The sequence below is a fragment of the Halichoerus grypus genome, chromosome 2, assembly GCF_964656455.1.
Source record: "Halichoerus grypus chromosome 2, mHalGry1.hap1.1, whole genome shotgun sequence".
Lineage (NCBI taxonomy): Eukaryota > Metazoa > Chordata > Mammalia > Carnivora > Phocidae > Halichoerus > Halichoerus grypus.
The window spans coordinates 148,886,513-148,956,054 of NC_135713.1; the positions used below are offsets into that span (position 1 = coordinate 148,886,513).

Sequence of the window (69,542 nt, forward strand, 5' to 3'; positions counted from 1 at the left end):
CCCGAGGAGACTCCGCACGTTCGCAAATGCAAACTCGGCTCCAGGGTTGGGAGCCGCCCGCGCCCCTTCTTGCTTTAACTGGTCGCTAACAGTGCGTCCGAACACTAGAGCGCCGGGGACCTCCTGGCTTCCCTTCTTCCTCCGAAGGAGATTCCCTAGGAACACGATCTGCTTGTAAACTCTATTTAAACCACCTTCCGCCCCAAACATCTGCATGACAATGTGGTTGTGGGCACGCGTCCCCGAGGCCTCTGCCACTCACCTCTGGAGGGCCGGAGCTGCCCGAGGCTCCCATTCCACCACCCCCCGGACGGGGCTGGAGGCCGAGCGAGCCCTTACCGCCGGGTCCCGACACCAGAGTCGCGCAGTGGCGGTGGGTGCAGCCCGCGGCCGAGCCACTCGAGAGGGCCGGGCAGAGACGCGGACGTTACCGACTTGCGCCCGCTCCCCGACCCTCGGCTTCCCAGGGAAGGCGCGCGGCCGCGGAGAGGGTCGGCTTCTAGACCCTCCGCTGGGCCCGCCCGCCGCTGGTTCCGCCGCGGAGGCCGTGCGCCCCGGGACGCAGTGCTGGCGGGCGGGGACCTCGGCTGTGACCCGCGCGCACGGCGCAGGAACGGCGCGAAGCCGGGCGCCTCGTGGAGAGGGCGGGGCAGAGGAAGGTCATGGCGGGTCCGGCTGGACACAAGGGGAAGGTTCTGGAATCCTAGAAAGACCAGGTGGAAACGGTCCCGGAAGAGAGCCCGGACATCGGAAGTCAAAGGCACTGTGTGTCCCCAGAAATTCCTCGACGTTTCCCGGGCCTTGGTTTCAACAATTCAGGAATTTGGTACTTGGATAGTTGCCGAGGAGTTATCATTGCACTAACTCTGTGTTAGTGGAAGCAGCAAATTAAAAAATAATAATATAATAAAACTGCTTAAAGAAATGATATCAAAGGGCGCCTGGGTGGCTCAGTCAGTTAAGCGGCTGCCTTCGGCTCAAGTCATGATCCCAGGGTCCTGGGATCGAGTCCCGCATCGGGCTCCCTGCTCTGCGGGGATCCTGCTTCTCCCTCTCCTTCTGCCTGCTTCTCTGCCTACTTGTGCTCTCTATCTCTCTGTCAAATAAATAAATAAAATCTTTAAAAAAAAAAAAAAGAAATGATATCAAAGAGTTGTGGGCGTAAATAACTGACCTTGAGACATGCAGATGGCGGGGGGGGGGGGGGGGGGGTGATGCTAAAGATACAAGTAAATTCTAACTTTCCACACGAGAATGTGTAAAGAAAGACAATGAGAATACAAAGGCACATTTAAACTATCCATTCCTGGACTTGGAAACCTGGATCATGGAAGTCATGGGTCACACGGAGTCAGTTCTAGCTGGTGCATCTGTCCTTCCTGCCCCGGGGGGGACCGATCCGGGGCCCACCTCCCTTACAGGTGCAGAATTCTGGGCCTTACCATTCCCGGGGAGGCCTGGGAGCCAGACTTTTCTCACTTCCCACAGTGCAGTCTTCACGGAAGATGTTACTTACAGGCCAAAGAGGTTTTGGTTCCCAGACATCCCACAGATCCGGGAGAGAATTTTTACGGGACGCTGTCTCCACAGCCTGTTGGTGGCTGAGACGTACGAGGGGCCCCTTCAGTGACTGCTGGATTCAGACACCGGTAAGAGGCAGCTGTCCTTCCAACCTTCAAGCCCTGTGCTGACAACTGTGTATCTTCTCGTCAGTGAGCAACCCACACTTCTCTTTCCTGGCCTTTCCCAAAATGCTGCCTGAACCAATACCTGTCAGGATCGTCCTAGCTTTCTGAGAACCCTTCATCAACACCCCATTATATTAAAAGGTGCGTCACCATCTGTGCCAGTGTTAAAGGGGAAAAAAAATTCACGACACTTGTTAAAACACTGTAAGGCAGCCTATTCAAGGGACGAGAGGGATGGTTATAGGGACCAGGCAGTGGAGTCTTGCAGTGGGGCAGAGAGATCGGGCTCAAGTCTGAATACAACAAGGAAAAGTGGGAATTGATGGCCAAAGAGCAGGGTGGGAGTCGGGATAGAAAGTTACTAAGAGGAAACATTAGGAGTCAAGGGGGATTCTGGCCACAGCAACATGACCCAAGGGGATTCCTGCAGGGTGATCTGACATCACCTGGGGGACCCTCATCAGGCATCTCCAGGGTAGTTGCCAAAACTGGACGATGCAGACAGGAATGGGGAAGCCCAGAAGCCAGGTCTACTTGAAAACATGCTCAGGAAGCCGGAGAGGAGCTGCGTTGAGGAGAGAATGTTTGCCTATGACAGCCCAGCCTCATTCCACAAAACAGAATGGAAGTGCTCGGAGTGCATCGTGAGGCATGCGCCTTGTCCAGGCTGCAGGCAGAGAAGCCTGGGAAACACTGACCCGCAGAGCGGAACCCGCACTCTTTAGCCTGGTGACCTGGTCTCCGGGTTTCTCGCGCAGTTCCGTCCAAACAGCAAGTGTCTTCAGGGGACCTCCCCTTTGTGTTAGCTTCCCAGGACCCCTCCCGCCTACGTTTAAGCTGGTGAGGCCCCCTGATAAACCTAAACCAAACGTCCATGAAGCCCCCTTGGAGCTATTATCGCAGGCCGACCACGGAGGGAAGTCTGAAGCTGGGGGGCCCCATTTGCCACGGACTGCCCACCTGATCCCTTCAAAGTGCACTGAGCCCTGGTCACCTGCAGGTTCCTTCCTGGGGCGAACACCTCTGCAGGGTGTGGGGCTTCTGCAGACCGTCCTTGGGGGGGGGGCGGAGACGGGGCTCAACAGGGAAGCATTTTGTTCCTCTCCCACAAAGGGGATCACCACCCTCCTCGGCTAATGGCCACGTTTTCCCTTAGTTCATCTTTGTGTCATGCCTATGGGGTTTTCAGGTCGTCCACTCTGAGTTGATGCCCGTAAATGACACCCACAAAGTGCTCTGAATTAATCCAAAGAGGAGAGAGATAGGACAGCCGATATGCTGGCAATTAGGTCCCTATTCCGAGGAGACGGCTCTCAGTGAAGACAGACAGGCATGCAGAGATGGCCAGGGGAACAGTTCTCAAGTCTGCCTGGTTAGACGTGGCAGAGAGAAAGGTGAAGGGGACAAGTTTCAAGTCACATTGAAGGGTCTCATTTATCCACAAGAGAGTGCACAGGAGACTGGAAATAATCATTATAAAGAAGCAAGACTGGACACAGTTCCTAATATGGCAAGTCAAGTTAGTGGTTGTGTGTGTGGGGGTCTTTCCAGGCCTTGGAAGCCCATCACCCCAGTCTCCGCCTGTGTCGTCACGAGGCTTTCTCTGGGTCTGTCTACACGTGGCCTACTTACTTCTGTTGTTTTGGGGGATTTTTTTAAGATTTTATTTTTAGGGGCACCTGGCTGGCTCCGTTGGAAGAGCACCAACTCTTGATCTTGGGTTTGTGGGTCCAGCCCACATTGGGTGTAGAGATTAATCAATACAATAAATACACTTAAAAAAACTATTTTATTTTTAAGTAATCTCTATGTCCAATGTGGGACTTGAACTCATGACCCCCCAGATCCAGAGTCGCATGCCTCACCGCCGCAGACAGCCAGGACCCCAGGTGGCCTATGTGTAAGGCATCATTAGACTTAGGGTTCAGACTAGGGCGCCTGGGTGGCTCAGTCAGTGAAGCATCTGCCTTCAGCTCAGGTCATGATCCCGGGGTCCTGGGATCGAGTCCCGCGTCGGGCTCCCTGCTCATCGGGGAGCCTGCTTCTCCCTCTGCTGTTCCCCCTGCTTCTGCTTGCCTTCTGTCAAATAAAAAAATAAAATCTTTAAATAAAAAAAAATAATAATGATAATAAAAATACTTAGGGCGCAGTGTAATTCAGGGCAACCTCTTCTGAACTTGACTACATCTTCAAAGACCCAGTTTCCAAGTAAGGCACATTCACAGGCATGAAGGGCCATCGCTTCAGCATACCTTGCTGGGGACACACTGAGGCCCAGCCTGCCGTCAGGGTCACCCCTACGTGCACAGGAGCCTCTGAGCTTGAGGGAGAGGCCAGCAGACCGGGAAGGGCCAGTAGCTATGGTATCAGGAAATTCGGGAAGACGTGGCACTAAGTTCCAGAGCGTTCAGCAGAACTGCTTGGAGTCGTTCAGAATTCACGCCTGCAGCGAAACTCCGCAGATGGACCCAGGGGGTTCACAGCAGCAGAATAAATGATACACACTAAAATAAGAGGGGTCGAGGCTCACAGGCAGCTAATGGAGGAGCAGGAGGACCCAGTCGGTATCGCTGGCTTTGCATGGATCCATACATAACGTTTCTGATGTTTGAGCTGTCTCACCGGATCTTCACGGAGACACACCTCCACACCTCCCAGCATTTAAGTACCTTACAGCCGGCGGCACAGACCAGATTTCCCTGCTCCTGGAACAGAAAACACCCAAGGTAAGGACACCAGGCTTATAGGACTTAAACGACACCTCAGTCCTCAGGCTGGATGAAGATGGAGACAGGACACAGTCCAGGCTCTGCAGGGAGGATCAGGTCACACGGGGGTGGGATCCAGGATGGGGTCTCTGTTCTGAGAGGAGGATCAGGTCCCGCAGGGGGTGGGATCCAGGATGGGGTCTGTGCTCTGAGAGGAGGATCAGGTCCCGCAGGGGATGGGATCCAAGATGGGGTCCGTGTTCTGAGAGGAGGATCAGGTCACACGGGGGTGGGATCCAGGATGGGGTCTGTGCTCTGAGAGGAGGATCAGGAGCACAGGGGGTGGGATCCAGGATGGGGTCTGTGCTCTGAGAGGAGGATCAGGAGCACAGGGGGTGGGATCCAGGATGGAGTCCCTGCTCTGAGAGGAGGATCAGGTCCCGCAGGGGGTGGGATCCAGGATGGGGTCTGTGCTCTGAGAGGAGGATCAGGAGCACAGGATGGGGTCTGTGCTCCGAGAGGAGGATCAGGAGCACAGGGGCTGGGATCCAGGATAGGGTCTGTGCTCTGAGAGGAGGATCAGGTCCCGCAGGGGGTGGGATCCAGGATGGGGTCTGTACTCTGAGAGGAGGATCAGGTCACACAGGGGTGGGATCCAGGATGGGGTCCGTGCTCTGAGAGGAGGATCAGGACACACAGGGGGTGGGATCCAGGATGGGGTCCGTGCTCTGAGAGGAGGATCAGGTCACACGGGGTGGGATCCAGGATGGGGTCCGTGTTCTGAGAGGAGGATCAGGAGCACAGGGGGTGGGATCCAAGATGGTGTCTGTGCTCTGAGAGGAGGATCAGGTCACACGGGGGTGGGATCCAGGATGGGGTCTGTGCTCTGAGAGGAGGATCAGGTACCGCAGGGGTGGGATCCAGGATGGGGTCTGTGCTCTGAGAGGAGGATCAGGACACACAGGGGGTGGGATCCAGGATGGGGTCTGTGCTCTGAGAGGAGGATCAGGTCACACGGGGGTGGGATCCAGGATGGGGTCCGTGTTCTGAGAGGAGGATCAGGACACACGGGGTGGGATCCAGGATGGGGTCTGTGCTCTGAGAGGAGGATCAGGTCCCGCAGGGGGTGGGATCCAGGGTGGGGTCTGTGCTCTGAGAGGAGGATCAGGTCACACGGGGGTGGGATCCAAGATGGGGTCTGTGCTCTGAGAGGAGGATCAGGACACACAGGGGGTGGGATCCAGGATGGGGTCTGTGCTCTGAGAGGAGGATCAGGTCCCGCAGGGGGTGGGATCCAGGATGGGGTCTGTGCTCCGAGAGGAGGATCAGGAGAACAGGGGCTGGGATCCAGGATAGGGTCTGTGCTCTGAGAGTAGGATCAGGTCCCGCAGGGGTGGGATCCAGGATGGGGTCCGTGCTCTGAGAGGAGGATCAGGTCCCGCAGGGGATGGGATCCAGGATGGGGTCTGTGCTCTGAGAGTAGGATCAGGTCCCGCAGGGGGTGGGATCCAGGATGGGGTCTGTGCTCTGAGAGGAGGATCAGGTCCCGCAGTGGGTGGGATCCAGAATGGGGTCCCTGCTCTGAGAGGAGGATCAGGAGCACAGGGGGTGGGATCCAGGATGGGTTCTGTGCTCTGAGAGGAGGATCAGGTCACACAGGGGGTGGGATCCAGGATAGGGTCCGTGTTCTGAGAGGAGGATCAGGAGCACAGGGGGTGGGATCCAGGATGGGGTCTGTGCTCTGAGAGGAGGATCTGGTCCTGCAGAGGGTGGGATCCAGGACGGGGTCTCTGCTCCGATAAGAAGGTCAGGATACACGTAAGAGTGCAGGACTCAGCCTGCACTGTGCCCTCCTATCCTGCAGGAGACTATGTGGTACTTTCGGGCTCCAGCTTCCTGGGATTCCAGGGAGCACTGTGATAAAATGCTGGTGGTTCGCCTAGCACATGCAAACAGATCGTGTGCAATGTCTCTGGTTCTCCCTCCACCCTCTCACGCACGCACACCCGTCCCGTGGGGCCCTTGAGCTCTTTCCTCCCCCTGAGCCTCAGGGGCCCAGCCTGAAACTGCAGCATCCTGGGATTCACCTCACTTGAGCAGACAGAAAGGAAGGTCAGAACGGGTGGAAACCTTCTTGGAGCCAGAGCGTGAAAATCAGCGGGACGGAGGTCCCCGGGAAGAGAGACCCAGCAGAGCAGCTGTGTGCCTAGCTGTCCCTCTCCCCTTCGGCCATCCTCCCGTCCAAGAACCCCACTCTCTGAGGGCATCCAACCGCGGAAGCGTCCCCGGTGCCCCTCTCCTCCTCCATCCTTGCTGGAACCAACCGCACGGGCCACTTTGCTCTGCCCCGGTGATCAAGCCTCACTCCAGCCTCTCCAGCTCCTCCCTCAAGGCACCCCCACAAAACCCTGGTTGCCTCGGTCAATCCGAGCGTGTCAGACTACAGGCTGGCTGCTGGTGGTCTGGCTGAGTTGGCTCCCGGCGTGCAAGGTGAGCAGGGCACCGCGTCTCCTCCTGCACTCACACCTCCACACCCCCGTGCTCACAGACCGCTCCCAAAACTAAGGCTGGGGAGGTCTCGGTTTTTCTGACCACGAATGAGTTCACGGAACGGGATGGCATGTTTCCCGAGGGACCATGTGGCCTTCCCAGAGGCTCTCATCGGAGCCCCTGAGCACCTCTCCCTGTAGTTCTGAAAGTCCTTTCCCTTTCACAGAAGAAAAAAGAAAACCCATAAAAATGGAGCAGCCATCTTGCGACAAAATTAAGGAAGCCAAATTCCTTCACTCAGTGGAGTCTCCACGGGACATGACCTCTGCTGGATCTGGGGTGCCGCGGCAAGCCCCGTGTCCTCGCCTCCCGGGAGCCTGGGAATAAGTCACAGTGATACCTGGCACTGTTATTCCTAGGACTCCTTGCAAAGCTAGAGTGACTGAGCGTCTAGTCCGCCGGGAACCACGATGACCCATGAGCGACAGAGCTTCCCAAACCACACGGAGCTGGACGGTCGCCCGGTGCCTAGTTAACCACGCAGGCTAGGCGTGCAGCCTGGGGGCTTGTGTCTAACGAGCTCCCAGGGAATGCGGATGGGGCTGGCCCAGACCCCGTGGGAGGCCGCACATCCTCACGTGTCTGTATTCGCTGTAGGAATACGGGCGGCCCGTGTGGAGTAGTGACCGGCTCCCCAGGGCAGACCTGGCTGCGTGCAGACTCCGGGTTGGGGCAGAGCTACGCATCATGCCTCACTGTGCGCAGTTCCCACCCCACGGGGGGCGGAATTCGTCACTTCCTTCGCGATATCCCTGCCACCCTCCCAGTGTGCAAAATGAGCCTGTCCCACCACCTCCTCCTGCACTCAGGCCTCCAGACCCTCCCACTCCTCTCGGTAAGCCCTGGGCCCTGTGTCGGCAGGGGCTCTCCGGGGAAACATCCACGGCGTGTGTGCGGGGGGCGGCGTGAGGACAGAGAGAGTGACTGACTTAGGGTATGTACGCAGAGGGACGTAGGGGGTGCGCGTAGAGATACGCGGGGGGTGCGTGTAGAGATACGCGGGGGGTGCGCGCAGAGATACGCAGGGGGTGCGCACAGAGATACGCGGGGGGTGCACGCAGAGATATGCGGGGGGTGCGCGTAGAGATATTTAGGGAATGCGTGTAGAGATATTTAGGGTGTGTCTGTAGAGATATTTAGGATATGCGTGTAGACACATTTAGGGTACATGTGTAGAGATATTTAGAGATATGCACGTAGAGACATTTAGAGTACGTGTGTAGACATATTTAGGGTGTGTCTGTAGAGATATTTAGGCTATGGGTGTAGACATATTTAGGGTATGTGTGTAGAGATATTTAGAGATATGCATGTAGATATTTAGGCTATGCGTGTAGACACATTTAGGGTGTGTCTGTAGAGATATTTAGGATATGCGTGTAGACACATTTAGGGTGTGTCTGTAGAGATATTTAGGCTATGCGTGTAGACATATTTAGGGTGTGTCTGTAGAGATATTTAGGCTATGGGTGTAGACATATTTAGGGTATGTGTGTAGAGATATTTAGAGATATGCATGTAGATATTTAGGGTATGTGTGTAGAGATATTTAGAGATATGCATGTAGATATTTAGGCTATGGGTGTAGACATATTTAGGGTGTGTCTGTAGAGATATTTAGGATATGCGTGTAGACACATTTAGGGTACATGTGTAGAGATATTTAGAGATATGCACGTAGAGACATTTAGAGTACGTGTGTAGACATATTTAGGGTGTGTCTGTAGAGATATTTAGGATATGCGTGTAGACACATTTAGGGTGTGTCTGTAGAGATATTTAGGCTATGGGTGTAGACATATTTAGGGTATGTGTGTAGAGATATTTAGAGATATGCATGTAGATATTTAGGCTATGTGTGTAGACACATTTAGGGTGTGTCTGTAGAGATATTTAGGATATGCGTGTAGACACATTTAGGGTGTGTCTGTAGAGATATTTAGGCTATGGGTGTAGACATATTTAGGGTGTGTCTGTAGAGATATTTAGGATATGCATGTAGACATATTTAGGGTGTGTGTGTAGAGATATTTAGGCTATGGGTGTAGACATATTTAGGGTATGTGTGTAGAGATATTTAGAGATATGCATGTAGATATTGAGGCTATGTGTGTAGACACATTTAGGGTGTGTCTGTAGAGATATTTAGGATATGCGTGTAGACACATTTAGGGTGTGTCTGTAGAGATATTTAGGCTATGGGTGTAGACATATTTAGGGTGTGTCTGTAGAGATATTTAGGATATGCATGTAGACATATTTAGGGTGTGTGTGTAGAGATATTTAGGCTATGCGTGTAGACATATTTAGGGTACATGTGTAGAGATATTTAGGATATGCATGTACAGATATTTAGGGTACATGTGTAGATGGAGAGATTTAGAGAGATGGGTGACTGGCTCACAAGATCGTGGAGGCTGAAGCCCATCCACATTACAGACAGTAAGCTGCTTTACCCAAAGTTTACGGATTTCAATGTTAACCTCATCTGAAACCACCTTTGGGTGGCTCAGGTCCTGACCTCAGGGGCCTGAGATGGAGTTCCATGGGCTCCTCGCTCAGCACTCGTGCGTCCTCCACTCGTGCGGACGCTCTGTCTCTCTCTCAAACAAAACCTTAAAAATACCTTCCCAGCAAATCTAAACCAGCGTTTGACCACAACCTGGGCACGTGGGCCTGGCCAGGCTGACACCTGAAATAGACCATCACACCTGCTTCTTCTGTTAGTGGACTGTGTCCACCTCGGGCTCCCAGACAGGCACACACCCCCAGCCTGTGAGCCGGGGAGGGGAGCGCCCAGAGGCCACCTTCCCTACTCTCCTCCCCTCGCCGCTCCCCTCTGCCCTGGACCCCAGACCCCTCCCTCCCTCAAGATGGGGCCTGGGCTGCCCCCACCCACCTGGGGCCCCGTTTCTCCTCACCTCCCTGCTCACTCCAAACGGTGCTCCAGCCCAGCGGCCCCATGGCCTCCAGTCCGCTCAGGGGCGTCTCTACCCAGTCCCAGACCAGTGTGTACATGCACATGGGCCTGGCAGTGGGACGCACCCCACGCACCCCCCCTCTTCTGTGAATCACACACACAAGGCTCAGCACTGCCCAGGTTCCCACCACCTGGGGGGGGCCCACTGTTCCTCCTCCTCTTCCTCCCCCTCGGCGCCCTCCGCACCCCCCCACTCTCTTCCCAGTGGGGGAGCTGCCATGGCCCAGTTCGGCCTGCTCTTCACCCCTGCGTGTGCATCCCAGGGTCTCAACTCCTGCTATGTATTGTGAGCCCAGATTCCACCTCCAACCTCTGCCTTCTCCCCCAAGGGCCATCCCTACCTGTCATTTGGGCCTTTCAGACGCAGCACGTCCCGAAATCCACCCTTGTCTCCCAAGCCCTGTCCAGAAACCTGCTGTTTCCTAGACAAGCCCCTCACTCACCCAGTTCGGACCCAAACCACAGCCCATCCTCTACCATACTAGAGGACGCCAGTGGGAAACTGCTGCCGCCCACCTGGAGCACCTCTAGCAGCCACAGCGGAACGGGCACCTCCTGCCCGTGTCTTCCCCGACGGCTTCGAACACAGCCCCTGCCTCTTCTGTGTCCCTCCAATCCGTTCGGCACAGCGACCGCGGGAAGACGAGGTCCCTGCAGCCTGGCCCCTACTGGACTTGCTGAGTTGAAGGGCGGTCGCTCTGTTCCAGCGCCCTGCTCTCCCTGTTCCCTCTGCTGGAACACTCTTCCCCACACCCCTGCGCTCTGCTCGTCAGAAGAGCTGCTGAGCCCTCCCCTGCTCTCCGTCCCAACGTCTCCTCAGGCAGCTCCTTCCAGTCCTCACCCTGTTGTATTGTACGCCTTTCATCTTCATGGCATCTCTGACCAGCACTTTATTTACTACCCGATGTCCCTGCAGGCCTCCAGAAGGGAAGCCAGGGTCTTCTGTCCACTGCGGTGTCTCCAAGGACGGAAGAATTGGTGGCAAATGGAAAATATCTCATAGAAATATACACGGTCAGCGGCAGTAATGTAAACCAAAGAAACGCACACACTGGGCGTGAGATGGTGGACGGTCCTCGGGCAGGGTCTCCATGCAGGTTCAGCCCATGCTTGCTGCACCTGACAATCCCGGCAGGGGCAGAAAGAGACGTTTCCACGGCGCCCATGCCGTGGCCCTGCCCCCAAGCCCCGAGAGCCCACTCCTCTAGCTCCCGGGCCACCTCCCTGCAGCTCCCCCCCCGGGCCTCCACCTGGGACGCTGTTCTCACGCCTGCTTGAGCTTGACCGACTCGGATATCCCTGCCGCACGGGATCCTGCCCTGGCCTCTGGAACACACGCGCACCGCCAGCCCCTCTCCAGGCGCCGTTCCTTCACACTGCTCACTTCTGCCACGCGCATCAGACAGCAGATGGTGTTACAGAGTTTGCTGACTGCTTGCCTGCACCCTCCCCGGGCGAGCCGGCTGGGTTCCTGGATGTGCCCTGAGTGCCTGGCAGGGGCTCAGTGTGTTTACTGAGTGCCGGAAGGATCCCAGATGCCCTCAGTGAGGTGGACGGCTTCATCTGCGTCTCCTGGATGAAGAAACGAGGCTCGGAAAGGTGGAGGACGCCCGAGATCACCTGGTTAGGACATGAGGAGGCAGGATTTCTCCCAGCGGCTGGTTCTAACCCCTGTGCGGAGTGAAATGCAGAAGACACGCAACCTAAGGGCCTACTCTGAGCTATGAAGGGTGCACAGCTCACGGGGAGGGATCGTTCAGGGGAAGGAACTGGGCTAAGCAGCACAGACCGATCTGATGCTGTATGCTAGCCATTTCTAGGCTCCACGTTTTATCTGGGGTAGAACTGCCCTGGGCAGAGCCATGAGCGCCAGGTTCCCAGCACTCAGCTGCTGGCTCCCCAGCCGGTCACAGCAAAAGGAGGGTGTGGACGCGCAGACCTGTGCCAGCACCAGAGCCCAGCCTACCTTGGGCAGATCCTTGGTCCCTCCCTGGGGGAATTGCCCCTTAGAGCCGCGGAGCCGGGCTGGCCGGTGCTCCTGAGGTCCGAGGTGTGCGTGAATCCTGCTAACAGTAAGTCTGCTCAAGTCCGAAGGGGGTGGCCCCACAGAAGACCTCTGGGTGGCCCTGGTTATTTGGGGGGAATACTCACTGTTCACAAAAAGCTCCACTCCTTCACTTTGGTGCATCTCCTGCTAAAGTCAGAATCCAGGCGTCTGGCAAATGGCGGCTCCCAGTAACCCCGCTGGTCAGGACTGATTATGGAGTTTATGGGAAATGGGAGGCGCCCAGGCCCACTGACCGAGAACACACAGGTGAGGGTCCAGATTCCTCAAGTCCATTCGCTCTCTCCCCCTCTGTTCGGCCAGGCCACTCTCTTTGGGCAAACTGGTTTTCTTTCTGCTTGGCCTCAAGCAGCGATCTGCACTCAGGCGCCCCTGTGGGACACGGAACCTTTCCTTTGCCTCCTCTCCCGTGGGAGAGGCCAGCTTCAGCGAGGAGCAGGGGATGCAGCAGGGTTGGTACCCATCGGGCCTGCTCAGGGATCCGACAGGCTTTCTCCCAAGCTCGGGAACCTGGAAGACTCGAGATGGATCCGGGAAGACCCCGCGGAGCCACTGGGCTATGTTCAGCACAGGGCAGAGGCCAAGGAGCCCTGTCTGGGGGCACGGTGGCCCCAATCCCCGCTCACCCCTCACTGCCACCGGACTTCAGAGGCCCATAACCTCTCTCTCCACCACAGTAGGAACATCTAACTGTACCCTCCCCTGAAGCCGGCAGTGAGCTTCCTGACCACCCACTGGGGCCGGGTCTGACCCCAGCCCCTCTGCGCATTCCCCAGCGTTGTCCTGATGCTCAGAAGGGCCATACAGCGGGCAGCCTTTCTTAAACTGTGAAACTCCCAAAATGGGCTTCATCCCAAGAAAGCCCGGCGTCCCGGAGTGGATGAGGCTTGGGGGGGGGAGGGGTCTCTGCGGCTGCCGCGAGCCGGGCGGAGGGGAGGGGTTCTGGCGGCGAAGGGGTTGGATCCGCCAGGGTATGGGGTCGGGCGGGTCACAGGCGGGCTCGGAGATGGAGTGGCCCGCGGCGCGCGGGAGCAGGGCTCACCTCCTTCCGCTCCCCCCCCCCACTTCCAGCATCTGGGCGCGGCTCGGGGGTCGCGCTCGGCCCTTCCCGGCGCCCGCAGCCCCGGGGGAGGGGGGAGCCGGGCTGGGGAGAGCGGCGGCGGGAGGAGTCCCCACACGGCCCTTTGGGCAGCCGCGCGCGCCCCGCCGCCGCCCGCGTCCCCGGCCGCCCGCTCGCCCGCCCCCGGCGCGCGTCCCCCGCGCGGGCCCCGGGTCGTCCAGGCCGCCGCGGCGCGGTGGGTCCACAAAGCCCCCGGCCGGACGCCGAGGCCCGGGCGCGCGGAGCCGGGGCGGGGCGGGGCGGGGCGGGGCGCGCGGGCCGGGCCGGGCCGGGGGGTGTCGGATGTCACCCCCCGCGCACACCTCGGCCGGGGGGCGGGGGAGCGAACCACTGAGATGCGGAGACCTCCCCGGTCCTAGAGCGGAGCAGGAAGTGTCCCAGGGGAGGGAGCCGGAGGGCTCCGGCCTTTCCTTTCCTGCGCGTCCGGCGGGCTCCGCGGCGGCCAGGCTCGCGCGGCCCGCCACCGGGGACGCGCCGCGGCGGTGAGTGCGGCCTGGGCGGCCCGGCTGCCCGCGCGCCCCGCTTCCCCGCGCGCCCCGGCTCCCCGCGCGCCCCGGCCGCCCTGCCCGGAGCCGAGCGGCGGGGACGGTGCGGGCGGGGCCGCAAAGCGACACAAATGCTGTTTTTCAGGCGCCTCCATTTGCTCCCACGTCTCCAGTCCCGGGCGCAGCGGCGGTTTTCTGGATGAGCCGGGGACGGAGTGGGCCCCTGCGAGGAACCGGCCCGCCTCAGGAAGGACGCCCGGGGCAGCGGGCTGGGAGGATGAGGAGCTGCTGCCGGAGACTTCCGCCGCAGCAGGAGGGACTCGAGTTAGACGCCGGGCCGGAGTTCCAGGCGGTGAGGTGGGCAGCCGGGGGCTGGCGGGACTGCGGGCGCGCTCGGGTGGCCGGGCGGGGAGGCGAGAGAGGCAGGCAGCGAGGAAGGCTGGCCCCTCCGCCCGGCCTGGCGTGCCACCCTCCTTCCTCTCCGCCGCTCGGGCTGCGTCCTCCCGGAGCGGCTTTCGGCACGCCCCGCCTCCTCCGCGAATGCCCCCTGGGCCAACGGGAGTTCGTTCGTCGGGCATCTCCTGCCGAGCCGCCTGCGTGCCAGGTGCCCGGGTGACAAAGAGGGACCGGCTGCGTGCTCGGGGGCGATCCGCAGCGCCCGGAGCGCTGCAGGCGCGGCGCGAGGCTCCCAGCCCGGGGGCCGCCCTGAGCCCCCTGGAGGCCGTGCCGGGGGGCGATGGCCGAGCGGCTGGAAGGGGGCGGCCAGGCGCGCTGGGACGGTGCTCCAGCTGCTGGCGCGGACACCCTCAGAGGGCTGCGGTGAGGCCCGAGCGGTAGGCGAGGGGCCGTGTTTCCCCATGTGCCCTTCACTTTCTGGAGTCCCCCGCCTAGAGGAGACGCGGCTGCCCTCTGACGTCCCTGGGGAGGTGTGCGCCCCCGCCCAGCCCCTGTGCACTGAGCGCCCCGCCTCTGTCCTGCCTGAGGAAGGGCCGGGAGCTGTGTGCTGTCGCGTTCACCGTGGTTTGGGGATGACCCGGGGAGGGGTGCAGGCAAGGCTGAAGGCCAGGGAGGGCGGCTTGGGACCCCAGAGTTGTACTCAGACTTCGGAGGGAGGGGTGGCGGCTGACCCGCAGCGCTGCTGCTTCTGAGTACACAGTTACTTCTCTCTGGTGACACGCAGGGTGCGGCTGCGTCCCTCGCCTCTCCGCGTCTCTCCTCTCTCCCCGTCTCTCCTCTCTCCCCGTCTCTCCTCCCTCCCCCCGTCTCTCGCCTCTCCCCGTCTCTCCTCTCTCCCCGTCTCTCCTCTCTCCCCGTCTCTCCTCTCTCCCCCCGTCTCTCCTCTCTCCCCCCGTCTCTCCTCTCTCCCCGTCTCTCCTCTCTCCCCGTCTCTTCTCTCTCCCCGTCTCTCGCCTCTCCGCGTCTCTCCTCTCTCCCCGTCTCTCCTCTCTCCCCGTCTCTCCTCTCTCCCCCCATCTCTCCTCTCTCCCCCCGTCTCTCCTCTCTCCCCGTCTCTCCTCTCTCCCCGTCTCTCCTCTCCCTCCGTCTCTCGCCTCTCCCCGTCTCTCCTCTCTCCCCGTCTCTCCTCTCTCCCCGTCTCTCGCCTCTCCCCGTCTCTCCTCTCTCCCCGTCTCTCCTCTCTCCCCGTCTCTCCTCTCTCCCCGTCTCTCGCCTCTCCCCGTCTCTCCTCTCTCCCCGTCTCTCCTCTCTCCCCGTCTCTCCTCTCTCCCCGTCTCTCGCCTCTCCCCGTCTCTCGCCTCTCCCCGTCTCTCCTCTCTCCCCGTCTCTCGCCTCTCCCCGTCTCTCCTCTCTCCCCGTCTCTCGCCTCTCCCCGTCTCTCCTCTCTCCGCGTCTCTCGTCTGCAGTTCTGTCCAGCACCCACCAGTGCTCGCCCGGCCACCCGCGGGGTTGACTTCTGGTCCCGGGTCTGCTTTGAATGCCCTTCCCAAGCACGTCTGCCTTTATCTTCCCAGCTGTTTTTGCAAAAGTCTCAAGGACAAGGACGGCAACTTTGGCTCCAAAGCCTCAAGATAACGTCCTGCTCGGCGCGTGCGTCTCAGGTCCTGTTCCAGAACCTGGCCACCAAAGGTACCACGGCGCCTTCTTTCCATCTGTGTCCTGCGTGTGGCCCCGTCCGTGTCCTGTCCTGCTAGCACTTCTCTCCCAGACTCCCCGCCTTGTGTGTCTGGTCACCCAGCGAGGGGGATCACGTGATGGTGCGGTGGGGGCGGGGGTGGTATTTCCCTCGCCCCCTCGTGTAAGGGGCAGCCACGCGGACCCCTCCCGCGCGGCCCAGACCTTCTCTCGAGGGCTGGTCTCTGTGGGCTCTTGCACACTCCCCAACACCACCCCCAAGAACCTACCACAGCAGACCGGAACATTGAAGCCAGTGATTTCTGTTTGGAAATAGGGTCGTCTTCTGCTGCTGACCCCCATCAAACCCCATCATGCCCACAGCCCTGTGCCCCCGAGTCTTGGCTCCGAAGGAAAGTGAGGAGCCCAGGAAAATGAGGAGCCCACCGGGAGAGAACCCTAGCCCCCAGGGGGAGCTTCCCAGCCCCGAGTCCTCCCGCCGCCTCTTCCGCCGGTTCCGCTACCAGGAGGCGGCGGGCCCCCGGGAGGCCCTGCACCGCCTCTGGGAGCTGTGCCGACGCTGGCTGCGGCCCGAGAGGCACACCAAGGAGCAGATCCTGGAGCTGCTGGTGCTGGAGCAGTTCCTGGCCATCCTGCCCCGGGAGATCCAGGGCTGGGTGCGGGCCCAGGAGCCCGAGAGCGGCGACCAGGCTGTGGCGGCCGTGGAGGCTCTGGAGCGGGAACCGGGGAGACCGTGGCAGTGGGTGAGCACAGGGCGCTGCGCTGGGCTGGCTGGGGCGGGGGCGCTTGTGGAGAGGGGCTGCCCTGGACGTGGAAGCTCGGCAGCATCATGTGTCCCCTGGCCGGGGGGAGAGTTTCCATCTGGAGCTCCGGGCTTTGGTGAGGCTCACGCTGGAGTTGGTGTCCCAAGACAGCGGGTTCCGCTCCTTGAGGGGCCCTGTGTGAGCCTCCCGTGCTCCGCCGGGAAGGGCCCCGGCAGGCCCGGGGGGGACGGTGTTGGCCCAGTTTCTGGCTCAGCCACCAGCCCTCCCTGGCCGGGGACCTGTCCACCTGGCCCTGAAACACCCTCCCTGGGATTGCAGCTCAAGCACTGTGAGGACCCCGTGGTGATCGAGGATGGGGACGGTCCTCCGGACCCGGAGCAGGAACGGCTGCCGGCAGAAGCCCAGGGCGACCTCGCCAAGAGCCAGGACACCCAGCCTGTGGCCCTGGCGCCGGGTCCCGGGCTCCCAAGCAGACCGCCAGGCCAGCTCAGTGGGGATCCAGGTACCGGCCAAGGGGGTGGGGGAGCATGCATACCCCACCCTGTGCCCTCGCAGCGGCGCCCGGCCTCAGTGTTTCGTTCTCATCCACGGGACAGCCATGAACGCGCTGTGTGCGGGGTCTGGGTCCTTCCCCAGAGCGATTCGGTCAGACCCTGAGGAGCACGTCTGTCTTCGTCTCTGTGCTCGGCCCACGCACGGGGACCACTGCCCACCTGTTGGAGGGTGCGTCTGCGGGCCTTGTCGGCTTGGGGACCAGCCAGGCACCATCAGTGCTCGATTAGGAACCGTATGGCTTTTACTGGCGGCGAGTCCCCAGTGACAAGTCAGTCACCCTTACTGGGTTTGTTGAGAGCAGCGGCCCCGGGCTGCCCATGGTCATCCTGGCAGGTGGCAGTGACCTCCACACGGGAGGGTTGGTTTGGGTGGACTCGCCACGTTGTCCTCTGGCTACAGCGGGGAAATAGCCAGGGGGGCATGCTTGTGGTCTTTTGTAATGTAGTAAGGTTTGTAGATAAAACAAAAAAAAAGGCATCTTAAGTTTCTCTCTGTGTGAAATTCACCTGCCTTCTGTGCAAGTCTCCAGCTTCTCCCTGCTTTAACGTCAGGGCGGCTGGCCGCACTGGCTCGCTGGGGCTTCCGTGACCAGCGTCGTGCCCCGGGCAGCTCCCACAGCAGAAACGCATGTTCTCTCAGTTCCGGGGGGCCAGCGCTCTCCATCGGGGCGCGGGTGGCTTTCTCACGAGCCTCTTCTCCCTGTGTCCGTCCATGTCCTCATCCCTCTTTATCAGGACGTGAGTCACTGGCCCAGGGCCTGCCCGTGGGACCTCAGTGTAGCTCAGTTACCCGTTGGAAAACCTTATCTCTGGGTGCAGTCACACCCCGAGGTTACACGTTCCTGATTGGTCACTGGGGGGAGCCTGCGGTAAAAGCCATATAGTTCCTCATCGTGCAGGTGTTCCTAAAAAGCTACATTTCGGTGGAGACTAAAGGCTCTCCAGGGCGATTTCCACGGTGTCCATACGCTCCTTTCTCTCGGGGACGGGTGGGGCAGGGCTGTAGACCGTTGCCCAGAATGCAGCAGGTACGAGACCAGAAGCACAACAGGCCTCCCACACGCGAGCCCGCCCAGCCTGCGTGAGGGGCGGCAGAGTGAAGAGGCTGCCTCTCAGCGGGGACGGCCACCTGTCCCTGCTGGCTGAGCTCGCCCGGTCACTCGCCCTCACTGTGGTGGAGGCTCGTGGCCCAGCCCTGCAGGGGACGGACACCGGACGCTAGCGTCAGCTTGGGTGGGGATTCAGCATGTGACATAGGCTTAGCCTCCTGGGTTGGCCCCGACCCAGCAGACGCGAGTGCTCCAAGCCTTCCCCTGGGGAAGGAGCAGGTTCCTCCTTCTGAGGAAGGAGCTCGTTTTCATGGGGCAGCCCCATGGCCAGGTGCGTGGCTCCCCGCCTGCGACGTGTTAGGGTCCAGGCGGGAGAGGACTCCTCCCACAGCGGCGCAGAGGTGCCAGGGGCCCGGGGTGAGGGTGGGCGGGCCGATGGCGTCAGAGTGACGGAAATCCCTGTGGTTCGCAGGTGCTCTTCATGGGCCGCCTCCTGCGGGTGCGGAAAGACACGCTTCTCCTCTCTCTTTCAGTTCTGCAAGACACCCCCCTTCTTCAGGAAGCGAGTTTGAGGGACGCACAGCAGGTGACGGCCCTCCAGCTGCCCCCGGTGAGTGATTTCCACCAGAGCCCCTGAACCCCAAACCACTGCCCTCTGCACACACAGCATGGTGGAGCGCAGGTGGCCTCGGATCTCCATGTGCCGTCCTCTGGACACTCTAGGGCCCCCCGTGAAAGATGGGAGACCGCACAGCGTACCCGTTTCTGTCCCAATTGTCACACTGATTGTGTTCCGGAGTGTTGGGAGGTGGAGGGAGAAGGCACAGGTCATTGCAGTACCATACACAGCCGGGCGCATTGTCCGGGAGTCTCCGTGGTACGTTCCCATGTGATACTGCACACGTCCAAGCAAGGCTTCCTTTTGCAAGCGTGTCCCCATGCGATGGAGAGCCTGTCCGACCGGTGGTCTCGCTCCCTCTTTTCCGGCCCTGTTGCTGCCTTTGGCTGCGGCTTCTCATAATGCCTCCTTCGGAAGTTTTCCTGACATGTTCCCCTGGCTGGCAGGCGATGTGGTCTCATTCCCTGGGGACGTGGGTGACATGAGGTGTGGACCTGGCAGACAGAGCGCTGTCTGAGGGTCCCAGGTGTGCCTCCAGCACCGTGCATCTGACGGGACTTGGGACCCAGGAGTGGGGTCGGCTCAAGGTGGGGAGGAGCTAGTGGGTACGTGGCTCGGGATGTCTCCGTCCCCCCGTTCCCCCATTCCCCCATTCCCCTTGAGCCTTATCCAGGGGCTCTTGTATCTCAAGCCTTATCCACAGCATCGGCCGTGTCCCATCACAGCTGTGGAACAGACTGACCCAAAGGAGGTGAAACACACGTTTCTTAGTAAAGGTCGACTTCTGACTGGTATGACGTGCAGAGAGGTGCTGTGAGCTAGCATCCAACGAGCCCAGCACCCATCTGAGTCTCCGTCTGCTCCCGTACAACGGGAAGACGGATTTCGGTGAGTCAGCGCCGTCTGCTCGCTCCACCAAAGACAGTTTCTGCTCAGGGCGCTGGAAGTCACCGTCACAAAGGTCTTATTTTTTCAGAGTCGTTTTGAAATTTGTTAAATTTGTAATTGTGGTAAAGTACATATTACATAAAATTTCCCATCTTAACTATTTTTAACGCACAGCAGTGTTTTTACGCATTCAGCGATATTAGCTACGTTCCCACTGTCGTGCAGACAGTCTCCAGAACTGTCTCATTTTCCGAAGTGGAAACCCATTGCTGGTTAGGGAATAACTCCCCTCTCCCCCCCACACACACGAAACGGCCCTTCTGCCTCCTCTGTGAATTTGGCTACTCCTCGTAGCTCGTGCAAGTGCAGTTACACCTTCACAGCGTTTGTGTCTCCCTGACTGGCTTGTTTCATGCACCGTAGTGTCCTCAAGGTTTGGTCACACTATCACGTGACGGGCTTTCCTTCCTTTCTGAGGCTGAATAATACTGCACCGCGTGTAGATAGTGCGTTCTGTTGAGCTGAGTAAGACTGCACGGCGTGCATGTAATGCGTTCTGTTGACCTGAATAATACTGCCCGGCTGTAGATAATGCGTTCTGGTTAGCTGAATAATACTGCCCGGCTGTAGATAATGCGTCTGGTTAGCTGAATAATACTGCCTGGCTGTAGATAATGCGTTCTGGTTAGCTGAATAATACTGCCCGGTGTGTAGATAATGCGTCCTGGTTAGCTGAATAATACTGCCCGGCTATAGATAATGCGTCTGGTTAGCTGAATAATACTGCCCGGCTGTAGATAATGCGTTCTGGTTAGCTGAATAATACTGCCCGGCTGTAGATAATGCGTTCTGGTTAGCTGAATAATACTGCCCGGCTGTAGATAATGCGTTCTGGTTAGCTGAATAATACTGCCCGGTGTGTAGATAATGCGTTCTGGTTGGCTGAATAATACTGCCTGGCTGTAGATAATGCGTTCTGGTTAGCTGAATAATACTGCCCGGTGCGTAGATAATGCGTCCTGGTTAGCTGAATAATACTGCCCGGTGTGTAGATAATGCGTCCTGGTTAGCTGAATAATACTGCCCGGCTGTAGATAATGCGTCCTGGTTAGCTGAATAATACTGCCCGGCTGTAGATAATGCGTCCTGGTTAACTGAATAATACTGCCCGGCTGTAGATAATGCGTTCTGGTTAGCTGAATAATACTGCCCGGCTGTAGATAATGCGTTCTGGTTAGCTGAATAATACTGCCCGGTGTGTAGATAATGCGTTCTGGTTAGCTGAATAATACTGCCCGGCTGTAGATAATGCGTTCTGGTTAGCTGAATAATACTGCCCGGTGTGTAGATAATGCGTTCTGGTTAGCTGAATAATACTGCCCGGCTGTAGATAATGCGTTCTGGTTAGCTGAATAATACTGCCCGGCTGTAGATAATGCGTTCTGGTTAGCTGAATAATACTGCCCGGCGTGTAGATAATGCGTTCTGGTTAGCTGAATAATACTGCCCGGCTGTAGATAATGCGTTCTGGTTAGCTGAATAATACTGCCCGGCTGTAGATAATGCGTTCTGGTTAGCTGAATAATACTGCCCGGCTGTAGATAATGCGTTCTGGTTAGCTGAATAAGTTGCACGGCATGTACATAATGTGTTCTGTTGAGCTGAATAATACTGTGCAGCGTGCATGTAATGTGTTCTCTTAACTCCCTTGTCCCTGGGCACTTGGCCTGCGTCTAGCTCGCGGGCCCCGTGAGCAATGCTGCTGTGAACACGGGCACGCACACATAAACGTATGGTTGATCTTTTTCTTTCTGGGGATAACTGCATTCTCCTGCAGCGGCCATAAAGAACAGAGCTCCCTTGTACTCATCACACTACACGGTCGTGTCTGGGGAAAATACCGTAGAGGGTTGTGGCCAGCACGTTGGTGTGGATGCACACAAGATGCAGAACATGCGCCTCACCGGAGCCATCCTTCCCATTGCCCTTGATCGCGGGCCCACGCCTGTGTCGCTCCGTCCTCGGGCTGCCCAACCACGACGTTTGTAAATGGATCCTGCATCTTCGGACTGAGTGCTTTCGTCTGTGCAGCAGTGGAGTGGGGGCGGGCTTTGCAGGTGTCGGTGGCTCATGCGTTGCTGTGTGCGGTGAGATTCCACGGCTCGGATGCACCGCAGTGCGCTCGACCATTCCCCTGTTGAAACCGCCGGTTTGTTTCCAGTCTGGGGTCATTTTGCACAAAGCTGGTGTAGATACCGGCGTGCGGGCCGTCGTGGGAGCATCACCTTCTTGCTGGGGGATGAAGCCCCAGGTTCGCACTTGCTGGGTTGTACCGTACGTGCGTGTTCCGTGAGAAACTGCCGCATCCTTTTCCAGAGGGACCGTGGCATGACATTCCCGCGCGCCGTGTGAGCGGCGCCCACTCTCACGTCCTGGCCACTGTCCGCCGGTGGCACGGTGTTTTCTTTCAGCCCCTCTGATTCTGTGCCGCCAGCTTACTGCGGTGTACGTGATCATCGCTGAGGGTCGCGGGCTTCGGCCTCGAGTCAGGCGCTGACCCGGTGGCTCTGTGTATCCTCTCCCTTGACGTGTTTCCGTTTGCGTTTCTGCAGGTGTTTCGGCAGCTCCGTGTATGTTCTAGAGATTCGTTCTTCGTTGGGTGTGTGTCTCATTCTCGGGCTTGTCTTGCCATCCCTTTTCACGGTGTTTAGCAGAGCAAAAGTGTCTTGTGTTTTTCCCTCCAGGGTTTCAATCGTTTTATTTTACTTTATTTTGTATTAAGGTACGGTTGAAGCACGAAAGTGTTTCATTTGGATTTAGTCCAGGCTCTGCGGTTTTCCTTTTTTAAGGATCATGCTTTCGGTGTAAAGCCTAAGAACCCTTTGCCTCGTCTTCGATCCCCAAGACTTCCTGCTGTTTTTTCCTAAAAGTCACGTCATTAAACATCTTACACTTCAAGTCCATGCTGCATTTAATCCAGGACCTGTGATCGTTCACATTGGAGCCCATGAGGAGTCCCTCTTGTATCCGGTGTGGGACTGGGGTTGAGGTGTCTCTGATTTGGGGAGCAGATGCCAGCTTGCTCCAGCCGTGAGTGCTGGAAGGTTCCCTCCTCGCTCGGAGTGCAAACCTCATTTGAGCCCATTTCTGTGGGTCTGTTCCGGATTCTTCCGTCGGGGTCATCCACCTTTTCGTCTTTTGACTGCTGTAGTCTCATGCACACTGGGTCTTGAAGTCAGGTACTGATTCCTCCCACTGTATAATTTTTTTTTTTTTAATTATTTATCTCTGTCAGTCCCACTGCTTTCTGTGTAAATTTTAGAATAATCTTGTCCCTATCCACAAAAACTCTTAACTAAGATTTTGCTGGAATTTTGTTAAGCCTGCATGTCTGTTTGGGGAGCATTGACATTTTTGCCTTCTGACTCATTCTGTCCGTGGATGTGCTGTGCCTCTCCATTTACTTCTTTTTTTTTTAAGATTTTTTTTTTTTTTATTGTTTTTAAATAATCTCTACACCCCAGGTGGGGCTCCACCCCACAACCCGGAGATCAAGAGTGAGTGTCCTACTCCCCACCTGAGCCACCCAGGCGCCCTCATGTTTTGTTAGATTTATACCTAAGTACTTCATTTTTTGAGCAATTGCAAATGATACGATTATCATTTTAGTACTTTGATGACAACATACTCACTTCTTGTCTAAGAAGTGCAGTCGGTTTTTGTAGGTTTCTCTTGTATCTTGTGAGCTTGCTGGATTTGTGCATCCGTTTGTTTTTAAACAGCGTGCTCTAGATTTTCTGTGTTCACAATCACGCTGTCTGCACATAAAGACAGTCGTACTTCTTTCCGGTCTGTGTCTTGTCCCTTTCCCGGCTTCGTTCAGCCGAGAACTCCAGCACCGTGTCGGGGCTTAGCGGGAAAGGGTTCAGTCTTTGACCATCCGCGACAACGGCAGCCGCAGGGGTCTGGAAATACTCCTCATGCAGTTGGGAAACTTCCTCGATCCTGTTGTCCTGCAGTTTTAATTGTAACAGGTGGCTGTTGAAATTTGTCAAAACTTCTTCTGTTCCAGTTGGTCATGTGGATTTTGTGTAGGCTGTTAATGTTGTGGGTTATATTTATTGATTTGTGGATATCGAACCAGCCTTGAATCCCTGGAATGGACCTCTTCTGGTCACGGAGTAACATTCTGTGGGTACAGTGCCGAATTTGCTTTTACAGTTGACCCTTGAACAACACGAATTTGAACTGTGCTTGTCCATTTACGTGCATTTTTTACAAATACAGTAGAGTACCATCAATGTGCCTTTTCTTCGGTATGATTTTCTTAATAATAGTCCCTCTTGTTGCTTCCTTTCTTGTAAGAATACGGCATGTAATACGTACAACATACAAAATATGTATCTGTCGACTGTCTACGTCAAGTTCGGGGGATGTCAGAAGGTATACATAGATTGTGTTGCAGGGGGAGGGTTGTGCCCCTGACCCCCGCATAGTGCCAGGGTCGCCCACATTTCGTTAAGGATTTCTGGAGCCACTGGTCTTCACCGTCTTTGGCTTTGGTATCAGGGTTATGCTAGGTTCGCAGGATGAATCGGGACGGGTCCGCTCTGGATTTCTGCAGGAGATTGTTTAGAATTGGCTTTCACTCTCCGAACTGTTGGGCGCGCGTCCGTGCCACGCGGGGTCCCCTGGGGCTCTGGGCCGGGCCAGGGCGCGTCCGCGATCCGGCTCGCGGGGCCGCGGGGCTGGGCTCTGTGCGCACTGGGTTTCGTTCGTCGTCCCAGGCCTGGGTGCGTTCTCGGCGCTGGCCCGAGGCTGAGGGAAGGGGGTGCGCAAGTCTTGTCACGATTCGGAGTCCGTCGTTTCCCCGGAGCCCGCAGAGGCGGCGGGCGCTGCGGGCGGGCAGCCGAGTCCCTTGTGTCCCCAGCGGTGGTGCCGCCGTGCTTTCCTCGTCCGCAGATGTCGGGGAGCAATCCCCTTCCTCTGCTCGCCCGGGTCAGTGCCGGCCTGCGCAGCCGCCGCTGGGCGGCGTGCGGGAGAGAAGGGGGCCGTGCGTGTGCACACGGGAGAGAAGGGGGCCGTGCGTGTGTGTGCGTGTGTCTTGCGTGTGTGCGGGAGAGAGGGGGGCCGTGCGTGTGCGTGCGCGTGTGCGCGTGGGAGAGAAAGGGGTCGTGCGTGTGCGTGCGTGTGGGCATGCGGGAGAAGGGGGCCGTGCGTGTGCACGCGGGAGAGAAGGGGGCCGTGCATGTGCGTGCGCGTGTGCGCGTGGGAGAGAAGGGGGCCGTGCGTGCGCGCGGGAGAGAAGGGGGCCCTGCATGCATGCGCATGTGTGCGTGCGTGTGTGCGGGAGAGAAGGGGGCCGTGCGTGCGTGTGCGTGCGTGTGTGCGGGAGAGAAGGGGGCCGTGCGTGTGTGTCCGTGCGTGCGGGAGAGAAGGGCCGTGCGTGCGTGTGTCCTGCGTGCGTGCGGGAGAGAAGGGGGCCGTGCGTGCTTGCGCGTGTGTGTGTGCGGGAGAGAAGGGGGCCCTGTGCGTGTGTGCGTGTGGGAGGGAAGGGGGCCCTGCGCGTGTGTGCGTGTGTCCGTGCGCGTGTGTGCGTGCGGGAGGGAAGGGGGCCCTGCGTGTGTGTCCGTGCGCGGAGCCTCGCGGACGCGCCGGGGGGGCCCCAAGCGGGCGGTCACGTCCCCAGAGCGTTGGCCGGCGCGGTGCGTTCAGGAGAAAGCAGGAGCGAGCTCCGGACGCGCTCGGGTTTGGTAAAGCGGGGAAGGCCCACGTGTGTGGACGGTGATGGACACCAAGGTCTGCTCGGTAACGTTTGTCATGCCGTCTCCAGGCCGGCCAGGGTGCTGCCCTCTCTGGGGGCCACGGGCCCGTTGGCCCTTCCAGGCAGGGGAGAGGCGAGGGGGCCTCGTCCAGGAAGAACCGTGCTGGCTTTAGGCAGAGACGGGCGAGCAGAGCGCCTTCTCCGTGGTGTCCTTCCTCGGTGTCCGTCAGCTGGAAAGTCCCGACGCCCCAGCGGCATGTGTGGGGATGGTGGCCCTTTGGGACCCGCCCTGGGACCGACAGCTGACTGCGGCAAGCCCGTGGCTTCCGCGGCCCGCCATCCGCTCTGTGCAGCGTGTGCGGCCCCGCACGGCCTCCTCCAGCGTCCCTCCCGGTGCGTCGCGGCCCGGACCGTCCTGACGGGTGAAGACTGGCCCTCGCTGAGCCGCGGTGAGCTCTGCAGGAGATGCACGCACACCCACGGAGGACGGGTCTCTGGGGGCTGACGCCTCACACGGCGGGGCGTATAGTGATCATCGCACACGTGTGGTTTTACGTGAGCGTCTTCTCATTTTCTGCGGACGGCGGTGGAAAATGCTCTGTTTGTACTTCCTTAAAGCTAATTTTGAGGAGCGCCTGGGGGCTCTGTGGGTTCAGCGGCCGACTCTGGATCTCAGCTGGGGGTCTCGATCTCAGGGTCGTGAGTTCAAGCCCCACGCTGGGCTCCACACTGGGCATGGAGCCTACTTTAAAAGAACAGTCTAATTTGGGGCTGTAATTTGCATACGGAGCACCTGTTTCAGCGTCCGGCTTGCAGAGTGTTTGACAAGTGTGTGCACTGCAGTGCTGGTCGCCCCCGTGAGCATGGGGAGCGTCTCTGCGTCCCCCCAGAGGCACCCTGGCGCCCGTGCGCGGGGGAGCCAGGCCCTCACACCCGGGCCTCTCTCCACCGCCACCGAGCGGGAGCTTCTCTCCTGGAATTGCACTAAACGGACTCATACGGTATGCGGCCTCTTACCCAGCCCGGGGACCCAGGCATCACTCACGCATGCCCGTTCATCGCCGAGTGGCATCCGCGGGTGGTGACAGCCCGTCCACGGGCATTTCGCTCACTTCCATCGTTGGCTGTTATGAAGGAACTTCTGGAACGTTTGTATGTCTGTCTGCAGATGTATGTTTTTATTTCTCCTGGGTTGAAGTTGTCGGAGGGTAAGGGTGTGATCGATGACACCAGAGAGGACGGCTGTTTTTCCTGGGGACTCACCACTGCACTCCCACCTAGGGAATGCCCATCTTCCCCGTTGCCTGCTGTTCCTGACAAAGTATGCATTTGGCCATTAAAGTAACCGTTACGGTTTTAGTTTGCGTTTCCGTGTTGACTCACAAAGCGTATCACCCTTCCGTGTGCTTGTGAATCATTCCTCTTGTGCTCTGTGAAGCGTCCAGATAGCCTGTGTACTGACTGGGTTCCTTGTCTACCGTGTAGGTTTAAGTAAGTTCTACGCCCAGCGTGGGGCTCGAACTCATGACCCTGAGGTCAGCACTCGCCCTCTACCACTCAGCCAGCCGGGCGCCCGTCTGGCCGTGTTTTAAGAACTTTATACAAATCATGTATTCTGGATGAGAGTCGTTTGTCCGATACACGTCCTGGAAGCCTGTGGTTTGCCTTTTCCTTGTTTTAATGGTGTCTTTGGAAGGTCAGACGTGTTTAATTATCACAAGCTCAAGTTTATCGACTTCTTTCTTTCATCATTCAAGAAATCTTTGTCTAACCCAAAGTCAAAAAGAATTTTCTTCTGGAAGTTTTAGAGTTGTGGGTTGTTACATTTAGGTTTTTGATTCATTTCAGGTTATTTTTTGTGTGTTTGATATGAGTTGTGGGGTTATTTTTTTATCTTGATATATAAAAGATTTTCCTGGGGCGCCTGGGTGGCTCAGTCGTTAAGCGTCTGCTTTCTGCTCAGGTCATGATCCCAGGGTCCTGGGATCGAGCCCCGCATCGGGCTCCCTGCTCGGCGGGAAGCCTGCTTCTCCTTCTCCCACTCCCCCTGCTTGTGTTCCCTCTCTCGCTGTGTCTCTCTCTGTCAAATAAATAAATAAAATCTTTTAAAAAAAATTTTTTTCCTTTCCTCCACTGAGTGGCCCTGATACTTTTGTCAAAAATCAGTTGTCCACGTACATCTGAGCTTCTGGACGGCACCGTGGTTGATGCGTGCTTTGATTCTTTGTGCCAAACCACCATAACTTCATAGTAAGGTTTGCAGCGGGGTCGTGGGGTCCTCCCGTTTGATTCTTTGTTTTCAGAATTCTTTCCGCTGCTCTAAGTGCTTTGCTAGTCCCTATTAATTTCAGAATTAGTACATCAGTTTTTTCAAAAATGCCCCGTGGGGCTTTTGTGCGGGATCACCTAGAATCTACAGGTCGTTGTGGGGCGAACTGACCTTGTAACAGTCTAGAATCGTGTTCAATGCTTCCGTGTTCGGGCAGCATACGGAGTTTGTATTCATTTTCCTTAGAAAGTCCGTGGTTTTGATGTTGTAAGTGGTCTGTTTTGTTTTGATTTTAATTTCATCTTCCAGTTATTCTTCCCATACAGCTGATGTTTGTAGGTTGGCTTGCTGGCCAGCGACCATGTTAATTTTACTTACCAGGATAACATCTTTCCAGAAGATCCCAAGGCTTTCCTATGATTGGGAGGATCCAGCGAGGTGGTGGTTCAGGTGTTTGAGAGCAGATACAGGGTTATTGATTACAGTGCCAGGGAGCGGGGCTGGACGGCGGAGCGGAGACCGTGTGCCAGGAGGCGGTCGGGGGCTGTGGTGCCGGGGGAAGGTGAGGAGGTTTGGGGACATAGGGAATGCTTCCTTTTTTGTGCTCAGTGGTAAGTGGCCTGTTGGTCCGCTCCGGCCTGTGGCTGTTCTGAGCCGGGCTGCCCGATGAGCCTGTCCTACTCAGGCTTCTGAAGGTGGGCTCTGCCCCCCACCCTGGACAGATGGACAAGGACAGATCTGTGGCATTGGGTGGAGGTGACGGTAGCTGCTTCCTGCTGAGGGGGGGTGGTCCGTCCAGCAGGGGTGCAGTTACGGACCAGAGTGTGGTTTGGTCATTTGGGTGACATTCCTGGGTGGCCAGGGCCATGGGATTTAGGGAGAGGGGCCCCTCCGATGGCACAGTCCTTCCCATATGGAATTGGTGGAATCGAGATGAGACCGACTAACAGATTAAAGAAAGGGGACCAAGAATGAGGGGTATGAGTATTGAGGGCAGCGGTGCTAAGAAGGGAGGGAGTCGGGAGAGCTGTGGTGGGTTTCCGCGAAAACCAGGCAGGTGAAGGACCGGGTTTGTGGTGGATGAAGGTAGGACAAGGGGACGAGGGGCCCGGGAAGATGGAGCCAGGCGGCTGGGATCACCCCGCTCCGGACAGGGTCCCCGCCGGCCGTGAACCACCTGCTCCGCACACTGGGAACGGAGACTCGGGGGGCCAAGCGGGAGAGCCGGGGAAAGGGGTCCTGACCCCCCCAGGTGCCCATAGCCCACCTGTGCACCCTCACACCTTCAGACCACCCCGCAGAGCCACCCTGGCCGGAGGCCTTCAGTCGTCCGGGGAGAACGGGCGCTCGGCTGCTGCAGGGCTGCAGGGGGAAGGAAGGGAGGGAGGGGTCCCCCCGAAGTGTGGGAGGAGACACCCATCATCCTTGTGGGCAGGGGCCATGTGGCAGGTTCCCTCCCGGGCTTTGGGTCCCCACCCAGGAGTCACCTGCAGGGGAGGTCATCAGTGCACCAGGGAGAGTCCCCAGAGACCCCCGGAAAATCCGGGGAGAGTCCTGGGGTCAAGGTCCTCCAAAAGTGGGGGGACCTGATCAGATGTGGGATGAGTGGATCAGGTGGAGGGGGACCCCGGCTGCTGCAGGGTGACCCCGGAGGGTAGAGGGGGACCCCGGCTGCTGCAGGGTGACCCCAGAGGGTGGAGGGAGACCCTGGTGGGTGGAGGGCAGGCCTGGCGAGCAGAGGTGACCCCGGCTGGTGCAGGTGACACCCCAGCGGGTGGAGGGGAACCCCGGCGGGTGGAGGGCAGCCCCGGCAAGCAGAGGTGACCCCGGCTGGTGCAGGTGACCCCAGCGGGTGGAGGGCAGCCCCGGCGAGCAGAGGTGACCCCGGCTGGTGCAGGGTGACCCCAGAGGGCGGAGGGGGACCCCGGCGGGTGGAGGGGAGCCCCGGCAAGTGCAGGTGACCCCGGCAGGTGGAGGTGACCCCAGCGGATGGAGGGGAACCCCGGCTGGTGCAGGGCGGCCCAGGTGAGCAGAGTCCAGCGGCGGTGAAAGCCCCTCCCCCCAGGGCAGAGCAAGGGGACAGAGGTTCTCGGGGTGTAAGTGCAGGGGCACGGGCTCCTGCCGGCAGTTCCCAGCGCCTGCTGGATGGTCAGAGATGGCTGGCACAGCTCACCTGCCTTCCAGTGCGTCGGTGAGGACACGTCGGTCTAGCCGTGTGTTCGTGCACGAGTCAAGGTGAACCTGCTTCCCTCTTTCTCTAACGGGTACGAAAGGCTCTCTGATTGTGTGACAGGCGCTCGGTAGATTCTCAGCCCCCTTCCCGTTCATTCCGGGTGCACCGGTGTCTTAATCACGTTCAGGCTGCATCATTACTGTGCATGTTTCTAAGTTTCAGGTGTCTGCCCATTATTTCTCTGTATGGTCTTCATTTTTATTCCCCAAAAGCCATTTTTCCCCCTTTTGGTACTTTAAGGCTTTTGGGGGGTTTATTTTGTTTTTTAATTTGTTTCAAGCGAGGGGTACACCCGACATGGGCTGAGAGTCCACCGACTGGGCCTGCCAGGTGCCCCTAAGGGTTTTGTATTTTTATATTAATTTAATCAAGGATCAGGATGTCGTTTTACTTCTAGTCAACCAACTATATCAAATATGTTGGATAGAAATTATGTTTTCCCTCTCCGCACTGATTAGGATTTGGCTTTTTCACGTAGGTTAAGTTTTACCTGTTCAATCCTGTGTCATGACTGCTTCTTCTGTGTGGGTCTGTTTTGTTCCAAAACCGCATGTTTACTTCCAAGTTCTCTTATCAGAATTATCTCTGTGCTGATGTGTTCAGCGTTTTCCTGCAGTTCATCCTATACCGCTAACGTTACCCATTTTTTTTTCCCACCATAAAGTGATCGGAATTTTTTTTATTTTAGAATTAAAATAACATTATGCTTTTATTTTAAAATTAAAATAAGAGTGAAGTATATCCACAATTTTAAACGAGCTGGTTTAAAAAACAAAACAGAAAAAGGAGCCATTAGACAACAGAAAAACAGGCCAAGAGAACAGAGAAGCGTTCAAAGCAGACAGACGCAGACTGGCCAGTAAGCCGGAGGACAGGTTCTTGGGGCGAGAGCAGGGTGGTCCTCGGTCGGACCGCTGCGCACCAGGTCATTGGAGCTGCAGACCGCGGCGTGCCGTGGGGAGACAAGCAGGTGCGCGGCGCTGCGTGTGTCCCTAGAGCCCCCTGCGCACGGACGGGGAGGCCCCGAGAGCTTGCGGAGCCGCTCCGTAGCTGCGGACTGTTGGGGAGCACTGGAAGAATGGGTGGGTCCGCTGCGCTCCGAGTAACGCCTCAGTGCAGTCCGTGGACTGGACGCGTGCCGGGAACGCAGCTGAACGGGAGGGCGAGCCGACGGGGCTTCAGCGCTGCGGAGCGTGCGTTCCGATCTGGTGGGGCCCCCGAGGCAGGCAGTGGGCGCGCGCGGGGTGCAGACGAGACCCCGCCGACCCCAGATCTGGTGGGGCCCCCGAGGCAGGCAGTGGGCGCGCGCGGGGTGCAGACGAGACCCCAGATCTGGTGGGGCCCCCAAGGGAGGCAGTGACGGCGCAGCTCCGGGCCCCGAGGCGGCCTCCCTCCGCAAGGCCTGCGGGTGGGGCTGGGCGCGCACGGGGCGCAGACGAGACCCCGCCAACCCCAGATCTGGTGGGGCCCCCGAGGCAGGCAGTGGGCGCGCGCGGGGCGCAGACGAGAGCGCGCCGACCCCAGACCGAGGCTGTGAGTGCCCCTGGTTGTACACGTACGTGCGTGTGTTGTGCCGGTGTCAGTACCGCGGTGTGAGTGGTGAGGAACGGTCTCGCACCAGAGCTAGCGCCGGAGACGCTGCGTGCTCGGGGTGCGCCGTCAGACGCGGGGGAGAAGCGTGCGGGGGAAGCTCAGTGGTTCCGCCCGCGGCGTGCTCCACACGCTCCCGCCTGCGTCTCTGAACCGCCCAGGAACGGTGGGCGTGCCCTTACGTCTTCCCCGGGGTCCACAGACGTGCGTTTCTGCTCAGCGTGCGTGAGGACCTGTTTCCCAAATTCTCAAGGACGCAGGGGAGCGGGACACTTGAGATGTTCCTGGGCCAAGAAAACCCCAGAAACAAAACCCAGTAAGTGCGAAGCTGACTGTCGAATTTAACTGGGATCCCTGATGCTCGGTGTGGAAAGACACTTATGTCCAGCAGGGTTTCTGGGGGCCCCGTTAGGAGGCTAACCCAGCGGTTCCCCATCCTTCCTGCGCGTCGCCGGCGCCTCTGCACCTCTGTGATTTTTTTCCTTGGAAAGGGAAGACTGTTTCATAATTCACACAACACGGGATGAGGTCACTGGACCCGGGTGCGGTTTCTGGGGTCCTGCGGTGCAGCCTGCCCGCCGCGGCTCTGTGGACGTGGTGGCCGGGTCGCTCTTAGCTGCGTGGGGCCGTCGGAGGCCCGGCAGTTGGGGCCAGGGGCGCCCGCCCTGCAGCGGAGGTAGGCAGGCCCCCTGGGCTGGCGCACACGCCTGGGGTTCCGCGGTGATCCGGGGAAGGAGCCCGAGCACCTAAGTGAGAGCGGGAGGATGCGCCTGACAGACGTGCTCACTGGGTACATCAGGTGTGCACGTGAGGGAGTAAGAGTCCAAAGGGGCCAGACAGGATTAACTGAGAAAACCCTCCTTCCCGGCCCGGGCCCGCAACGCACCCGGGTAGCACGGACGCTGACCTTCCAGAAATCGAGGCGGATGCAAGGACATGCGTAGAAAACACCGGCAATTCTTTTTCCTTGTTTTAAAGCAGATGTTCATATAGGCTGCATTCTTCCCTCCAGATTCCATTTTGAACTCCTTTCCAGTTAAAGGGCTCACCATTTTGTCCGTGCAAATTGGAATTTTAAGTGCTTTGTGATTGGAAGCCTTTGCAGAAATTCTTGGCTGGTTGGGCGGGTGGATACGCGGTCGCTGCCTGTGGAAATCAGCATTTCTGTGCTTCTGTCCCGACAGAAGAGTCAGCGAGACCACGCTGCTTCCACGTTTCACTTCTCCCAAACGTTCTCTCGGACACACGCTCCCAGATTATTTATTACAGACAAAATGAATCATTTTTGAACGGCATTTACTGTTACCGTCAGTCTGTCAAATCGCTGTTCACAGGAAGCGCGAGACCCCCATTTCGTGTTGTTATATGGAAACGCCTTCATGGTTTGTTTTTATGCATTTATTCATGGGAGGCAGAGGGAGAGCAGGGAGCCTGACGCGGGGCTCGATCCCAGGACCCCGGGGTCATGACCTGAGCCCAAGGCAGATGCCTCACCGACTGAGCTGCCCCGGTGCCCCGTATTCTAGATTAAAAGGAATTTTGACACATTCCCGGGGTCCATGACTCCAAGCCTCCAAAACGTGTCCTTGCAGTAGTAACCCCGTGCGGCCCCTGTAGCAGCCGCCGGCGCCCTGACTGTGAGACGCCTCCCCGCGGGGACAGGCAGCAGCAGACCGTGGAGGGATCCCTACCTGCCAGACCCGAGCGGCGGGAGAGGATGTCGGGCTGGAGCGAGGGAGGCCGCGTGGGCTCCGGGCAGCCCTTCTGCTCGCTTGCCTTTCGGGGCCCCTGGCCCTCCGCGTGCTCGGAGCACGCCTGCCTGGCTCGATCCGGGACTGAGGCGTCCCTGCTGCTCTCCTGTGGTTTCAGAACCGGGTCTCCCCCTTCAAGGACATGATCTTCTGCTTCTCGCAAGAGGACTGGTCCCTTCTAGACCCCGCGCAGACTGGCTTCTATGGCGAGTTCATCATCGGGGAGGACTGTGGCGTCTCGCTGCCTCCAAGTAAGGCTTCGTCCCCTGTGTCCTGAAACCAGAGAAGGGTGGGGCCCGCATCTGCTTTGCTGTCCCCCCCGACCCCGCTCATACATCGGGCCTACCTGGCCACTTTGCCTGCTAACCCTAATGTAACAGCTTTCCGTGCGCCTGGTTCTGTGGTTGGTGGGCTGTGCTCGTTTGCTTCTGTTCGCCTGATGGTCCTGAAGGAGACGCCCTAACCCCCCTCCATCTCTGAGATCCTGTCCCCTCCCTGCTTGCTCTCAGGAGGCCTGCCTGGCCCCCGTGGGGCCGTGCCCCGGTGTGCGGGCCTCCAGCTCTGTCCTCTGGACCTGTGTGGGGTCCCCGCCCTCCACCCGCCCAGGTTTCCTGTGGGCACCCACGGCTCATGGGTGTGTGTCCTCCCCTTTGTGAACAGACGACCCAGCCGCCCAGCTGGATCTCTCCCAGGGAGAGGAGAACGAGCCCCGGGTCCCCGAGTTGCAGGACCTCCAAGGGAAGGAGGTGACCCAGGTCTCGTACTTGGGTGAGTAATGGTTCCAGAACTGGGTGGAAGGTTGCCACTGGGCAGAGGCAGGCCCGTCCCTCCACCCCTCCCTGCAGCCCGGTGTTAGCCCCGCACCCTGTCTGGCCTCCTCCCTGACTCTGGCCAGAGAGCATGTGAGAGGTTAACATTGCCACGCGCCTCGACCAGAGACGTCTGACAGGAATCCGTCGCTGTGCTGCCCAGGTGGCCCGTCCACGAGTGAGCGTGGATCCTCCCAGACGTCAGGCTGGGGAGGAGGAGCGGGTGCTGGGACGGCCTAGCTTGCAGCCCCAGGCCGCGGGTCTGTGTCGCACGGGGCGGACCTGGGGCTCGGTGGTGGGGTTTTCTCGCCTCCTCCCTCCCCACGCTGCGGCCACAGAGCTCAGGCCCGTAGCCTCCGTGCCGTGGACATGTCTGCTCCTGAAGGGCAGTGGGCTCTGTGCGGTGTGAGCAGCAGCCCCACAGCCCCTCCCCCTCGGGACCCTGGGTTTGGGCCCCGTCCCCGCCCGGAACAAGCGTGTGCGTGCTCTGGCTGACTGCAGGCTGCGTCTGTGCGCCTTCTGTGTGGGGAGCGGGACCCCGTGGACCCCACAGACAGCCAGCACGCACAGTCCGCCCAGGTTCAGCACCCGTGTCCGGGGATGGCCGCCTGCATGGGAGCCCGGGGCTGCTCTCCGACCATGGCCCACTGGCTGCACGACAAATCAGCTTCTCCGTTTTCTTCTCTGGAAAGACTTTCCAAGCCTCCAGCCATTCCAGATAGAAGAGAGACGAAAACGGGACGAGCTGCAGGTGCCAGAGTTCCAGACCTGCCAGCAGCTGACACTCACTCAAAACACCTGCCCAGGTACCGAAGGGCTGGGGGGAGGGGGCACCTGCGTGAGCTGAGTGTGGCGTGCTCGTGTGCATGCGGTGTGTGCGTGCTGAGTGTGGCCTGCGTGTGTGCGTGCGGTGTGTGCGTGTGCGGGGGTGTGCATGCGGTATGTGTGCGGGGGTGTGCGTGTGGGGGGTGTGCGTGTGCGGGGTGTGCGTGTGCAGGGGTGTGCGTGTGTGTGCCTGCTGCTGGGAGGGGCTCCTAGGGTCTCGGAGACCCGTACTGATTGCTCCTGTGGATTGTTCGCTGCTTGCGCTGGGCTTGTTGCCCTAGGACCCCTCCCAGTCTGGGACCCTCCCCTCCGTGCCTTCCGTCCGCGGGTTGGGGGGTCTGCGTGCTGAGGGTGGTCACGGCTTGAGGCGTACCCAGCTCTGCTCGGCCGGGATTTGGCTCTGAAACAACAAGACGCTGAGTGTTGCTGTCTGAGAACAGGGAGGGATGCTGGGTCTCCTAGCGGTTGGTGGCCCGTGGCCCCTGAGCAGGGAGGGGCTGCGCGGCCCGCGGGGCCACATGCAGGCTGCTCCCAGCCCGGTCGCTGTACGGCCGCACCGAGCCGGCCTGTCCTCTGGCTCCGCGTGCTTCCTCTGCGGGCCGGTGTTGGCCTGTGTGCCCTCCCGCGGGCTGAGCTCTGCTGGGGCCCCAGGCCCTGAAGCAGCACCAGGTCTGTGCCAGGCGCTGTGTGTGCATCCTGGGCTGACGACACCCCCGCGGGGCCTGCTAAGACAGCAGGACCCTCTGCCGGTCCTGGAGGGGCTCCCTGGCTTGGAACGCCTGCCTGCTCCCCGCGTGCGCACGTGGCCTTCCCTCTGTCGGAGACAGGTCGTGCCGTCCCGCCTCTCCTTGCCTTGTGAGTGCTCAGCCAGCAGGGGGGTCCCACCGTCAGGACTGCGTCTAGGCCCAGCTGCCCCCCAAAGGCCGCCCTGCCTGAGGCCCTCACGCGCGTTAGGGCTTCCGGGCTGGTCCCTGCACCTCACCGAGCTTGCCCTCCCTGGGAATCTCCTCGAAATTCTCAGTTATGGGCCTGGATCTTTTGCCTCTTATGTATTTGCACACAGTTCCTCCACTTCTTTTAGAGTTTGTATGTCAACCCATTTTTTTCCTACATTGTATTTTTTCTTAAAGATTTTATTTATTTGAGAGCGCACACAAGCAGGGGGAGAGGCAGAGGGAGAGGGAGAAGCAGGCTTCCCACCGAGCAGGGAGCCCGATGCGAGGCTCGATCCCAGGACCCTGGATCACGACCTGAGCCGAAGGCAGACACTTAACCGACTGAGCCACCCAGGAAAGCCTTTCTACATTTTAAAAATGTGGATTTTTTCATCCTTTCCTTTCAGGTTTACGTCTTGTAAGAAAGGCTCCCCATTCCAACAGGACAAGCATGTATTTCTTAGGATGCCTGGGTTTTTATTTATTTGTTTATGGTCACGTCTGGCTGCCCGCCCTCACCGTGATTCAGCCCCCCATCCGGCGAGCGCTGCGTTTGCAGGCCACAGGTGCCCTTCCCGAGGCAGGAGCCCCCAGCACACCCCACGGGCTGGCTTTTCCCACCTGCAGCTTGCCGAGCTCGGGCTCCGTCTCCATCTCCTGAAGCCCAGGGCAGCATTGCCTCTCAGAGGGAATGGTCTTGGCCAGCGGTGGAGTCACTCCTGAGGGTTAAATAGTTCACGTAAGAGCACCTGGACCAGTAATCCTGTAATCCTGCCCACCCCTGCGCTCACCCTGAGTGACTCCTCCGTGCCCGGCACCGAGCTCTGATGGAGGGCATGTCGCCCTGCAGGCATTATGTTAGTCTCCTAGGGCTGCTCCCCAAACACCAGAGACGGATGCATGACAAGCAGCAGACACCGATTTTCTCAGAAATCTCAGGGCTCGAAGCGTAGGCTGCAGGCGGGCAGCATGGTGTCCTTCCCCTGAGGCCTCCCTTTTGGCCTGTGGACGGAGGTCTCCCCGCGTCTGCACATGGCCCGTCTCCGGATGTCGGTGCCCCGATCTCTTCTTAGAAGGACACCTGCTGGAGGAGGGCCTGCCCTGATGACCTCATTTTAACCTCTTTACCCCTTGAAATGCCTCATCTCCAAATACAGTCGCCTTCGAGGTACCGGGCTTAGGACTTCAACATACGAATTTTTCAGGGGATGCATCTCAGCTCGTTGCGTTCCACCCTCAGGTGCCCCAAAGCTCCTGTCCTCTTCACGTAGCTTCACGCAGACACTCAGCCTCTCCACACATCCCTCAGTGTTCCAGCATCTGCCCTGTATCCAGCATCTCACCTAAACATCCTGTAGAGTGGGCGTAGGGGACACCCAGGCGTGTTCCTCTCCACCTGCGAACCTGCGGGACCACACATCACGTTATGTGCCTCCCAAAATGCAGTGGTGGGACGGGCATAGAACGGACCTTCTCGTTCCAAAAGGGAGAAACTGGGGGCACCTGGGGGCTCAGTCGGTGAAGCGTCTGCCTTCGGCTCAGGTCGTGACCCCGGGGTCCCGGGATCGAGTCCCGCGTGGGGCTCCCTGCTCCGCGGGAGTCTGCCTCTCCCTCTGCCTCTGCCCCTGCTCGTGCTCTCTCTCTGTCAAATAAATAAATAAAATCTTCAAAAGGGAGAAACTGGGAAGAAGAAAGGCCGATGGCCCCCAAGCGAGGGTTGGAATTCAATGAGCCATGAGAATATGCGGCTTGCGGGGAACGGTGGGCTCAGGGCTCCGTCCCCGTCGGCCTGGCGTGCGGTGGGAGTCCGGCCTCCCGCGGGACGGCCTCTGCAGCCGGCCTGCCCTGGGCATCGAGGGTGAGGAGCTCTGCTGGCCTGTTGTGTAGAATGCCAGTGGCCTGCACCCCAAGGTTCATCCGTCTCTTGCCCTTCAGCCCCGGCTAGCTGTGTTTCCGCTCAGACACGAGTTTCAGAACCAGTGTTGGGCCCCGTGCAGTCCCCGGGAGTTCAGGCCGTCCGGCAGGAGGGTCCTCCAGGGTCTTTCCCGCCTCATCTCCGCTGCTTGACTGGATCCGGGCCTCACACCCCTGATCCCTTCACCTGGTGGTTCTCTAGCCTCTTGTGTGTGTTCTCTCCAGGGCACGCTTTGTCGCTTTCTCCCATGTGGGTGAAACTGGGAATTTTCCAGATACTCACATCTTCTCCCACCCTCCAGCCTCATATCGTGCTGAGCCCCCAACCCTTGTCTTCTGGGGAGCAGCTGTTCCCGTGGCTCTCGTTGCCTGCAGTCTCCTGCTCTGTGCGGCTTCCCGGTCTTCCTGCCCTGCTTCCGTCTCGGGCTCCACCTGCCCTCGGGCGCCCGAACCTCACAGAACTGCCCTCGGGCGCCCGAACCTCACAGAACTCTCCTTCCTCCAGAGATTGCATCCGGAACCACCCTATTCCTGCTTCTGTCTCCGGGGGTCTGGCACCACTAGTCCCCGTTCTAGACCCGAGTCCCACGTTTCGCAGAAGTGAGGAAACCGACCCAAGGGGGAGCTGTGTGGGGGCTGTGGGCTGGGACCTCAGGCCAGGCACCCCACTGGCCCCCACATCCCCCCCAGCATCATAGACTTGGGATTCACTGAGTCTGCTTCCGACTAGGTTATAAAGTCCAGATCCACTACCCAGCCGCGCTGGTGGGCCTCAGAGGGGAACGCGGGTGACCCGGGTGGTGGGGGTGGCCGGACAGCCCCGAGGTCAGCACAGCGAGGCGAGCTCCCTCTTCAGCCTTGAGCCCGGAGCGTGTCACCCAGGTTGGCTTGGTGTATAATTTGGCAAGTAACAGATCACGGGGTTGTGCCCAGAGCACATGGGGCTGTGGGCCTTCAGGCTCAGGCTATGGTCGCCGAGCCTGCCCTGCCTTTCTCGGGGGTAGGGCCTTTCTCTCTGGGGTCTTTCAGGGGCCCGATGCGGGGTTAGGTAGGGCGCTGCTGCCTGATGGGTGCGTGGCCAGGACTTGACGCAGAGAGACCCGAAGTCGTTAGATTGGGGGGTCTCGGTGCCTAGAGAGGAGAAACAAGGAGCGGGGCTCGGGGCGAGGGCGGAGAGGACGAAGCCGAGCCTTGCCGAGTCGGGTTTGCAGGTGCGGGGCTGTGGCTGGCGCCGCCCGGCCGACCCTCCTCGGGGCTTTCCCGCAGCCGGAGCTGACGCGCTGACCCCAGAGAACGGCCTGGATGAGGAGGTGACCATCGAGATCGTCCTGTCCAGCTCCGGGGACGAGGACTCCCAGCTCGGCCCCTACTGCGCGGAGGAGCCGCGGAGCCTGCCCGCCTCCCGCCGGAGCGGCGGCGAGGCCGCGGGCGGGGTGCAGACATCGTCCTCTAACAAGTCCTACGTGTGCCCGAACTGCGGGAAGATCTTCCGCTGGAGGGTCAACTTCATCCGACACCTGCGCAGCCGCAGGGAGCAGGAGCGGCCGCACGAGTGCTCGGTGTGCGGGGAGCTGTTCGGGGACAGCGAGGACCTGGACGGGCACCTGGAGAGCCACGAGGCGCAGAAACCGTTCCGCTGCGGCGCGTGCGGGAGGAGCTTCCGCCTCAACTCCCACCTGCTGTCGCACGGGCGCGCGCACCTGCACGCAGGCCGGCTGCCGCCGCTGCACAAGCGCGAGCCGGGCGGGGGTCCCGCGGGCGACGGCGCGGCCAAGCTCCGCTTCCAGTGCTGCGAGTGCGGCAAGGCCTTCCAGCGGCCCGACCACCTGGCGCGCCACCGCAGCAGCGTGCACGCCAAGGACCAGGCGCGGCCCTTCCAGTGCCGCTACTGCGTTAAGAGCTTCTCGCAGAACTGCGACCTCCTCCGCCACCAGCGTCTGCACATGAAGCGCCGCTCCAAGCAGGCTCTGAACTCCTACTGAGGGGGCCCGCGGGGGTGGCGCGCATCCGCCCCGGAGCAGGGCGCATGTCCTCCCCGCCCCGGAGCAGGGCGCACTGCCATCCCCCCTTCCCCGGGCAGGGCGCACTGCCATCCCCCCTTCCCCGGGCAGGGCGCATCTCCCTGGAGCAGGGCGCACTGCCACCCCCCCTTCCCCGGGCAGGGCGCATCTCCCTGGAGCAGGGCGCACTGCCACCCCCCCTTCCCCGGGCAGGGCGCATCTCCCCGGAGCAGGGCGCGCCTCGCCCCCGGAGCAGGGCGCACTCCCACCCACCCCTTCCCCGGGCAGGGCGCATCCCCCCGGAGCAGGGCGCGCGTCCCCCGCCCGGAGCAGGGCACACTCCCATCCACCCCTTCCCCGGGCAGGCGCATCTCCCCGGAGCAGGGCACACTGCCACCCCCCCTTCCCCGGGCAGGACGCATCCCCTCGGAGCAAGGTGCACTCCCACCCACCCCCCTTCCCCAGGCAGGGCGCATGCCCCCGGAGCAGGGCACACTGCCACCCCCCCTTCCCCGGGCAGGGCACATCCCCCTGGAGCAGGACGCACTGCCACCCCCCCTTCCCCGGGCAGGGCGCATCTCCCCGGAGCAGGGCGCACCTCGCCCCCAGAGCAGGGCGCATCCCCCCGGGAGCAGGGCGCGCGTTTCCCGCCCCCCCCAGCAGTGCGCATTCCCACCCACCCCCTTCCCTGGGCAGGGCGCAACCCCCAGGCAGGGCAGCATCCCTCCTCCCCACCCAGGGCAGGGCCAGACCCTCGGTACTGACTGGTCCCACCCCTCGCCCACCATGCACCTCCCCCAGGACAGAGTCACAATCCTCCTGCCCTTTGCTCTCAGGTAGAAACGAGGTAGTGGCCGATTGAGCATCTGTTGTCTCTGCTGTGCCAAAAAGCAGGGAGGGCTTGTCTCCACCAGCTTTGACTCTTCCATCTTTCCAGGTCTTCGAGAACCCCCTGCACTGCTTTCCAAGCAGGGAGGGACTGGGATGCTCCCCACCGTGGTGACCCCCCGGGGCCGTGTCCCTTGCCAACCAGTCTAAACACACGCCCATAAAGCCCTGTTCCACATCGTCCCTTCCCCCATCCTGAGGTTGGGAGTAACTGCACTTCTGTGTGACACCAAGAAGCTTCGGGGGTGGGGGTGGGCTGGGGGGAAGGCTGTGGGCAGGTGTCCCCCTGTGGCATGTGAGTGGCAGGGCCAAGCACCCCGAGCGTGTCCTGTCCTCAGAAGTCAGTCCCCCGTCACCATCTGGCCCATAGGAACAATCCGGTGTCATGAGGAGCCTTGGTGGGGGCCAACCGCTCCCTGCACAGGCAGAGGGTCCTGCCCTTTTCTTTGCCATGGTGTCTGGTTATTAGGGAATGTGAGGCATCGAAGGCAAAGCCCACATTTTACACTGTTGGCACGCCCTCCCCAAAATGTGTCTATAACCTGGGAGGCCCTTGATAAATGGTCGCGGAGGGGGGAGTGTGGTCCCCATCCCACCGGGTCTGGGAACGGGGAGCTCAGCCCCCAGTGTTGTCCGGGCGATGTGGGCAGGGGACACGGCATTCCGTGAGCATTGACTCAGCCTGCTGGTCCTATTTGTTCGCTAGGGTTGCTGTAAAAACGGATGGCGTAGACGTGTCCTCTGAGATCTGGAGGCGGGAGTCGGACATGGAGGTGCCCGCAGGGTTGGGTCCTTGAGAGGGAGCGTCTGTGTCCCGTGTCTGCTCTGGTGGGTGGTTGCAGGCAGTTGATACAACATGACTTGTGGAAGCATCACCCCATCCGTGCTTCGTCTTCACATGGTGTTGTGTGTGTCCGTCTCCATGTCTCCCTTGCTCCCAGGACACCAACCATATGTAAGACCTACCCTTCTGACTCCTGTCTGTTACCGTCTTCACTAATGACATCCGCCATGGCTGTATGTCCAAATAAAGTCACACTGACGTACCGGGGTTAGGACGTAAACCTACAAGTTGTGGGCTTGGACACAGTTCAACCCACAATACCGGCCGGTCCCGCAAGGCTGCTGTCATTCCCAGGTCACGGGAGAATCCGTACAGACTGGCCGGATTCAGGCCCAAGCTCCTATTTCCAGGCTGGGTGTCCTGTATGGTTGTATGCCCGCGCCCCTCAGCCGCCCGTTCCCCTTGTCGGGTGACACTTCACTGCCACGTCGAGACACCACTCCCCCAAGCCCAGTGAGAGCGTTACGAGGTCCTACCGTCGAGCTCCGTAACTGCGTAGATGCATCCACCTACCCGGGGACAGTAAATGCAATAAAGCCGTTTGTCATACCCTCAACAGAAAACTGTTGGGGCTCTTTGTTTCTAAATAGTTTGCCTCTTGAAAGGGGAGAAGGAACCCCCAAAATCTTTTAAGCCTAAGAGTGGAAATTCCAAGTAGAAGCCCGACTCCCATCCACCTGAGCTCTTGCCCAAAGGTTCCGTTGGTGGTGAGTGTATTCACCCACCCACGTCAGAAATTTGCCTAAAAAGAGCATTGTTCAGCTCACCGGTGCATTTTATGTGTAAAGTCAGGTCCTAAGTAAGAAACAAATGGAATGTAATGGGCTGTGCATTTCTTCGGGTGCCCATCAAATAATGTGCGGTGTCCTTGCATTCACTGACCCAGAGCTGACTGGGCGCCTGGGAAACCGGGAGCTGACGTTGACCCGGGAGACCGTCCTGGGCGATGTAGCTCAGGTCCCAGGTTCGTGCCACGCGTGAGAAGCCCGGGCTACCTGCACTGCGGAAAGCTCCAGAGAGGAGAGCGGGCCCCCTTGGTTCGTCCCTCCCTCTGTGGGGGCTGGGCCGGCAGGTGAGGGGTCCGCCTTGCCATGAGGTTCAGAGACCGCACATCTGAGGAACAGCTGCCCTCCCTGTTCCTCTCATCCCTTGGCATTGTTCCCACCAACTTAACAGGTGCATAATAAAAACTCACTGAATTAGCATTCGTGTTAGACTTAATTGTATTCAAAACCAAAGTAAAAGCACAGCCTGAGAGAGGTGGTCACTGGATTGGAGAGCTGGAGGTGCAAGGGTGCTGGAGACGGTCCTTCGGGACATCAGACATCGCCTTGGGAAACTTGGGTCTCAGCTTCAGTCGCCTGACCCTGTCTGGAAGAGAGAGGGTTTCCCTACACCGGGCGGAGCTTACGCACCTGGTCACAGTGATGAGGGAACGAGAGGCTCGCTGAGGACAGCAGAAGCTGACACCCCACAACCCCCCCACTTTGGGATATGTGTGACATTGCTCGGGCACTCCTGGGGGCCCTAAAGGAAGAACAAACGGTTAACTTACAGAGATCACAGCCCTGCAGGACCCGAGCCTCCCACAGTTTACAAATGTCCTCGTGGTTGACTAGGAAGAAGCTTTCTTATCAATAGCCTGACCTCCAGAGACCCGTAACTCAGTCCCCTGAAGCCCTAACGTCACCCACCCCTCGATAAAGTTGAGGGAGGCTGAGGCAGAAGGAAATGTACATAAAATTGAATTTCTTTTAAACCTACAGCCCATTGATAAGGGCGTGTGACTGGGGGAATGTAACGTTCCTCCTGGAAGCTCTCAGCGATCCCACTGTTAATGGCTTCCTAGAAGGGAAAACAACCTTAACTTGACAAACAACAAAGCCCCCGATATCCTCCTGTGTGTCTTCTTTAATACGTGAAAGTTCTTTCGGAAACCTCCCCTTTTCCTCACCTCCCCAGCCCCATAGTACATAATGAGCCACCCCTCACCACCCCGGGGCAGCAGCTCCTTCCGCCCACGGGCCCCGTCCCCGCACTTTAATAAACCACCATTTTGCACCAAAGACACCTCAAGAACTTCTTGGTCTTCGGCTCCGGACTCCACCCCACCGAACCCCACCTGTATTCCAAAACCACATCAACGCCATAGCCACTTGACCCAGGCCCGGCCAGGGTTTGGTGTATCCTCCGTCTCCTGAACTCTTGCCCCACCTGGGCAAAACAAAGAGGACACCAGGGCCGGGGGGTCTCTTGCCATTCCCAAGTCACACCTTGACACAGACGAAAGAGAAGGTGCAAGTGCCCACCCGCCCTAGACTTGGGCATTGGCCCACGGTGCTCTCCCCCGAGATGGTTTCCCTCGTCCACCAAAAGCAGGGACTTGGACCAGGCACAAGCTCTTCTGCTTGCAGAGTAGTGTAGGGGAATCGACGGCCTCCGATCCCATCAAACTAGGCCTGGCACATTTTCTACTAGCAACGAAAAAATGGACACTGTCGGGGCGCCTGGGTGCTTCAGCCGGTTAAGCCACCCACTCGATTTCGGCTCAGGTCATGATCTCAGGGTCCTGGGATCCAGCCCCGTTGGGCTCCACGCTCAGAGGGGAGTTGGCTTGAGGATTCTCCCTCTCCCTCTGTCCCCCACCGTCCTCACGTGCTCTTTCTAAAATAAATACATGTTTAGGGCGCATGGGTGGCTCAGTTGGTTAAGCGACTGCCTTCAGCTCAGGTCATGATCCTGGAGTCCCTGGATCGAGTCCCGCATCGGGCTCCCTGCTCAGCAGGGAGCCTGCTTCTCCCTCTGACCCTCCCCCCTCTCATGTGCTCTCTTTCTCTCTCTCTCATTCTCTCTGTCTCAAATAAATAAATAAAATCTTAAAAAAAAAAAAAAGAATTTAAAAAAAAATAAAATAAAATAAATACATGTTTAAAAAGATAAAGGGATGGTCAGTGCCCACCAGTGCTCCATGCAACGAGGCTACAAGTTAGGAAGGGGGATCAAGAAGGCAGGCTGGGCAGGAAAGGAGCAGTGGGGGGAGACTGGAGGATCGGGCCTTCTGCTGCCCCACCCCACTCGCAGGGCACCCAGCCTCCAGACGTTGGTTATTAGAGATCACGAGTTCATCAAGGGCAGAGCCCTGGGGTCCATCCACACCTGCGCTGACCATCCAGCACCCACTGGGAACTCAGTGCTCTCTGGAAAAGTAGCCTACAACCAGGGCACCATGTTCCATGTGTGTATAATCACCACAGTGCATTGAGGCCGCAGAAATTCCACGTAAGAGGCAGGACTCTCTGCAGAGGAGATGAGAAAGCGGATTCCTCGGGAACACACAAGTGTGACGAGCCAGGGGCTTACCCGCAGCGTTTTCGCTACAGCCAAGGGGCTCACAGGCAGGCGGGCGACCTCCTCAGGCTGTCTCAGCACACAAGCGATTGGCAAGGGATTGCCCTTGTTTTTCGTGTTCTGCTTGAAAAAAGAACGAGGTATGTATACAGGTCTTGCTCCATCTTGTCAAAATATGGAGGGACTGGGACGCCTGCTGGAACCCATAGCAGGTCAGAAAAGATGGCTTGTAGTTGGGGCAAACTGATCCCACCCAGAGTAAGGTGGAGCGCTTCTGAAAGTGTGGCTCTAAGGAGAGACGGCCCTGCCTCCAGACCACTGTGAAGGCAAATTCAGTGAGATTTCTGGATAGTTGTGTTTTCCCCAGGTGTTTCCCCAGAAGACGGTCTGCAGTGGGAAAGTGTATAAACTCAGGTGGAAAACATACCAGCACTTTGCATCTTCAGCCAACACTGAGTCCTCTAGTTCTGGGGTGGACGGGGTAGCGATGGGAGACAGGGACGGAGGGTGGCTGGACCATATTTATATTGTGTCCCTTTTGGCTACTCATGTTCTAAAATGGCTTGGCTGCTGTTAGGATGATGTTCTGTGGTCAAGATCTGAAACCCTCACTACCAACTTCCTTTAGCCTGCGCTCAAGAAGCCAAAAGTCTGCATGTGCACTCACCAAATTTATAGAAGCAGGCCAGGTGTTCCAGCAAATACAGCCACCCGGACAGGGGTGCAGGGCTCGGGGGGCAGCATCCTGAGGCAATCTCCAGTCCCCGTGTAGGTGCCTTGTCCTGTGAAGAGCTGTTCGGCAGGTAGGCAGGCTTGGGGCTCAGGGAAGGTGAGCACAGACCCACGTTGTAGCTGGGAAGAAGAGGGCACGTAGATAATGGTGCATCTTCTCAAGATGTTCTCCACAGCTTCTCACCAAAGGCAGGGACCTCAATGTGTTCATCCCTTTATGTCATCAGCTCCGTGTCTGTTAACAAAATGGGACTTTGATGTGTGCCGTATAAGCCCGGACCCCATCGTTTCTTCCCTCTAGAAGCTGACATGGAGGCTGGGAAACCAGCTTGTCCAGGTGCCCAGGACAGCCTGCCACTCAGTGTCCTAATGCCACTTCTTTGACCCTGAGTAAGCATCCAATTCAATTCTATCCTGACTCTAACTAACTGGGGATTAACATCAGATCCCACGGGTTCAAGGGCAGAATCCTGCACCAGACAGTCCCCACTTTGGGTGTCAGCCACATGTCTCAGGGGCCACTCTTACTTCTTCTGGGCTGGCTGCAAATCGGGGCTCCAGTGACCCCTCATCTTGCACCGAACTCACTGAGGGCACTGTCTTTACGGTCAGTTTCTATTATAAAGGATACAACGGAGGACCGGCCACATGGAAGGCATGCACAGGGCAGGGGCCGGGAGGGTCAGAGTGCAGAGCTCTGTGCCCTTTCTCTGTGGAGTCAGGGTGCATCCGCCTCCCAGCACAACACTGTGTTCCCCATCCGAAAGCTCCCCGGAGCCGAGCCGCCCTGAGTTCTTGTCGGGATTTCATTACAGTGCCCCGTGTGACTGTCTGAGGCCATCTCCAGCACCGTCCTCCCTCCTCCCCGCCCCAGAGCTGGGTTTGGCCCGAGGTCGCAAGCTTTTCATCAAATGCTTGCTTTTCCTGGTGACCAGCCCCATCCTGAGGCTACACCCCCGACCCCCAGCATGAATCGCCTCATCAGCATAACAAAGACATTTCCGCCCCTCCGGATAGTTGCAGGATTTTTGAGGTTCTGTGCCAGGAACCGGGGACAGAGAGCAGATTTATTCATTATTGTGCCTCACTGTCTCGGGGAGGTGGCCCCATTCTGCTCCCCACCGCCCCATGCCCCATCCTGGCCGCACCTGCCTGTGCTGGTTCACTTACTGATGTCAGCTTGCGGGCTTCACAGAAACGCCGCAGGCGGCAGAAGCCACTGGACCTGGAAGCCCGAGGAGAACCACCTGCAGGACAGGCGCTTTCCTGGGAATGGCTGGTTTTAGTAGTACTAACTAGTGCTTCTGATCCACCCCAATTTCAAGCAGCTAAGAGAATCACACAATCATACACTAGGAGAACATCAAAGCGGCCTTGGCTTTGAGGATTTACTCAAAGATGGCGGGCTCCTCCCTAAGGACATGACTTTGTATTGACCGATGCCAATCCCCTGCACCCCCATGATGCATGCCAAGGTGGCCGGCACCGGGCTGGCCAGGAGATCAGCCCCATTGATGTGGGAAACAGGCAGAAGGAAATGTAGAGAGACGTCCTTATAACCTGCAGCCCATTGACAAATACTTGGGATCCGCAGTGGGACACTCCTCCAAGATCCTGTGAGTCTTTAGCATAGGAAAGGCCTTTGGGAACTTCCCTTATTTTATTCCCACCAACCCCAAGAGCAGTGGCTCTTTCTGCCCACGGGTCTTGTCCCTGTACTTTTAATAAAACCACCTTTTGCACCGAAGCCATCTCCAGAATTCTTTCATGGCCGTTGGCTCCGCACCCCACCAAAACACCACCACCACCCCCGCAAAAAAAAACACTACATGGCCATGACTTTAGTCTCCAGATGGAGAATCAAGCTCAAACCTTGGGAAGGAATGCCTGCAGGTGAATGTTCTCACGCATCAGACCTTCAAATCCTAAACATTTGTAACCAGAGGCAACTACGAAAAGAGAGCTTGTTGAGAAATCCTTCGTACTCAGGGAGTTATCCCTGGTGTGCTAAAGGGTTGCAGGTGATTGGGTTTAATACCGTGTGATTTTCGAGAAGGTATTTCTCTGCACCCGCCCCCTTTGTGTCTACAACAGGGAAAGCCTGTCTCTACCTGTCTGAGCGGACTCCCAGATGTGAAGGAGTGGTGAACGGGGGTATGAGCGCGTCAAACACTAGCCAACAAATACGGAACTCTCTGTTGCTCCAGACAGACTCCTGGGGCCACGGGGGAATACTGCCGTTCCCATCCACAATTACCTTCCTCAGTTCGTGTTAAACTTCGCATTCTACGTGTTAGACGTGGGAACTGGAAGCCGCAGTGGTCTATAATGACAGTGACCCAGTCATGCTTCCTTCAGTTCGCAGCTGTGGAAACTCCCACCATGTGACCCCCTTCCTGCCTTTTCTTAGATGGTTTGCAGCCCAGGTGCATGTTTGCAAATTCTTCATTGGCCTAAAGAAGAGAAATGCTTTGAGCGAGCACACTGACTCACTTCGCTGCATTCACTAAGCCGTTAATAGGACTGGGGCGCTTTCCCAGGAGGCTGGCTCCTTGTCACCGTCCATGTGGATTCTTCCGGATGCCCCACTGGCACAAATCTATCAACAAAATAGCAGAGTCACAGGAAAGGCAGGCCCCTGCCCTGCAAAGAAATGAGGGTCAGGGGGGCTCTTCTAGCCCCTCATTTTGAAGCAGATCAGGTAGAGAGTCTCAAAAGACATGAAATAATTTAGGCTAAAGTATGTCTATTTGACTCTGTTTCCTATTCCCAGGAAACCAGTCTTCCAACACATTTTTGTAATCACAATTTATCCACACAACCCCAAGCACAGAAGCAATTATTAAAGGTCAAGGGATAGAAATAGTAGGAAGGACATAAAAGGATTCTGCCTTGGGCGCCTGAGTGGCTCAGTCCCTTAAGTGTCTGATTCATGATTTCAGCTCAGGTCATGATCTCAGGGTTGTGATTTCACACCGTGGGTCAGCTCTGTGCTGGACATGGAACCTGCTTAAGATTCTCTCTCTCTCTCCCTCTACCTTCCCCACCCCTCTCCCTTTCAAGAAGAAGAAGGAGGAGGAAGAGGAGGAGGAAGAAAAAACAAGGAATTTCCCTCATGGAGAGCCAGCTTTAGAGCTTTAGAACATGAGACTCATGAACACCTTGGTCAGGGTCCCGATAGTAAGACCTCAGTGTTGGCCAGGTGGCTGATTTAATGCAGAACCATTCAGACCAATGGCCGCATCTCCTGAATGCTCTTCCTGGGACTCTTGGTATGAGTAGCCACAAATATCCATTCCTCACTACCCAATGGGGCACCATAGGTTTCTTTCTTTTCCTTTTTTAAGTTTTTATTTAAATTCCAGTTAGTTATTACAGAGTGTAATATTAGTTTCAGGTATATGCTCATCACAACAAGTGCCCTCCTTAATGACCATCCCCCATCTAGCCATCTCCCAACTCACCACCCCTCTGGTAACCAGCAGTTTGTTCTCTATACTTAAGAGTCTCTTTCTTGGTTTGTCTCTATTTCCCCCCATGTTTGTTTGGTTTGTTTCTTAACTTCCAAATATAAGTGAAATCACATGGTATTTGTCTTTAACTTACTTATTACACTTAGCATAATATTCTCTAGCTCCATCCGCCTCATTGCAAATGGCAAGATTTTATTATTTTGGATGGCTGAGTAATATTCCATTGGTTTTTTGTTTTTGTTTCGTTTGTTTGTTTGGTGCAAAAAGGTGGTTTTATTAAAGCACGGGGACAGGACCCGTGGGTAGAAAGACCTGCCCTGAGTAATAGTCCACTGCATATGTATATCACATCTTCTTTATCCTTTTGTCTGTTGATGGACATTTGGGCTCTTTCCACATTTTGGCTATTGTAGGTAATGCTGCTATAAACACTGGGGGGCAGGTGCCCCTTCAAATTAGTATTTTTGTATCCTTTGGGTAAATACCCAGTAGTGCAATTGCTGGGTGGTAGGGTAGCTCTATTTGTAACTTCTTGAGGAACCTCTACACTGTTTTCCAGAGTGTCTGCACCAGCTTGCATTCCCACCAAAAGGGTAAAAGGGTTCCCCTTCCTCCACATTCTCTCCACCATCTGTTGTTTCTTGTGTTATTAATCTTGAAACTCCATAGGAGACTTCACTACTAAGAGTGAAATCCCAAGTTAAACAAATATTCTTGGGAGAAAGAATGTTCATTAAAGATTGCTGAGAATCTGGTATAAGCAAGACAACAACAAGCTGCAAATAAAATGGGCTAAAACATGGCCCCAGGGGGGAGTAAAAGAAGACACTGAGAAACTGGATGGGAATGAGAGGGTTGAATTCCATCCCTCAAAAAGGTCATATGTCCATGTCCTAACCTCCAGAACCTTTTTTATTTAGAAAAAAAGGGTCTTTGCTGATGTAATCAGGTTAAACATTTTGGAATACATTCTCCAGCGTTATCTGAAATGCAATGACAGGTGTTCTTACAAGAAGAGACACAGAAGAGGGGACACACGGGAGCAAGCTCTGTCAGGACAGAGGCAGAGATTGGAGTGAGGGGCCACAAGCTGAGGAAGCCTCGAGCCAACGGAAGCTGGAAGATGCAAGAAATGATCAGACCCTAGAGCTTTCAACACCTTGATTTCAGACTTCGGGCCTCTAGAGCTGTGTCAGAACACATTCTGGATGTTTTAAGCCACATGGTTTGTGACAATTTGTTGTGACATCCCTCCATTACACCAGCTTCTGGTGGCTCCAGACATCCCTTGGCTTGTGGCTGCAGGATCCCAAACCCTGCCTCTGTCTCTTCACCACGTCTTCTGTCTCATTGGAATTAAGAACAACCCATAATCCTTGATGTTCTCATCTCAAGAACCTTATTTTAGTTAATTTGCAGAGTCCCTTTCTCCAAATGAGGTTACATTCACAAGTTTCAGGAAACAGATCTTTGAGGGAGCCCCGTTCAACTCGCTATGGTGATTACTGAGGATCTGATTCTTTCATGGGAGGATTATAGTCAAATCCAGCCAGTTAATTAGTAATGTTCTACCACGCTAATTAAAACCACCCTTGAGAGTCGGATTTTCCACAATAAAGAAATGCTCCCCCAGGAAATGATTCTCTTCAGTCAAGAGTCCAGAGTGTTAAACCTGAAAGAACCAAAAATAGTTACCTGAACCCTCCTTGGTAGGAGGGGACAGTTTGGCTTTGTGTGAGATCCTAGACTAGGGGAAAGAACCCAGGATGTCAGCTGGTGGGCCAGGATCCCAGTCTGCAACACAGGGTTGGTGAGAAGACAGGGTGATACCTCAGTGTGTTGATAAAAAGAAACAACAGGTCCAAAGTGGAGTCCCTCTTGCTAAGCCCCATCAAGACTTAATAACTAACCCAACTGCAGTTTCAGCCTCTCCTAGAGTAGAATTTTCAACCCCTCACTCTGGAATTTCCTGATCAACACTAGTAAGGTAATCTGCATGATAGATCCTCACCCTTACCACAAAGGAAGGTGACCTCGCCTGAAATAATAATTTCTTTTGCTTATGACTTCCTTGTCCCTGCCCCTCTCTGCCTATTAAAGCCTTTCATTTTATACAGCGCCTCAGAGTTCCCTTCTATTCACTAGATGGAATGCTGCCTAATTCATGAATCATTGTATAAAGCCAATTAGATCTTTAAATTTACTCAGTTGAGCTTTGTTTTGTTTTGATTTTTAATGGTCTCTGTCAAGAGGGGCACCCGGCTCGCTCAGTCAGTGGAGTGTGCAACTCCTGATCTTGGGGTTGTGAGTTCGAGACCCACGTTGAGTGAGTGTAGAGATTACTTAAATAAAAAATAAACAATCTTGGGGCACCTGGGTGGCTCAGTCAGTTAAGCATCTGCCTTCAGCTCAGATCATGATCCCGGGGTCCTGGGATCGAACCCCGTGTCAGGCTGCCAGCGGGGAGCCTGCTTCTCCCTCTCCTTCCCCTCTCTTGCCCTCTCTCACTATCTCTGTCTCTCTCTCTCTCTCTCTGAAATAAGTAAATAAATAAAATCATTAGAAAATAAAAAATCTTAACAGTGTCTATCAGGATTTTTCACAGAAATGGCACCAATACAGGATGTGTATAGACAGAAAGGAAAAATAGAAAGGAATTTATTTCAAGGAAATTGCACACATGATTGTGGGGGCTGGCAAATCTAAAATCTACAGGGGGCACTGGCTGGCTGGACGCTCAGGAAGGCTTGCATTTATAGTCTACAGGCAGTCTGCTGGCAGAATTCCTTCTTTCTTGGGGAAGGTCAGGATTTTATTAAGGCTTGTGTCTTAGTTTGGGCTGCAATAACAAAAGTGTCAGAGACTGGGTGGCAAAACAATGTTTCTTAAACATCGCTCACAGTTATGGGATTTGGGAAGTCCAAGATGGAGGCTCCAGCGGATCTGGTGTCTGGTGAGAACCCAGTTCCTAGTTCATAAGCAGACATCTTGCTGTGTCCTTATGGTGGAAGGGGTGAGGGAGCTCTCTGGATCTCCGTATAGGGGGCACTAATCCCGTCAGGAAGCTCATGACCTAATCAACTCCCAAGGCTCCACTTCCTCATAGCATTACACTGAGGATTAGGTTTCAACATATAAATTTGGGGAGGATACAAACATTCAGTCCATAGTAGCCTTCATCTGATTGGCGGAGGCCCACCCACATTACGGAGAGCAATCTGCTTTATTCAACGCCTACTGATTTGTTAGTCTCATCCAAGAACACTTTCCCAGAAGCATCCAAAAATTTTTTGACCAAATATCTGTCCACCATGGCCCCGCCACTTTGACACATACAATCAACCATCACACTTAGATTCCCACTTCTTTAGGTGACCAATTCTGTGCCACAGAAGCAAAATCCCCACTTTCTCAGGTAGCTGGTGACAAGAAGTCTGGAGTGAGTTAAAAACGTGGGTTCCAAATTAGCCTTATGGCCAGGTTAATGGCTGGCCAGGCCTACAGTGGGCTCTTCATCATGAAAGTAAATTTAGGTCTGGTCAAGACAGAACTCTGTTCCAAGCTTCTCAATTTGTGCTGAAATTCTCAGAGTCCCTTGAGTGTCCTGAGCATTGTCATGATGGGGTGAGCTAGAACCAACCCTAGGCACAGCCAGAGGAAGCCATGAGTCAGGGTTATACACAGCTCCGGACACCCCCATTCTTGTGCTCCTGGCCACTCACCAGTCCCACCTCTTGCCAGAGTCCTGCCATTCCCGTCCTTGCTGACTTTGCTCCCCCATTTAGGGAAGGAAGAAGGTGGGGGAGGAATTGTATGTTATATATTATCTCTGCACAATCTACAGGGGCTTCTTAGGATGTGACTTTTCAAAGAATGACTGAACCTCAAGAGGGTAAATAATTGGGAGCCAGGAAGATGACCTTTAGAGGTGAGATGAACCTTCGCTGAGCTTCTGACATGCTGCATGGGTGAAATTGACCCTGCCCCTGGCTGGCAGAGAGGCCTCCTTGGTTTCTCTCAGAAGGGTTCTGGACAGGCCCAGGGCATCCCTGGCTCCCCGATGGCACCCATGCCATGGTTTGGGCAGTACTCAAGGCAGCCTACAGGGGACAGGTGGACATGATGTCCCCTGGTGAGCACCTGACCTATGGGCTCCAGAAGCCGGTGCCCCTGATCATCTACCCTGCTCCATACTTGGGTGTCCACCCAGAAGCCTAAACAAACACCTGCCCTCTTCTCTCTTCCACAACTTCCATAACTCACTGCCTCAAGTTGACGGATAGAAAACAGAGACCCCATGAATCTGTTTTCTTCCTTCCCTTCCTTCCTGCCTCCCATGCCACCAGCTGCCCCCCATCCTGATACCTCCTATTCTGCATCTCCCTGCTCGGGAGCTTATCCAAGCCCACCTACTAGAGAAGCAGGAAGGCAGGCTGAGAAGAATATTGTCGTGGCCTGTTTTCCTCCATTCAGAGGCTGCTATGCTCCAAATCAGGGACCTCTCTCCCAACTCTAGGCTCAACCATTGTTTCTACTCTGAGTGGCAAGGTTGAAACTCCATGCCACCACCCTCTTCTCCTACCTGACATCCTGAGATTAAATTGCCTAGACTATGAATGCGCCTTTCACAAGCTGAGCAAAACTCAACATGAGGAGGGGATGATGTGGGAAACAAAGGCAGAAAAACAATTATTAAATTTCCTCACTACCTACAGCCCACTGACAAGTCCTTCAAACAGGCAGAGTGACCTTCCTCTAGGGACTCACCTGCCTGAATGTTAATACTTTGCTCAGGGCAACAGGCAATCTTAGCCCGACCCCCCAGGATCCTGTGAGTCTACTTTAACGTATAAAAATTCCTTTGGAAACTTCCTTTATCTCTAAACCCCCCAAGATACATGTTTGCAATCCCCCAAGCATACGACCCACCGATATACATCTGAAGGGTCTCATGACTCAGGTTTTATTAGACAGTAATAAATGACTTGTCCTAACAATACTTAGCCCCTCTCAGGATCCTGGAAATCTTGCTTCCAAAAGGACTTTCATATGTTAAAGAAGACTCCCAGGATCCTGGAGGCCTGGCTATTGTCCAGCCAGCTTTGCCTCCAGCAAAGCATTAATAAGAAGGCAGTTGTGAGTTCCTGGAGGAATGCCATACTCCTGCCTGTCTCAAGTACTGCTCAATGGGCTGCAAATTGTAAAGAAATTTCATTTCATCTGCATTTCTTTTGCCTTTGTTCTTCACATCGCATGGCGCAGGTTCCCCAGCTTCAGAGCACCTCTGCGGCTTGCCGCTGGGGCATCTCTTCTCGAAGCTCGGTTTCCCTCACCCAGGGCTGGCACCTGCTCTGGGTACATCGTCATCTGTACCATCCTGTTCTATTTGGGCCCAATTTCCTGTCGCACTTCCACATTTCAAAGCCCAGTTTCTGTGCCTGGTTTCAGCTGGTCTTCACTGAGCACTGCTGGGGAGAAAAAACTCTTTCTCTACCCTCTACTATTCATTAATTGGGAACCTCCAAATTAAACTGGCAAAAGATAGATAAACAAGAGAAAAGACAGATTTTTATGCACATGTAGACAGAAATTCATAGAGAAATGTGATTCCAGTTGGTGGCTAGAGTTTGGGGCTTATATACCATCTTAATAGGTGGTGGGGAAGGCCAGAGGGGAGAACAAATGACTTCTTAGAAGGGTGGGGAGAAAGGGTACTTATGGAAATACAGAGGACTTTATTGAAAGACGGGGCCCTTAGGAGAACAGATGGGAGGTACTATAGTTTACAACAAAGTCTGTGTGGGTGTGGCGCTGACTTCTAGTCGCCTTTCCTGTGATAAAAAGTCAACCTTTTATTGACTTTTGGTGAAGCTCCCAGGAGTGGAGGGGATTTAGGATATCAGTTCATTTGGGAGGCACTGCTTTTAGGCAAATAAGGAATTCCAGGAACTCAAATGCCTTTAGCTCAAAACTGTACTTACCCCCACAGTGGCATATTTTGGGGTGTCATGTCCTGATGCCCTTCAGTGCTTCCTGTGAATTGCACCTGTGTGGGATTTCCATCATTCTGCTAATCCTGATGTCCCAGTGTGTGGGCTGCAAAGTGCCTCACCCATGCACTGCTTTACTAGCCATGTTGACCAAGGTGCTGGGTGGCAGAGAAGGCCACTGCCTCCACCCCACCCCTGGGAGTCCCCTTGGAGGGGGAAAAAATGTAAGAGATGCAGTTCTCTCCTGCTAGGCTGGACAGTCTGAGAACATGGAACACATGATTGTTGTCACTATTTTTTGGTGGAGGTGAGATTTTGAGCTAGGTTTTAAGAGGCAGAGGAAAGAAAATTGCTTTTCTGCATCTTCATGGATGATGTGGGAAACAAAGGCAGAAGAGAAATGATTAAATTTCCTCACTACCTACACCCCACTGACAAGTCCTTGAGACAGGCAGAGTGACATTCCTCTAGGGACTCACCTGCCTGGATGTTAATACTTTGCTAAGGGCAACAGGCAATCTTAGCCCGACCCCCCAGGATCCTGTGAGTCTACTTTAACGTATAAAAATTCCTTTGGAAACTTCCTTTATCTCTAAACCCCCCAAGTTACATGTTGGTCATCATTCCCCAAGCATATGGCCCACTGATATACATCTGAAGGGTCTCAAGACTAAGGTTTTTTTTAGACGGTAATAAATGACTTTTTCCCAACAATAGCTAACCCCCTCAAGGTCCTGGAAACTTTGCTTCCAAATTCCTTAGAAACTCACGCTATCTCTAATCCCCTCCCAACTTGAAAGTATATACTGGGCCACTCCTCATGACCCCGGTGCCGCTCTTTCTGCCCATGGGTCCTGCCCCCGGGCTTTAATAAAATCACCTTTTTGCAACAAAGACATGTCAAGAATTCTTTCTTGGCCATCGGCTTTAGAACCCTAATGTTCTTTCCTACATCAATGGACACTGGGAAGGAGAAGTCTAAGACAAATGTTTATCTGAAGCTAGAGAACCTGCTCCTCCCCCAGTCTGAGCTCATCCCCCTCAGCCTGGGGGAAGGTCCTCCTGGAGAGAGCTGCGTGTGTGTGTGTGTGTGTGTGTGTGTGTGTGTGTGTGTGTGTGTGTTGGGGGGGCGCTGCTCTGGCCAGGGAGTTTCCTCCAGGCAGGTCAGTGCCCAGGTCACAGGGTGTGGCTGAAGATCAAGCTGCAGCCCTGGGTGAGCTTCAGGCTCTGGATAGTAAGGGTGTAGTCATGATAAATCCAGGGAAGGAAAAAGACAAAAATTGAAAAAAGATAATGTCTAATCAGAAGACCCCAATGTACTTTGAATGTGAGGGGAGACTATGGGAAGAGAGGACTGGTTTTACCTGGAAGACTTAGGAGCTGTCCTCATTGCCTATCCCTCAACTTTGCCACCTCAGCAGCTGGCCAGGTGGTGAGGAACTTATAAAAGGCCAGGACCCCTTGGCTTGGCTGCTGTGTGCTGGTAGATGGACATAAACTCCCGGGTGCCATCTACTCTCCACTCAGAGTGGCAGCTCTTTCTGGAACTCCAGAGCATTGCTTTCAGGGCTACAGCAGAAGCTGGGTGTTGGTGCCCATTTCTGGGTATCTTGTATTCTGGTGCACCTTTTGTCTTGATGGAAATGCTGACTGCAGATACCTTGAAGGCATGCAGTTCTCCCACCTCTAATCTCCTGCCCCTCCCCAGCCTCTGTCTTTTCATCTGTTTTCCGGAAGGACACCTGAGTGCAGAGGAGAGACCTAAGAAGGAGAACTGACTGGATTCTGGTCCCACTACTTTCTGATGGCCCTAAGTGGTTTCCTGGGACTCATTTAACTTCTCTGAGCCTCAGAGGTCTGCTCAGTAACAGCCTCCTGGCCTTGGGTAGACAGAGGTGCAGTGGTGACTGCAAAACCTGTAAACTGAGCTCGGCCCTAGGTTGGGGTCATTGGAGCTAGGAAGAGAAAGCCACCTGCATTGTGCAAGACTTTATCTAAACCACAATATGCCCCTCCCTTTGGTTGATGAACTGAGAGGCAGAAAAAGAAGTTCAGGCACCTTCCTATGACCTGGAGGAAACTTGTGTATTTACTTCTCCCGGCAACTGCTCCATGTTGATTAGAAAAGCTTGGAAGCTCTTTCCACATGCCAACTCAAATCTGTGTGTCATCCTGCAGAGCAGGCACCATTAGTCCCTCGTTTCACAGGGGAGGCACAACGGTTAAGAAATGGGCGTACGAGACACAGCCAACCCAAGATTCCAATTCATGGAAGCCCATCTAGGTAGTCTGGGCATTCCCGCATGCTGAGCCAGTAGCTGCCATCTCAGGCGTTGGATAACAAATTGCACAAATAACTTTTAAATTATGCTGTGATAGGGTGACAGAATATATCGGGGAAGTTTCCCTTACTCTGTGGGGTCAGAGAATGAAAGCGGTCTTAGGCTACCTCCATTTTGACCTCAAACTTTCTAGTTGGGTTCTTCTTTCCAGCTTGTCTCTTGGCTCAGGTGGAAGACCCCAAGGGCAAAGCATCCTCCAGAACTACCCCCTCAAGTAAATAAGGACTGCCCTGAGCCAGCAAGAACATACCCTTGACTGATTGCCAGACAATGATGGTTTGACCTTCTCTGCCTACCTGCGTGTACCCACCCACCTTTGCCCCACATTTTCCTTATATAAACCTGGAAGTATTTTTGGCATTTGGGAGACTGTCTTTGAGACATTAGTCTGCTGTCTTCCTGGTGTTGGAATCACTGAAATAAAATCCTTTCTTGTTTCACCACCACATTTCTCTCTGCCTTGGGATTTTGTCATCAGTGAGTGGCTGAACTTGGTCTGTTTAGGAATCCCGGAACAGGTGATCTTGCACCCTGGTGCCCTGGCTACAGGAAGGCTTCTATGAGAAGTAGCTTTATTTTTTTTAAAAAAACGATTTTATTTATTTATTTGAGAGGGAGAACGAGCAGGGGGAGAACAGCAGGGCGCCCGACTCGGCTCAGTCTCAGGACCCTGGGATCGTGACCTGAGCTGAAGGCAGACATTTAACCGACTGAGCCACCCAGGTGCCCTGAGAAGTAACTTTTAAAAGTGAGATGTGCCAGGGACGCCTGGGTGGCTCAGTTGGTTAAGCATCTGCCTTCGGCTCAGGTCATGATCCCAGGGTCCTGGGATCGAGTCCCGCATCGGGCTCCCTGCTCAGCAGGGGGTCTGCGTATCCCTCTGCCACTCCCCCTGCTTGTGCACTCTGTCAAATAAATAAATAATAAATCTTTAAAAAAAAAAGTGAGATGTGGCAGATAAATAAAAGGCAGCACCATATAGGGAGGGGAACAAAGCCAGAGTGGCACCAGATCTTGCAATTTACCTTGAGAGTCCATTTGAACATGGGGTGAAAGGAAGGGCAGTCAGGTCGGTCATGGTCTTGGGACAGTGCTAGAGATTTTGGGGAGGGAAGTCTCAAGGCCATTGAGGTAGGACAACTGGGTTACCACAGCAGAAGTGCAGAAAGGAAGAGAGATCTGAGAAATATGTGGGAGGGAAGCTCAGAAAATTTCTTAGCTTCTGACTTGAACAGGATGCCGTCTTGAGGAGGAACAAGTATTTTGGCACAAGTTCAGTGTGGGACTTGCTGAGTTTCAGGGTAGCCACAAGGAGGAGCAGCTTGACAAGCATATCTGGAGACTAGAGAAAGCTTCAGGCTGTATGTAGGGGAGACACTGGGGGCCGTGCCCTGTCACTACAATGAAAGCCCTGAGAGCAGATGAGGTGGCCTCGGGAGAAATCATGAAGACCGGAGGGCCTGGAAGGAGGGAGTCTAGGTAAATGTGTATCTAAAAGACAAAGAGAGAGACAATACTGATGACTAAATGTCATGTGGGATCCTGGGACAGTAAAAGCCCATTAAAGAAAAACTAAATAAGTCTGAATACGGTATGGACTTCAGGTAAAAAGAATGTATCATAACGATTCATCAATTGTAATGAGTGTACCACACCTGTGTAATGTTAACCTGAAAATAAGAGCCGCAATGAGAAGCAAATGAATATTTTGGGATCAAAAATTGCAATTTAGTGAGTACAGATTCAGGTAGAAACCCAAATCGCATCCCACTTGTAGCATCCCACTTGTAGGGTAAAAGCGAGGAGTTTTTAAGGGGAAAAAGGAAGGGGACAATTACGAGAGTTGGAGAAAGGAAAACAAAGTTTTCTACAGGTGTTAACAAGCTAAGTTACACTGATAGACCACTGATTCTATCTTCGAAAGTCCACAACCACCAGTCTTGTGATCAGGATGTCCATTCTCCCCTGACTTCTCCAGCTATTGCTTAAAACAATTGCTATTTTTCCCAGTCCAAAGATTATATCCCAGTTCATACAAAGACAGGTAAGGCAGTTTCTCTGCAGTGGCCACTCAGGCTCTATTTTAAAGTGGTTCCAATCATGTCAGTTTTTCACATTTTCCCCCTTTGATCTGCCTCTTTCTCTGAAAGCATCACTGATCAACCTTTAGAAGGCATTGTTTGCCTGAGACTGGGTTCACCTCTTGGTGGGTGTGGAGACAAAAGACACAACCAAGCCAGAGTGGAAAAGGAAGGGTTTTATTTGCAACAAGGGTTTTACTTGTAAGGAGAACCCTAGGGTATTTCTCAAAGTAGTGTCTCCCTGAACAGCAAGATTGGGGAAGTTTAAAGCTAAGGGCACATACATATTCATGAAGAGGCTTGCACAATGGGGAATTCAGCATGGAATTGGGGAAAAAGTCCAGGTCAAAGTCATGGAGCCAGCCAGGGTCAGCATCATTAGTTCTCTGGCTTTAGTTGCTCTGGTATCTGAGTGCTTAAAGGGGTTTAGATCCTGCAAATATAACTCAACAATGTGTGTCAGGTCCATCTTTACCTTTGAACCAGCACTGGGAGTTTGTCCACTGATTTTTTGTCCCTGGTATGATGAGGCTATCCCTCTGGCCTGGTAGTGATGATAAGCCATCAAGCAATATTGATCTGTCTTCTTCAGGAAGACTCATTCCCGGTGTGGTATCTCCCAGGAGGAGGAAATTGATTTGCTTAAGAGCCTTACACCACATCAGACAACAGGAGTGGCTTTACCATTAAGTTCCCTGACGGCCGAATGTGTCCTGGAGTTTCTGCATCTTCCTCATGGGAGGTCTCATAAGCCTTAGAAATCACTTCAGATTGCTGAGTGACCATTATCTGGGTGGTGTCTTTATAACATGGAGTTATAGAGAGGAGACAAAGTTTTACAGTGCAAAAATTCCAATAATGGTAAACAAAATGCTGAATTCAAATAGAGGATTAACCTGAACCAGGAAGCAATTCTTGAGGGCAGTCAGCTAAAAAGATCAAAGAACCATGTGTGTCATTGGGCACTTCATTTAACTTTCTAGTTTGTACCTGGATTTTGTCTTGTTCCATTTCTTCTTTACCAGAAGAGTTTACCAATGTTAAAAAAAAAAAATCAGGGAGTCTAGGAAGATAAAAAGTAAGAGAATCCTAAGCTCACCTTGTTCTATGATACACCTAAATAACAGCCCCATTGGTGCAACTAACCCTGAAAATGGCCCAAAGGCTGGCAGAACAGACTCTCCACAGTTAATCCTAGACGGGAGGTCACATTTAGAAGGGTAGAAGGGGTGGAAACATGGTCAGGAACGAAACTCCCAGTGAGACTAAACACAAGGAAGAGGGATGCCACACATGTAGAGAAGGGACAGGAACAGGTACCGTAGACCCAGAGGACTTGCATTGGGAAGACAAGTCCCTGTAATATCTGGCTTTGAAAACCAGTGGGGCTTAACTACAGATACTTTAAAAATTAGCAGACTTGGGGTGCCTGGGCGGCTCAGTCGGTTAAGTGTCTGCCTTCAGCTGAGGTCATGATTCCGGGGTCCCAGGATCCTGCCCCATATCAGACTCCTTGCTCAGTGGGGAGCCTGCTTCTCCCTCTCCCTCTGCCCCTCCTGCCCACTAGTTCTCTCTCACTTTCTCTCTCTCAAATAAATAAATAAAATCTAAAAACAAAATAAAACAAAAAAACCCAGCAGACTTGGCTCTAGGAGAGCTGGAAAGCAATAGGAAACTGAGTCCTCATCCTTACAGAAAGTATAACAAACAACCCAGTGGAGATACAGAATAGAAGCACCAGTTTGAAAAGTGCCTAGGTTATATGGGAAGGAGATTTATTTACTGAGCTCAGAACTTGTGCTAGAGGGGCATGGATCTTTAGGAGATTTCTCTAAGAATGAAAGAACTGGTAGGCACTATTTGTCTCCTCCCAACCAAACCTAGATACCCAGACACCTGTGAGAACCAGCACCAACACTCGCCACATAGCTTGCTAACACCATGTACCCCATCCCACATTCTCCATTAGATTCAGCCCATTCAACCTGCCCCACTCAGCAGGAGTCCTTCTAAAGCAGCACCTGATGCATCTCATTCTGCAAGCAGCCCTAACAGTGACCACCATCACTCCAAAGTGACTCTTGCCCTGGAGAGAAGGGAAGATAACCACATATACCAGTTTGATCACAGCTGCAACAGTGGGCTGGGGACCAATATCTGATCTGACTGCCAGCCCACCCCAGCAAAAACAAACAAATACACAAGCAACCTCAAAAGGGACAGCACATGAAAAGGGCCCTGTAGTTTGGGGTCACAACAACCCCAACAACATATTAGGGGCAGACATCTGGTCTGATTGCAGGTCCTGCCCATCAGTAAAAAGTCTCTCAGGGTACAATGCATGGAGAGAACCCTGCACGTTGGTGTGCCCACATATCCAGCAATGGGGCTGAGGGCTGGCATCTGGTCTGACTAAACGACAAGCCCAAGGTTGCCCCATATTGGCTCCTTAAGAGCACAAGGATCAAACCCTACCCAAAATAGGCAAAAGGGGGCCACTGCAGTTGATTGGACTAAAGGCAAACATGTCTCAACCACAACAGTAGGGCACATGCAGCTAGAAACCCTTGAAGCACCTAGTTCTGGTAAGCAGGGGACATTTCACTGCAGGACACTACAGGACCTGTTCTTCATAAGGCCACTACTTTCCTAATATATAGAAATAGAGAGTTAGACAAAATGAGCAGATAGAGGAATATGTCCCAAATGAAAGAACAGGGCAAAATCAGAGAAAAAAATGGTGATAAGCATTATGCCTGACAGAGAATTCAAGAAATGGCCATAAAGATACTCACTGGATGTGAGAACAGAGGGGAGGATCTCAGTGAGACCATCAACAAAGAGATAGAAAATATAAAAAAGAACCAATCAGATGTGAAGAACTCAATAACTGAAGTTAGAAATACACTACAGGGAATAAATAATAGACTACAGGAAGCAGAAGAATGGACCAGTGGCCTGGAAAACAGTAATGGTAAGCAATCAAACTGAACAGCAAAAAGAAAGAAAAAATAATGGCAAAATGAGAATAGGTTAAGGGAACTCAGTGACATCATCAAGTGTAATAACACTTGCATTGTAGAAATCCCAGAAGGAAAAGAAAGAGAAAATGGGACAGAAAATCTATTTGATGAAATAATAGCTGAAAACTTCCCTAATCTGGGGAAAGAAACAGACATCCATATCCAGGAGGCACCGAGGGTGCCCAACAAAATAAACCCAAAGAGGTCTTCACCAGGACACATAGTAATTAAAATGTCAAAAAATAGTGATAAAGAGAACTTTAAAAGCAGCAAAGAAACAGTTACATTGGAAACCCCATCAAGCTATCAGCTGATTTTTCAGTTGAAAGTTTTCAGGCCAGAAACTAGTGGTATGGTTTATTCAAAATGCTAAAAGGAAAAAAAAAAAGAAAAACTGCAGCCAGGAATACTCTATTCAGCAAGGCCACCATTCATAATAGAAGGAGAAATAGAATTTTCCAGACAAACAAAAGTTAAATTCATATCACCACTAAACCAGCATTTACATTACAAGAAAAAGATTACAAGAGGGGCACCTGGGTGGCTCAGTCATTAAGCGTCTGCCTTCAGCTCAGGTCATGATCCCGGGATCCTGGGATCGAGCCCTGCATCGGGCTCCCTGCTCCGCGGGAAGCCTGCTTCTCCCTCTCCCACTCCCCCTGCTTGTGTTCCCTCTCTCACTGTGTCTCTCTCTGTCAAATAAATAAATAAAATCTTAAAAAAAAAAAAAAAGAAAGAGATTACAAGAAATGTTAAAGGGAATTCTTTGGAAAGAAAAGGTCATATCAGGATTATGAAATTTAATAAAGGAAAAAAATTCGCAGGTAAATAAAAACATAATAAAAGTAGTAGATTAAACTCTTCAAAACCAGTACAGAGGTTAAAGCACAAAAGCAATGAATAGATTATATCTATAAAAATTAGTCAAGGAGACCTGGCTGCCTCAGTTGGCAGAGCATATGACTCTTGATCTAAGGACTGTGAGTTTGAGCCCTGTGTTGGGTGTAGATATTACTTAAAAAAAATCCTTTAAAAAATTAGTCAAAGAATTCACAAAAGAAAAGGATGTAAAATATGACATCATATACATGAAATGTGTCAAGGGAAGCAAAAATTTAGTACTTCTAGAATGAGTTCAAACAGTAAGTGATTAACAACTTAATATAGACTGCTATATACATAAAATGTTATACATGAACTTTTTTTAAAATTTTATTATGTTATGTTAGTCACCATACAATACATCATTAGTTTTTGATGTGGTGATCCACGATCCATTGTTTTCCTATAACACCCAGTGCTCCATGCAGTACATGCCCTCCTTAATACCCATCACCGGGCTAACCAATCCCCCCACTCTCCTCCCCTCTAAAACCTTGTTTGTCTCTCAGAGTCCGTAGTCTCTCATGGTTCATCTCTCCCTCTGAATTCCCCCCCTTCATTTTTCCCTTCCTTCTCCTAATGTCCTCCATGCTATTCCTTATGTTCCACAAATAAGTGAAACCACATGATAATTGACTTTCTCTGCTTGACTTATTTCACTTAGCATAATCTCCTCCAGTCCCATCCATGTTGATGTAAAAGTTGGGTATTCATCCTTTCTGATGGCTGAGTAATAGTCCATTGTATATACGGACCACATATTCTTTATTCATTCATCTGTTGAAGGGCATCTCGGCTCTTTCCACAGTTTGGCTATTTCAGACATTGTTGTTATGAACACTGGGGTGCATATGGCCCTTCTTTTCACTACATCTGTGTCTTTGGGGTAAATACTCAGGAGTGCAAATACTGGGTCATAGGGTAGCTCTATTTTTAAAATTTTGAGGAACCTCCATACGGTTTTCCAAAGAGGCTGTACCACCTTGCATTCCCACCAACAGTGTAAGAGGGTTCCCCTTTCTCCACAACCTCTCCAACATTTGTTGTTTCTTTCCCTGTCCATTTTTGCCATTCTAACTGCTGTAAGGTGGTATCTCAATGTGGTTTTGATTTGAATTTCCCTCATGGCTAATGATGATGAACATTTTTTCATGTGTCTGTTAGCCATTTGTATGTCTTCTTCAGAGAAGTGTCTTTTCATATCTTCTGCCTACTTTTTGACTTGATTATTTGTTTTTTGGGTGTTGAGTTTGAGAAGTTCTTTATAGATCTTGGATACCACCTCTTTATCTGTAGTGTCCTTTGCAAATATCTTCTCCCATTCTGTGGGTTGCCTCTTTGTTTTGTTGACAGTTTCCTTTGCTGTGCAGAAGCTTTTTATCTTGATGAAGTCCCAAAAGTTCATTTTTGCTTTTGTTTCACTAGCTTTTGGAGATGTATCTTGAAAGAAGTTGCTGTGGCCGATGTCAAAGAGGTTACTGCCTATGTTCTCCTCTAGGATTTTGATGGATTCCTGTCTCACATTAAGGTCTTTCATCCACTTTGAGTTCATCTTTGTGAATGGTGTTAGACAATGGTCGAGTTTCATTCTTCTGCATGTGGCTGTCTAATTTTCCCAGCACCATTTATTGAAGAGACTTTTTTTCCATTGCATATTTTTTTCCTGCTTTGTCAAAGATCATTTGACCATAGAGTTGAAGGTCCATATCGGGGTTCTCTATTCTGTTCCATTGGTCCATATGTCTGTTTTTGTGCCAGTACCATGCTGTCTTGGTGATCACAGCTTTGTAATATAGCTTGAAATCGGACAACGTGATGCCCCAGCTTTGTTTTTCTTTTTCAACATTTCCTTGGCAATTCAGAGTCTTTTCTGATTCCATACAAATTTTAGGATTGTTTGTTCCAGCACTTTGAAAGATGTCATTGGAATTTTGATTGGGATGGCATTGAAGGTATAGATTGGTCTGGGTAGCATAGACATTTTAACAATGTTTATTCTTCCGATCCATGAGCATGGAATATTTTTCCATCTCTTAGGGTCTTCTTCAATTTCTTTCATGAGTGTTCCATAGTTCCTAGAGTATAGATCCTTTACCTCTTTGGTTAGGTTTATTCCAAGGTATCTTACGGTTTTTGGTGCTATTGTAAATGGAATCATTTCTCTAATTTCTCTTTCTACAGTTGCGTTGTTAGTGTATAAGAAAGCAACTGATTGCTGTGCATTGATTTTGTATCCTGCCACATTACTGAATTGCTGTATGAGTTCTAGTAATTTGTAGTCTTTTGGATTTTCCACATAAAGTATCATGTCATCTGTGAAGAAGGAGAGTTTGACTTCTTCTTTGCCAATTTGAATACCTTTATTTCTTTTTGTTGTCTGATTGCTGTTGCTAGGACTTCTAGTACTATGTTGAACAATAGCGGCAAGAGTGGGCATCCTTGACGTGTTCCTGATCTTAAGGGAAAGGCTCTCAGCTTTTCCCCATTGAGGATGATATTCGCTGTGGGTTTTACATAGATGGATTTTATGACCTTGAGGAATGTTCCCTCTATCCTTATACTCTGAAGAGTTTTAATCAGGAAAGGATGCTGTATTTTGTCAAATGCTGGTTCTGCATCAATTGAGAAGACCATATGGTTCTTCTCCCTCCTCTTATTAATGTGTTCTATCCCATTGATTGATTTGCGACTGTTGAACCACCCTTGCATCCCAGGGATAAATCCCACTTGGTCGTGGTGGATGATCCTTTTAATGTATTGGTGGATCCTATTAGCTAGGATTTTGTTGAGGATTTTGGAACCCATATTCATCAGGGATATCAGTCTGAAATTCTCCTTTTTGATGGGGTCTTTGTCTGGTTTAGGGATTAAGGTAATGCTGGCCTCATACAATGAGTTTGGAAGTTTTCCTTCGGTTTCTATTTTTTGAAACAGCTTCAGGAGAATAAGTATTATTTCTTCTTTGAATGTTTGGTAGAATTCCCCAGGGAATCCATCAGGCCCTGGACTCTTGTTTTTTGGGAGGTTTTTGATCACTGCTTCCATCTCGTTACTGGTTATTGGCCTATTCAGGTTGTCCATTTCTTCCTGTTGCAGTCTTGGCAGCTTATAGGTTTCCAGGAAGGCCTCCATTTCATGCAGATTGCTCAGTTTATTGGCATATAGTTGTTGATAATAATTTCTAATAATTGTTTCTATTTCCTTGGTGTTAGTCGTGATCTCTCCCCTTTAATTCATAATTTTATTAATTTGGGTCCTTTCTCTTTTCTTTTGGATAAGTCTGGCCAGTGCTTTATCGATCTTATTAATTCTTTCAAAGAATCAACTTCTAGTTTTGTTGATCTGATCTACTGTGTTTCTGGTTTCTAATTCATTGATCTCTGCTTTAATTTTAATTATTTCTCTTCTAATGCATGGCTTAGGCATTGTTTGTTGCTTTTTCTCTAGTTCTTTAAGGTGTAGAGTTAGTTGGTGAATTCGGGATTTTTCTATTTTTTTGAGCGAGGCTTGGATGGCTATGTATTTCCCCTTAGGACCGCCTTTGCAGTATCCCATAGGTTTTGGACCGATGTGTTTTCGTTCTCATTGATTTCCATGAATTGTTTAAGTTCTTCTTTGATTTCCTGGTTGACCCAAACATTCTTGAGCAGAGTGGTCTTTAGCTTCCAAGTGTTTGAATTTCTGCCAGATTTTTTCTTGTGATTGAGTTCCAGTTTTAAAGCATTGTGGTCTGAGAATATGCAGGGAATAATCTCAATCTTTTGGTATTGGTTGAGACCTGATTTGTGACCCAGTATGTGGTCTATTCTGGAGAAAGTTCCATGTGCGCTCGAGAAGAATGAGTATTCTGTTGTTTCAGGGTGGAATGTTCTGTAAATATCTATGAGGTCCATCTGGTCCAATGTGTCATTCAAATCTCTTGTTTCTTTGTTGATTTTCTGCTTAGATGATCTGTCCGTTGCTGAGAGTGGAGTATCGAGGTCTCCTACAGTTAACATATTGTTATCAATATGACTCTTTATTTTGGTTAACAGTTGGCTTATGCAGATGGCTGCTCCCATGTTGGGGGCATAGATATTTACAATTGTTAGATCTTCTTGTTGGATAGACCCTTTAAGAATGATATAGTGTCCTTCTGTGTCTCTAATTACAGACTTTAGTTTAAAATCTAATTTGTCTGATATAAGAATTGCTACCCCAGCTTTCTTTTGAGGTCTGCTGGCATGGAAGATGGATCTCCATCCCTTCACTTTCAGTCTGGATGTATCTTTAGGTTCAAAATGAGTCTCTTGTAGGCAGCATATGGATGGGTCCTCTCTTTTTATCCAATCTGCAACCCTGTGCTGATTTATGGGAGCATTTAGGCCATTCACGTTGAGACTGATTATTGAAAGATATGAATTAATTGTCATCATGTTGCCTGTGAAGACTTTTTTTTTATAGATTGTCCCTGTAAATTTCTGTTGTATATCACTCTTGGGGTCTTTCTCCTTTTATAGGACCCCCCTTAAAATTTCTTGCAGGGCCGGCTTAGTGGTCACATATTCTTTCAGTTTCTGCTGGTCGTGGAAACTCTGCCTCTCTCCATCCATTCTAAATGACAGCCTTGCCGGATAAAGTATTCTTGGCTGCATGTTCTTCTCGTTTAGTACCCTGAATATGTCTTGCCAGGCCTTTCTGGCTTGCCAGGTCTCTGTGGATAGGTCTGACGTTATTCTGACGATCCTCCCTCTGTCTGTAAGGAATCTCTTCCCCCTAACTGCCCTTAAGATGGTTTCCTTGGTTCTAAGATTTGCGAGTTTTACTATTACATGCCGGGGTGTTGGCCTGTTTTCCTTGATCTTGGGAGGGGTCCTCTCTGCCTCTAAGACTCGAATGTTTGTTTCATTCCCCAGATTAGGGAAGTTCTCAACTACGATTTGCTCAAATACATCTTCTAGCCCTCTCTCTCTCTCCACTCCCTCCGGGATTCCAATTATTCTGACATTGGAATGCCTCATGGTGTCACTTATTTCTCTGATTCTATTTTCATGGATTCTGAGTTGTTTTTCCCTGGCCTCCTCTTTTCCCTTTTTATCTATTATATTGTCTTCCAGGTCGCTTATTCGTTCTTCTGCCTCAGTTACCCTAGCTGTTAGATTATCTGGATTAGATTGGATCTCATTAATAGCATTTTTAAGTTCTGCCAATTCACCTTCTCTTTCTGCCCTTAGAGACTCTATGTTTTCATTAATTGATTTCTCCATTCTAGCCATTTTCTTCACAATTGCTAGCCTGAATTCCATCTCCGACATCTTGGTTATGTCTGCATCCATTTGTAAATCTGCAGCATAAGTCATAATCTCTGAGTCTTTTCTATTTTGGGGTTCCTCCTCCTAGTCATTCTGTTGATGGGAGTTTGAGGGAATGTATAGAGTCCAAATTATTGGCCAGATCCCAAGCAAGATGCACCTGTTTTCTAAGGACCTAAGAGTTGCTAGCCTCTTGTTTTCCCAGCCTGTCTTCTGGGGGAGGGGCCTGCGGCGCTGTTACTTAGGCAACCCTATTTGGGCGGAGTTGCCCTGCCCCCCTGTGGCGGGGGATGGGCTCAGCGGGAATCAGTTTTGGGGGCTTTTGTTCTCTAGAGGCTTTCCCTGGTGGCTTTCCGCGTCTCTTCCGCGAGTCAGAGCAGAAGAGACCGTTTCCAACCCTCTGCCTCAGAGCAGAGAGGCCGCAATCTGTTCTTCAGTGAGCTCTCCAGGACACACCGTCTCCGTTTCTGTCCGTGCTGCTATAAACTGCAGCATCCTGGGTTGTGCGCCCCTCTGCAGCACTCCCAGTCCTGCCTCCAGGTCAGGGCACGTCTCTGCCCTTTGTGCTTCTAAAACCGCCAGCTGCTCCCAGTTCGCACGCAGGACCCCGCCCCTCTGGGTTTCTGCCCCAGGGGCTGCCCTAAAGTCCTCTCCCCGCCGCTACCTGTCTGCGAGTCTGTGCCCTGTCCCTAGTGTGGGAGGCTATCGCTCACCGGTGGTGTAAGATCCTCAGGCCAGGCTCCCTCCTGTTGCCGTTTATCCTCCAATATCTGCCCACGGAATCACAGCTCCCTGCTTCATACCTCGAAACCAACCGCCTGCGATATTCTGTTTGTAGAGATCCAGATCTTCTTATATCTCAGGCTGGTTTCGTGGGTGCTCAGAGTGTTCTGGTAGATATCCAGCTCAATTCTGGGGACCAGTTGAAATAGGGTCCCCTACTCCTCCGCCATCTTTCTAAGACCTCTTTTAACAATTGTTAAGACACCATCACAAA

At 54.1% G+C, this 69,542-nt stretch overlaps 1 protein-coding gene and 1 long non-coding RNA gene across 10 annotated transcripts; one reads left to right on the plus strand and one right to left on the minus strand.

Moving 5' to 3' along the window:
* Positions 1-3,458: 3,458 nt before the first annotated feature.
* Positions 3,459-13,533, minus strand: LOC118554022 (uncharacterized). 7 transcript variants are annotated; one of them, XR_013445909.1, is made up of 6 exons: positions 13,414-13,533; positions 12,078-12,363; positions 11,893-11,989; positions 10,768-11,597; positions 3,941-4,393; positions 3,459-3,767 (listed from the first exon to the last, which is right to left on the minus strand). It is a non-coding gene; the product is annotated as an uncharacterized LOC118554022 (long non-coding RNA). The 7 variants fall into 7 exon arrangements; XR_013445907.1 differs by lacking the exon at positions 13,414-13,533 and adding an exon at positions 13,034-13,320; XR_013445908.1 differs by lacking the exon at positions 13,414-13,533 and having other exon boundaries at positions 10,768-11,045; positions 11,177-11,597; positions 12,078-13,013.
* Positions 13,455-42,588, plus strand: ZNF496 (zinc finger protein 496). Of its 3 annotated transcripts, none has more exons than XM_078067706.1 (10): positions 13,455-13,593; positions 13,742-13,953; positions 15,567-15,681; positions 16,004-16,430; positions 16,770-16,953; positions 18,588-18,664; positions 33,287-33,419; positions 33,829-33,936; positions 34,670-34,783; positions 38,918-42,588. In XM_078067706.1, exons 4-10 carry the CDS (start codon positions 16,041-16,043, stop codon positions 39,631-39,633), a joined length of 1,722 nt encoding a protein of 573 aa, XP_077923832.1. In that variant the 5' UTR covers positions 13,455-13,593; positions 13,742-13,953; positions 15,567-15,681; positions 16,004-16,040; the 3' UTR covers positions 39,634-42,588. The 3 variants fall into 3 exon arrangements, with proteins under 3 accessions (XP_077923832.1, XP_077923833.1, XP_077923834.1); XM_078067707.1 differs by having other exon boundaries at positions 13,742-13,948; XM_078067708.1 differs by lacking the exon at positions 33,829-33,936.
* The last annotated feature ends 26,954 nt before the right edge of the window (positions 42,589-69,542 follow it).

Coding starts and splice junctions, on each gene's coding strand:
- ZNF496 (XM_078067706.1), top strand. CDS start 16,041: ATGCCCACAGCCCTGTGCCCCCGAGTCTTGGCTCCGAAGGAAAGTGAG. Junction 33,420..33,828: donor TGGCGTCTCGCTGCCTCCAA/GTAAGGCTTCGT, acceptor CTTTGTGAACAG/ACGACCCAGCCGCCCAGCTG. Junction 34,784..38,917: donor CACTCAAAACACCTGCCCAG/GTACCGAAGGGC, acceptor GCTTTCCCGCAG/CCGGAGCTGACGCGCTGACC.